The sequence below is a fragment of the Hyperolius riggenbachi genome, chromosome 5, assembly GCF_040937935.1.
Source record: "Hyperolius riggenbachi isolate aHypRig1 chromosome 5, aHypRig1.pri, whole genome shotgun sequence".
Classification (NCBI taxonomy): domain Eukaryota; kingdom Metazoa; phylum Chordata; class Amphibia; order Anura; family Hyperoliidae; genus Hyperolius; species Hyperolius riggenbachi.
The window spans coordinates 99,148,032-99,220,120 of NC_090650.1; positions in this window are offsets into that span (position 1 = coordinate 99,148,032).

Sequence of the window (72,089 nt, forward strand, 5' to 3'; positions counted from 1 at the left end):
GAAACGCTAACTTATTACCAGAGGATTCATAACAAATTGCTGCAAAGGAAGGTTTTAGTTAGAGACTGGTGTTCCTGTAACTGATAACAAAGGAATAAAATTGCTCATAAAACATGAAATCAGAGACCTGGGTCTTTAGGTATTACCAGATAAAGAATTACTGTCAATGGGAAGTGGGTTGGAATGGGTTATACTGTAGATCATTCTACGCCTTTGTGAAGGTATTGAAATACGCAAGGTAAAAGGGGTTTCCCTTCTCACTAGAAAGCAACAGAATACACAAGCAGCTCGGGGTGACCCAAAACTACAAGGAAAGTATAGGGGACTAAAATAGACCGAAAAGGCCTCCTACTAAAAAGCCTTCTCAAAACAGAAGGTATTTGCGATAATTCAGCTTTAAGTGAACGACTGTGGTCTTCCATAATGCATCACTACTGAATATGCAAATTATCTCCTTTTGCCACTGAAGCCAGGCTTACATACAGAACTACTGGTGTATAGCAAGCCTATAGCTTATACAATTTACAGAGCCAATTGAACCCAACATGCAGAAAGCCTGTTTTGGACTATTGGTCCTCCTCACTGCATGACAGGGATTGATATGGCTCTATGGGATAGGGCTTGGACCAGAACAACAGAATACTTAAGCAGCTCAGGATGACCCAAAACTACTAGGAAAGTATAGGGGACTAAAAGAGACTGAAAAGCCCTCCTACTGAAATGCAACCTTCTCAAATAAGAAGGTATTCGCGATAATTCAGCTTTAAAGAGAACCTTAACTGAAAATAAAAAGTCAAAATAACCATACACAGGTCATACTTACCTCCTGTGTAGTCTACTCCTCAACCTCTTTCTCCTCTCCTGCATCCCATTTGTCCACTGTGATTAATGGAATTCTCCGTCCTCCATTTTAAAAATGGCCATTACCCCATAACAGATTCCTGGTCAGCACACTGTTAAACTGTAATATCGCCCACTTGAGCCATAGGGAAACATGGACATTACCTTGCACATTCAGTGGTAACTGACAGCTGCTGATATATAACTGACAGCAACTGGTATATTTCAGTTCTGACAAAATATTGTCAGAACTGGAAGGGATCACTGTAAGAAGAAAATGGTGAGCTTCTGTGAGGAACTGACAGTGAGGTTAGTATGTAATTTTCATTTGCAACTATGTCATGTGTTTATTTTAAATAATTGTACTCGCTTCAGGTTCCCTTTAAGTGAACATCTGAGGTTACCCACAATGCACTGCTACTGAATATGCAAATTATCTCTTCATGCCCCTGAAGCCAGGCTTACATGCGGAACCGCTGGTGTATAGAAGCCTATAGCTTATAAAATTTACAGAGCCACATTAACCCAACATGCAGACAGCCTGTTTCGGACTATCGGCCCTTCTCTAGAAAGCATAAATCTTATCACAAGGAAGGATTGTTGTACTTTTGCTAAACCTCATTATCCAGTGAAAGAGAGGGCTTCCACTGAAGCTTACAGGTCAGGTCTGTTTGTTCTCATCTTGGAACATGCCTCATGGCTGGGTAGTGTAATGGTTAAGGGCACTGCCTTGGACACAGGAGACCTGGGCTCAAATCTTTGCTGTTCCTATTCAGTAAACCGATCCCTATTCAGTAAGGAGTTCTTGGGCAAGACTCTGTAACAGAGCTGCTGCCTCTTAAGTGCTTTGAGTCCGACAGTAGAAAAGCGCTATACGAATGGTGGAATTATTATCTTCTGTCTCCATAAAAAGTGAGGTGACAAGCAATCTGCTGCTGTGGAATTGTTCAGCTGCTTTGTCCCTGTGCATTGTGGGGAACCTCCCATCTATCCACCCCCTCTCTTCTTCATAGGATGGACATGCAGCTCAAGTGACCAATGCACGCATGACTCTCACAGAGGTGGTGGCATTACTGTAATAGAAAGCTTCATTAATGAATAACACAGCTCAGCACCTAAAGTTACTTTATGCTTACTGTGCCAGAACAATTTAATCTTATTCAGTGGTGTAACAAAGGAGCTTGGGGGCCGGGGCCCCAGTGCAAGTTTTGCATGGGGCTCCAACTACTGTATTACTATGGAGCCCCAAAACTTACCAAGGACAGCTGCAGTGTCTGAGAGGTGTAATCAGACTCAAGGTGGCCATACACTCGTTAGATTAGCAGCAGATAGAGCATCTATCTGATGTGTTTAGGAACATTTTTTACTAGGAACAGGTTTCCAATAGATTTCAGTATGAAATCTATTGAAAATCGATCTGATGGCATTTGTTTGCCATCAGATTTCCATTAGGTCCAATGCAAAATGATAAGCCATCTCAACAGATCCACCTAGATTTTCCATCATGTCAGATCAATTGAAATCGATCGAAATCGGTCGCAAATCGATCGGGCAATCGAATCAATTTTGATTGATCGCCTGATAATCGGCTGAGTATATGGGCCCCTTAAGGAAACAATTTGTTAAGGATTAGCACTATTCAATGCAAATATAGAGGTGTTCATTATCAGCATAACACCAATGCAATGCTAATAGGATGAATGAAGGAGGGCCCCTCTGGCCTGGTTACAACCTCTGCAATGCCTATTGCTACGCCACTGATCTTTTTATAATTCTGAAATCGCTGCCTTATTGTTTTCAAGCATTTTTTTTCATTGTATGCTTTGTTAGCATTGATACGCTTTGCAAAACTATTGACAATAAATTTCCAGTCTCTATCTAATTTATACAGATTTAATTGTTGTAAATGAGTGTATAAAAATCACCCTCAAAAGAGGGGGTGATCTCAAGAGGGTTTAAGATGCTGCTTCTAGGTCCCAGCTAAAGGTGGGGCCTTCTGAACCAATGGAGTTGGTGTGTCAGCTTGATTAGTGGCTTTTTTTAATAGTCTGTCCTGTTCAAGGTATTTTGCTTTTTTGTAAGCGGTTTTAATTAGTTTATTGGAGAATTTTTTTCTGTTTGAATTTTTAATTGGGGGAGAATGTAGGCCTAGTTTTGGAATTATGTTTACCTGTAATTCTTCTGAATTGACCAAGTGGAATGCTCTTTTTCCACGATTTGTGGTAACAGCTATTGCAATGTATAAACAGTATGAGTTGGTGTCTACTATTTTGAAAAAGTTTTTAGTTTTAATGCAGTTTCCTTCTTGTATAGAGTAAGATCAAGGAAATCTATTGATATGGGGTCTTGAGTTACTTTTGTCACTGTAATTACCAATTCTGGATTTTTTACCAATTCTGGATTTTGTGCCGATTCTGGATTTTGCATATTGGCGTACACCATTTTCTGTATTGTTCTGAATCCTATGTTTGTTTCTTTCCTTGTACAGTGCCATTGAATATGTTGGCACTTTATAAATCAATAACAATAATAAAAAAAGGAATCAATTGTTTCCATGTTACCATCCCAAATAAAAATAAGGTCTTCTATATAATGTATTTGACTATATGAGCGTGATATGGATTGAAATCAGCTAAAGTTGTTCAATTCCCCCTATGGTGAGACTGGCATATGCCAGGTCAAAGTTGCCTCCCATGGCAATGCCTCTGATCTGCAGGTATAGATTTTCTTGAAATGTGAATACATTGTGTGTCAGGATGAAGTGGGTGGCTTGCATTATGAACTCCCTTTGTTTGGTGGAGACAGATGGATCTTTGTTTCAAAAATATTTGATGGCTCTTAGGCCAATATGTTGAGGAAAAGAGTACAGAGCCGCCACATCAAAGGTGATCCAGTGGTAAAATGGGAATCACGAGACATCCCTAAGGACATATTTCTGAAGGTGTTAGTCTAGGAGTTTGGATAGGGAGCTGTTAATGAAGATATACCTGATATTATGGATCTGCTGGGGGTGCATTATGGTATATTATTAGTAGAAAGTAAAAAAAAAACATAGTTGAGGTTATAAAAGTAAAAGTTTTCTTCTGTAGAGAGTATCCCCTCTTTATGAACACTATCAATGAGACTCTGGTAAAGGGACTGATACATTGAGGTAGGGTTGTCCTTCATCAGGGTGTAGCAGTTTGTAGCAGCCAATTGGTACTACTTTGATTAAAGAGTATTTGAGGCCAACAATGACAGGCCGGCTCTGTCCGGATGAGGATGGATGGAGGGGGACGCGGAGTTAAATACATACCTGATCTGATGTCTTCGGGGAACATGAGACGCTATACCCCCTCATCAGCAGTGAGGCAGCCATGTTTCCAGAGACTGCCAAAGCTCTATGGACACCTCTGCCTGCATGGCTGCGGCCCGCCCACAGCTCGGCAGCCACCAATCAGGCCACAGCTGCAGAGCTTGGGCTGGCTGTGACCATGCAGGTGGGCATGGTTAGAGTCTCGCCAGACAGTTTTTTAAAAAAATTGCCAGGGCCTAAATCCGTGGGGAGGCAAAGCAATCACCTGCCTGGAGGGAAGACGGGCTCTGTCATTTTGGCCTCAAATACTCTTTAACCCTCATATTTCTATTAAGCTACCACACCTGCACGCTTTTGAGCCTAATAATGCAGAGAAAATAGGATCGGATACAGGGAACAAAGAAAACATTTGTGGCAGCAGCACACTCAGGAGGAGGGTATTTAGCCCACCATGCGCTGCAACCAATAGTTTGTTCCCCAAATCAGGGGTACTTTAAGCTTTAATTTTATCTGTTGTTATTTTGCAACAACAGTCTTTTGTATATTTACCTTAGAATACGTATTCAATAGTGAATAGAAGTCTTGCCTTTCTCCGCTGGGTACTCAGTTTGGACCCTATGTGCATGGGAGTTCTCATGTTTTCCCTGTGCTTGCATGACTCTCCTTTGGGCAATGTGGTTTCCACCCACATCCTGAAAACATATAGATGTTAATTGGCTTCCCCTAAAATTAGCCTAAAGCCTTGTGCACGTCAGAAGATACTTTGCTGAGGCAACCTCATCGACGTGACACTTTTTAATGCTAAATTTAAATTATTTTGAACCTGCGATAATATTGTCTTCTCTACTAAGGTTCTAAAGCTGCTGATATGACAGTTTACAGTGGGGCATTGCTCACCTGCAGCTGGTAAGAGTCATGGTGAAAACATGTTTGTGTGTCTCTGAAGACACCATGTCAATGGGAACACACATCTGCCTGCAAGGTCCTAGACACTGCTGGCTCCAGTCTCACCTTAAATTCTTGGAAGATCTGTAGGTCCGCAAAGGATGGAAGTGTTTTGAGTGTGCCCTTTCGATTGTAAGCTGTAAGCAGCGCCCTAGTGTTTCTTAATATGCACATAGTCATGTACAAATCACAGTACCGGTAGAAGAGAGAGTCATATGCAAATTATTCCGATAATTATTGGGTCATGTGATGCCCAGTGTCAGGTGAGGCCATATCCTGGAGCTGTGTGACAAGAATTTGTCTATGCGTCCTTCCAGCTGTGGTACGATATGACTCGTCAGGAAACATCAGAGAACTCACCTGTAGTGGGAGTGTATTGAAAATGTGTAATGTGCAACATCTCCTCTCTCCTCAAAGGGGAATCTTGCATGATTATGCCGCAGCCACAGAGCTGAGGACTGGCCATTGAGCTAGAGGCTGGGATGTCACAGAGATGTCCTAGCTTTCAGAAAGCACCATGGCACTTTTTACCTATGAGGGGGCAGGGATTTCACCTTTACATGCAGAATTAAGGCAAGTGGGTGAGTAAATGTAATTTGCATTATCCAAATTTGTTATATGACATAGTATGGCTCGTTTTGCTGAAATTAACTTGAGCACACGGAAGCCCCATTCACGGTGATTAGTTGCATTTATTTATTTATTTATTGTATTTATTAAGCGCCAACATATTACGCAGCGCTGGACATTAATTTAGGTTACAGACAATATTTAGGGGTCAGTGACATACAGCAATATGACATTACAGGAATACAAGAAAACCAGATCACACAGCACAGTATGAGTACAAGGTAATGCTTAGTCAGTCTTTGGATGGGAGCATGGAGATTAGGCAAGTTAGGTTCACTCAGATGCATAGCATGGGTTCACAGTAATGGAGGTGCATGATCAGGTAGGACACAAAAGGAGGAGGACCCTGCCCAAAGGCTTAGAATCTAGAGGGAGAGGTAGGGACACGAAAGGTAGGGGACCAGCGTTCCGCTGTGGGTATAGAGCAATTGTGAGGGGTAGTAGGCCAGAGTGAAAAGGGGAGTTTTGAGGGCCTTTTTGAAGATGTTGAAGGAGGGGGCTGCCATAATGGATGGAGGTAGGGAGTTCCATAGTGTGGGAGCAGCTCTTGAGAAGTCCTGAAGGCGTGCATGGGACTGGGTGCATTGCTTCCATGTGACAGCCATTACCCACACATTCCATTGGGTACAGTAAAGCATACAGTTATTAATTTATTAAAAGCATGCTTCACATTCACTGTTATTGCGCCTTTACCGGTAATGCACTGCATGCCACAGCTGCTGATATGCAGTGCGTTACCATGCCATCTGCCATTATACTGCAATGCCCCCACTGCGTTGTGAACATCACTATAGGTGGAGCATTGCTGTGTGGCAAGCTGCGTTACAGTGCGCCCGTAATGTGGCACCGCAACACTCCAATGTGAACGGGGTCTAAGGGTGCTCTTTAATTTAATGTCAACAGATTTCTGGGAAAAGCAGTTAGATAATTATAAGAAGGGGACTGAATTCTGGGATACTTAGTCCATGAAAGAAGTATTCAGGAAGAAGAATTAGGATTTTTTTAGCCATAAAATCAGGACTGGCTTTATGAATGAAGATGAAATTACAAAAGTTTCTCTTGAAGCCACTTTAAATGTTGTCTTTTTTAATTAACGCTTTAAAGCTTTGAAAAATAAAAGCACATACCGGTAAATAAATATATAAATCGATATACCGTAAACAGGGAGACATTTGCACAGCAAGCAACACTTCAGTGCAAAATGTTACCATGTTTAGATGGGTTGTCAAGTAGGGCAAGGACACCACACAGAAAAGGAATGTTTCTTAATTAGTCTAATGCATCACACAGGTCAGTGTTAACTATTCCCAGCTGCCTCTTTAAAACAACATTTCTCCAGTGTGGAGTATAACATTTTGGTAAATGTTAAGGTATTTATTCACTGAAGAGGAAAAAGTGGAAAATGTCAAGTAATCATATTTTTTTTCTTTCTTTTTCTTTTTTTTTTCTAAATGTTGTTGCTTTATATTCCAAATCAAGTTGAAGAAAGTATATTGCTGTAATGCTCTGCTAAATATTAAGTTGCCACTGACAGTAGTCTCAGCCTACAGGGCTAAAGTTCAGCAGCCGATTTGAATTGATCACAAAGCTGTACAATACTGAACTCTGTGCTTGTGTGCATCATCTGCAGATTACTTCCTGGAATCTCATACAAATGAACACATTTAAGTCTGGTAAACACATCCAATTTTGCTTGGCCAATGATTGGCCAAGTTTACCACCTCCACATAATACAATGTCCAATAGATTTTCAGAACTAGGAATGGATTGTGAAGGTAAGCTCTCATACTACACGGAGATAGTAAAATAGGCCAATGATTGGCCAATTAAAATTGGATGTGTGAAGACGGCTTCACAGCCCACTCAGATGTCTGTTCTTTATATATGTTTGCAAGGATAAAGCCTGGTACACACTTTCAATTACAGTATGATTGGCCAATCACTAACCAGTTTTACTACCTCTATGTAATGTGAGGGTCAACAGATATTGAATACTTTAAGCAGATTGTGTAGGAAATCCCTTGTACTACATGGAGGTGGTAAAATTGGTCAGTGATTGGCTAATCATAATTGAAAGTGTGTACTAGGCTTAATTCTCTTCTACCCAATGGCCCATTCCAACAGATGATTGAACTGCACAATTTCCAAATGGATACTGTGCGGTTAACTGGCCAACTGTCAGGGACTGACCAGTGCTCAGTTGCTTTACATATGAATGTGGATGTTCCTAACTGCTGTGAGTGTCATTTGTTGACATGTTTTGGGATTACTATGCAGTTAATGGACACTGAATGAAAAATTTGGTAGATGGCTGCTACGTGCTCAGATCTACTGTACATGCATAGTTACAATGCCAATATACACACACATATATATATATTTATATATATAAATATATATATAGGAACTCTGCAATTAAGAAAGTACCAAAAAGTAAGTGGAAAAGTACTGTCAAAATAATTTTGAGTATTTTTTTGCTTGCTGGTGGCTTAAAAGGCCTTTTATTGATAAGGTGTGAAGATATCACCTAAGAGAAAACTAAGATGAAAAAGTAAGTTTAATAAGGGCCTGTGACTTATATGAAGTTTTCTCCCACGTGGTATTTTCACACTTTGGCCCATATGCAATTCACTTTTTCACCCGAGTTTTCTCCTAGGTGATAATTTTAAACGTGTCAATAAAATGCCTTTTAAGCCACTGGAAAGCAAAAAAATACGCAAAATAATTTTGATAATACTTTTTCACTTACTTTTTGGTACTTTTTCAGTTAAAAAGTTATTTTAAATTAAAGATGAAAAATGATCTCCTAGGAGAAAACTCAGGTGAAAAAGTGAATTGCATATGGGCCTTTGCCTTTTAAATTTCCAGCAAACAAGAGAATATTCAAAATCATTTTGATAGTACTTTTTCACCTACTGTTTGATACTTTTTCAATTGTAAAATGCTGAAAAGTTATTTTAAAGAACTGAAAAATGATCTCCTAGGAGAAAGCTCAGGAGAAAAAGTTGGATATGGGCCGGAATGTATAAAGTTGGTAATTAAGGTAAAAGTTGATTCCAAAATTAATAACACGAAGGGCAATCCGTTAGCCAGTGATTGTAGATTTTACTTTTTTTTTCTTTTTTTGAACTGTAGCTATTATTGGGTGAATACAGCTGGAAATTATTGTGTGGAAAATGATTGCCCCACATGCAATTCTTTTTTCTCCTGAGTTTTTCCCTAGGTGATATTTTCACACCAAAGGACCCATATGCAATTCACTTTTTCACCTACGTTTTCTCCTAGGAGATAATTTTTCATCTTCAATGTAAATGAACTTTTTAGCACTTTGCAATGGGAAAAGTACCAAAAAGTAGATACATTAGTACTGTCAAAATTATTTTGAGTATTTGTCTGCTTGCTAAGCGTGTAAAAGGCATTTTATTTAGAAGTTGTGAAAATATCTCCTAGGAGAAAACTCAGGTGAAAAAGTGAATTGCATGTGGGTCCTTGTTATAAAACGTCTTTTAAACCGCCAGCAAGCAAGAAAATACTCCAAATAATTTTGATAGTCCCTTTTTTCACTAACTTTTAGGTACTTTTTGTCGAATGTAAAATGCTTAAAAGTTGATTTAAAAAGAATATGAAAATTATCTCCTGGGAGATAACTCAGGAGAAAAAGTGAATCGCATTAAGGTCTTTATTTACAATTCAAGTCACAAAGCAGCAAAATGTGAATATTAATTAATGGGTCTGATCCTTTTCTACACCCACCACATGAACCATCTTTGCGATAGAACTATGTATGCACTTTCAAAGTATATTGTTCCATTGTTCTGAATGATCTTTAGTAATGACAGACATGTTGTTAAGCCTGTGCTGCTCTATGGAAAGGAGCAGAGATGAGAACCACCCCCTTCTGAGGTATGTAATTTGAAGTTCTTGTAATAACACTAGGTGGATAACTAGACTGTTGTGTTGTTGGACACCAGTACGTATTAATGTTTTGGAAATGCTAAAATGTGTTCATAGCTGTTCACATAAGGGGTGCTGCTGGATAGAATGGCGCACTTCTGCATTGGACACTGCCACAGACCTCTGCTACAGCCTAGTTTTATGTGTATGTGTTTTACTTTTATTAGCTCTTTATGGTAAATGGGTAGGGGAGTCATAAATTAACCTTTATACCTATTTATACAGGAGGGGGTGGATATATGGTTCTCCTTATTAAAATATTAAAAGGAGCTTTCAGCATCTATGATAAGTCTCCCCATACTATCTTTCCTGTTCCTCCTGGGTGCCCATAGCATTGGGCAAGGAGGACATTCTGCAAAGTGGAGTGGTGAGTGTTGGAAGAATTACCTGCCCCGCCTTCCTTATTTTGGAGTAGAATCTAATGTTATGGACCATGGGGGCTCGTGGTTCTCAGGAGGTGGAGCCTTTTGCTTCCACATTCCCCAAGGTTTATCAGCTTTCATGGAGGATAGTTGCAGGGGAGGAGGCAAACCAAGGCCAGTTCTATTAACAATGGGGCTCCAGGGCAAAACAAACCCATGGCCCCCCAACATATACCGTGTTTCCCCACGAAAGTATGACATCCCCTGAAAGTAAGCCCTAGCATATATTTCGAGCATGCTCGAATTATAAGACATTGTAATGCGGGGGGGGGGGGGGGGGGGTTATACCTTCTGACCACCCAGCACAACAAGGCTAAGAGCTGGATAATGGAAGAGGCTCCACAGATGGCCACAGGAGTAATGAACAAGGGAGCAAGATTGCTCAGAGAAAATGCAGCTCTGGGCCGCCTATCAGGCTAGATGCTATGTAATACAATACACAACAGACATAGTCGGTAACAGATTTGGGTCATACACGTTAATTCAGATGTGTCGTATTGGAAGGGTTAGGCAGATTTGTAGTCGAGAGGCAGGCAAAGGTCGGTACACAATGCAATATTACAATAGATGTTACTTCAATAATATTACTATAATATTACAAATAAGTTACAAGATCTATAACTACAAAGTACAAGACTGACTGACTAGAGTACATATATATCGTGCTGATGTGCAATATATGAAATGTAGCTCTCAAATAACTTACTAGCTAAAGCACAAGTAATGATAATTAACAAAACAGACAGACAGACGGAATGCTTAGCCATCTAGTCGCTGTTTCAGCGACAGCGAAATTCACACTGAGATAGACAAGATTAACAGGTAGGAGCGAACTAATGGCAACTGCTGCTATCTTTCGTCCTCAAGAACAAGGCTAGAAGGAATACTACGAGTCACCAACGTGGTGCTGTCAGAATCTAACTATCAGGATCAGAAGAATTTCTCTGAGCCCCCACAGGTCAGCGAACATCCAGCAGACATGACAATACAGAGCAACCCATTATACATTTACAATAACAACTTTCACAGCATAGACCCAACGACAACTCAGAGAGCTGAACACTATGACGGGCGGGGTAGGAAATGGGAGGCAGACTTTTATGCTGGCATCAGCCAATGGATGCAGGTATGCAAATTCCCACACAGCTGAATGGTAATCATTCAATCCTGAGCTGGCTTGATTACCATTTGCTAGCTGGCTGTGAATGCAAAGGACTCCCATAAGAAATACATGCAGAAATACATGCAGTATTATGTAACAAGAATCATGCAGGAAATCCAGGAGGGATCCTTACAGACATCCTCCTAAAATAAGACCTAGTGGCAGTGGCAGCGGCAGTCCCTTCCCCCCCTTCCCCCACCGCCCCCGCATTACCTCCTGCCAGCCCCCTCCTCCAGAAAGACTGATCCCAGTATTCCGCAGCTCCTCTGCACGGCGGCATAATTCAAACCGCAGATTAGCAGTCAACTGTAATAATGGCAGCTAGAGTATCAGTATAATAGCGCCGTATAACTGCAAAAGCGCCTCCTTATACTTCCTATGAATCGCTTCCTATGAATGTCACTTCCTGTACACGGAGGGGCTGATACAGTGATACGGCGCTGTTATACTGATACTCTAGTTGCTTCATTACAGTTCAATTGTTGAATTATGCCTCCGGACAGAGGAGCTGCGGAATACTGGGATCGGTCTGTCTGTAGGAGGGGCCTGGCAGGAGGTAATGCGGGGGGAGGGGGGATTACACTGGCTATGTTCTGGGGAATCTGTCTATGGAAGACTCTGCGAAAGACTCTGCAGAGGCCCAAGGGGAACAACAGTTAAGATGGGGGAGACAGTGGCGTAGCTAAGGAGCTGTGGGCCCCGATGCAAGTTTTACAATGGGGCCCCCAAGCACTCTATACATAGCAATTGATACGGCGCACCAAATCTGCCAATGGCAACTACAGTGTCTGAGGTGCAAGGGGATGGGGAACAGTTTGTTAATAATAACCACTATTCAAAGTACAGTGGGTTGCAAAAGTATTCGGCCCCCTTGACGGTTTCCACATTTTGTCACATTACTGCCACAAACATGCATCAATTTTATTGGAATTCCACGTGAAAGACCAATACAAAGTGGTGTACATGTGAGAAGTGGATCGAAAATCATACATCATTCCAAACATTTTTTTTACAAATATATAACTGCAAAGTGGGGTGTGCGTAATTATTCGGACCCCTGAGTCAATACTTTGTAGAACCACCTTTTGCTGCAATTACAGCTGCAAGTCTTTTAGGGTATGTCTCTACCAGCTTTGCACATCTAGAGACTGAAATCCTTGCCCATTATTCTTTGCAAAACAGCTCCAGCTCAGTCAAATTAGATGGACACCATTTGTGAACAGCAGTTTTCAGATCTTGCCACAGATTCTCGATTGGATTTAGATCTGGACTTTGACTGGGCCATTCTAACACTTGGATATGTTTTGTTTTAAACCATTCCATTGTTGCCCTGGCTTTATGTTTAGGGTCATTGTCCTGCTGGAAGGTGAACCTTTGCCCCAGTCTCAAGTCTTTTGCAGTCTCCAAGAGGTTTTCTTCCAAGTTTGCCCTGTATTTGGCTCCATCCATCTTCCCATCAACTCTGACCAGCTTCCCTGTCCCTGTTGAAGAGATGCACCCCCCGAGCATGATGCTGCCACCACCATATTTGACAGTGGGGATGGTGTGTTCAGAGTGATGTGCAGTGTTAATTTTCCGCCACACATAGCGTTTTGCATTTTGGCCAAAAAGTTCCATTTTGGTCTCATCTGACCAGAGCACCTTCTTCCACATGGTTGCTGTGTCCCCCACATGGCTTGTGGCAAACTGCAAATGGGACTTCTTATGTTTTCTGTTAACAATGCCTTTCTTCTTGCCACTCTTCCATAAAGGCCAACTTTGTACAGTGCAAGACTAATAGTTATCCTATGGACAGTCTCCCACCTGAGCTGTAGATCTCTGCAGCTCGTCCAGAGTCACCATGGGCCTCTTGACTGCATTTCTGATCAGCGCTCTCCTTGTTCGGCCTGTGAGTTTAGGTGGATGGCATTGTCTTGGTAAGTTTACAGTTGTGCCATACTCCTTCCATTTCTGAATGATCGCTTGAACAGTTCTCCGTGGGATGTTCAAGGCTTTGGAAATCTTTTTGTAGCCTAAGCCTGCTTTAAATTTCTCAATAGCTTGATCCCTGATCTGTCTTGTGTGTTCTTTGGACTTCACGGTGTTCTTGCTCCCAATATTCCCTTAGACAACCTCTGAGGCCCTCACAGAGCAGCTGTATTTGTACTGACATTAGATTACACGCAGGTGCACTCTATTTAGTCATTAGCACTCATCAGGCAATGTCTATAGGCAACTGACTGCACTCAGCTCAAAGGGGGCCGAATAATTATGCACACACCACTTTGCAGTTATTTATTTGTAAAAAATATTTGGAATCATGTATGATTTTCGTTCCACTTCTCATGTGTACACCACTTTGTGTTGGTCTTTCATGTGGAATTCAAATTAAATTGATTCATGTTTGTGGCAGTAATATGACAAAATGTGGAAAATTTCAAGGGGGCCGAATACTTTTGCAACCCGCTGTATCTATAGTATACTGCAGTTGAGGGAGGGTCCTTCGGGGCCCCTCTGACTCAAGGGCCCCGATGCGGTCCCCACCTCTGCAACCCCTATCGCTACGCCCCTGGGGGGGAGAGACACCTGGGGGGGCCCTACAAGCTCTGGGGCGTTGCCCAATTTGCCTCTATGGTAGCGCCGGCCCTGGGGCAAACCAATATTTGTATTAGTTGTAATACTTGACAAAAAAAGAATGGACCTTGTAAAAATGTTTTGTTTTCTGACAAACATGTTGGGGAAAATTTCATGAAAAAAAAATAAAATCAGGGCATGCAATAAATATGTCCCAGCAGAAGTATTGCCAGTTTTGTCTTATGTGGGCACTGCCAACATTGCCAAGGACTTAGCAGTAGACAAGAAGCACTACCTAAGTAGTGTTCACTCATTGTGTTTTTCAGTTTTTGTATTACTTTTAAGTCTTCAGTAGAAAATGATCTTGCAAACATATGCTTTGTACTTCCAGTCACTGACCCATGGAAGTAATAAAAAGGCGTGGGTAGCGGGATCTAACTTTTTAAAATATGGAAATATCGTATAATTGTCCACCCTTATGGGATATATTTGATTCTTGGATATTTACATAAGTGGAACTGACTGTAGTATAACAGCCAATTTCTTTTGCTCTATTGGTTGTTAACCTTGAAGTGAACAGGGTAAAGCTGGTGAGGCCTTCGCTGTCAAGCCTGACCTCTCGCTGAGCGAGTACGGAGCTGCCATGACAACGGCGACAGATGTCAGCTAAAGCAATATGCACCATAGAAAGTCTGCTGTGTGGAGAAAATCGATCTCGCAGTGGTACTAGTGAGCACATTCACTGAACTGCCAGCATCCCGAGTTTAATCATTTATTTCATCTAACTCAGGGAAGAAAACATAAAGGAAATGAAATGAATTTGACCTCTGTTTCAGGTTGACTATAATACTACACTGAATTAAAAAAAAATTACATTAAGAAAAACATTTTGAAGTGAAATGACTCTTAGAATGCCAGCCCCACGAAACATGTTATTACAAATGTCAGGTACATAATAGACATTCTCGGTGTCTGGAGGCTATCTCGTAGTCTTGTATCCAAAGCTAGTGGGAAAAAAAAGAAAGAAAAACACATATTATTATTATTAACTGTGTGATTATGCTCCTGAATAAAGAACAAAAAAAACCTGATTATGTTTCTCTGGAAGCCTACTCAAATACATGGATTTGTTTCCATTAGCAATCTCCATTATGTTCCTTATTAAAAAGAATAAGGCCCTGTGTGAGACTCGATAATTGGATTTTTTTTTCCTTCCTCCTTCACAGACAATAGCGGGAATTTGCCGGCTTTAGCAGCTTTCTGACCGGCTGTATATTTTACACCGCCTCCAAAAATACCCTAACACGTCTAAAAGCTCTGATTGTATCTAAAGTGAATAGTGTTTATTAACAAGAGTGCCATGCTGGAAATTATGGCATGCCTAGTTAAGCAATAACAAACACGAATTCCCAGAATTCATTGCTCTTCTGACCCTTTTTTACAGACATCAGGGCATTGGAGGGAAATAAGATTCTTAACGCGGGAGCAAGATAACCTTGTCTTTACAAATAAATAGCACCAGCGGATGATATGGCAAAAAAAAAAAAAAAACACTCTTCAGATTCCTAGCGTGATATGTCTACCTCTGAGCCTGCAGGATATTTTATTGCGCTTTAGCCCTCAAGTGAAGATGATGGGAACCAGGCTTGTAATTTAAATCAATAAGAGCCTTTTTACTGTGGCTATAAACTACTTGGATAAACCATGGATGAGGCCACAGTTGAATGCACTACGACCACAGTGTACAGGCCCATGGAGATATATTGTGGAAAAAAAATAAAAGACATGTTAAAATAGCTCAGAAGAAAGATCCAGTGGTTTTAGCACCTTTAGCGAATAAGGGAGGTTGTCCCGGTTTTGATCGTTTTTGTTCACTGTTCACTGTTGGCATGTAACGCTGTTAAAAACAAGCAGTCATAATTGGCACATTACCCAGCTGCAGCTGTCAGCTTCCCCCCCTGCTGAACATTCTCTCTGTCTCTTTGACAGCTTTCTTGGGATCTGGATCAAGTTCTAAACCAATAATCCACATCTGATATGTTTTTATGTCAATTAGCTTTTTATATTTCAGTGATGGCTTGGGGGAATATAAAAGGAGATCTTGCTCCTAGCTTTTCATCTGTGTGCATTGTGTTACGAGTCTGCTGTGGTTAATGCTTTCTCTCAGTAAATTTCGCTTGGTTTCTACTCTGCTACTCAAACATTGTTGGAAAGGTTTGTTCCTGGACTGCTGCAATGCACAGTTGTGTCTTAAGTTTGTAACTTATTATTACTTTTTTTTTTTCATAGGATTGGAGACTGTAGCTCACAATAAATTTACGCTGTCTCTAGAGGGCTGTAGTCTTTATCCAGCTATTAAAAAGATGTCCTCCCAGTAGTTTTGGCAGGAAGGTTTTGGAACAAAAGAGACTAATATTTGGGCCACCACCAGGGCTCTTTTCCTTTCCACCTCACGCACAATAATACTTGTTTTATTCTACTACTACCAATATGGGGTGCTTCTTCCATGAAGCAAAGTGAATCCCATACTTCAGGGCGGCAACAATTAAAGGATGTAAAGAGGCGACTCCTCTACCCAAATGCCCCCCTCCTCGCACTCCCCATCTCCCCTTCTCTAGATGCCACATCAGTCACCTGCTCTCAGCTTTCCAGCAATGGGATCTCCATCTGCCTATCCAGCGTCCTGTATTCATGGTGCAGCGATACCTCATGTGACCTGTTACATGCTGCCAGGTCACATGAGGTGCCGCTGTAGTCAGAAAGGAAGCAGGACTTTATGTGTGACTGGTGATCCCATCGCCAATCTGCTGAGTGCAATAAAAGTTGTAAAAAAGAAATTAGCCGGGCAAAGATTGGAGCTTAAAGTGAATGTTTACCGTTAAAAAAAAGAAAAAGTCAGATACTCACCTAAGGAGAGGGAAGGCTCGGTCCTAATGAGCCTTCCCTCTCCTCTCCCGGTGCCCGGTCCCGTGCAGGATCCCCCGTGGCAGTATTTGACCAGTTTGGTCAAATACTGCCACTTCCGCATGCCGAAGGGAGCTTTCGGAAGCCTTCGGGAGCACTTGGGCTCCCGATGACGCGGCCGCTCCATACTACGCATGCGCGAGCGCCCTCTATGACGCGCTCGCGCGTACGTAGTAAGGAGCGGCCCGTCTTCGGAAGCCCGAGTGCTCCCGAAGACCTCCGAAGTCCCTGCGGCGGCGGACGCGAATGGGGGAGCCAGCGCAGCACCGAGGGCACCGGGAGAGGAGAGGGAAGGCTCATTAGGACCGAGCCTTCCCTCTCCTTAGGTGAGTATCTGACTTTTTATTTTTTTAAACGGTACCCATTGGCTTTAAAATCAAATCTCTAGGGATATCAAATCTAACCCAAAGAAGTTTTACAAGTACACCTAGTCTAAAAAAAAGAAAGGTAGACTGTACTGTACTCCTAAAGGATGAGGGAGGCAACTCAATGGTGGAAGACCAAGGTATTGAATGCTTACTTTGCTTCTCTATTCACAAGGGAAACGTTGCAAATTACAGATGCGGAAGGGTCCCAATCTTCCAATTTTAATATTAAATACTTAATGTAAGAAGAAGTGAAGGCAAGACTAAATAAAAACGGATAAGGCACCTAGCCGGGATGGCATACATCCTTGGGTACTAAAGGAATTAAGTTCAATTATTAATAAACCCTTATCTTATCTTTTATGACTCTCTTTCAACTGGCAGAGTTCCAATAAATTGGCATACAATCCATGTTTTCCCATTATTTAAGAAGGGCAAAAAAAATCAGATCTGGGAAATTATAGATCTGTAAGCTTATCGTCAGTTGTGTGAAAACTTTTTGAGGGGTTACTAAAAGATACTGTACAAGACTTCATAGCAGAGAATAATGTTATATACTGTTCCCCACAACAGTCCAAGTACCTCTATACTCATTTCTCCTGGGAGGGGGGGTGGGCATCTGGGGGACCCCTTTTTAAAGGGGACTCCCAGATGCCACCATGAACCCCCCCCCCCCAGGAAATCGCGGCCTCCACCTCCACCGCCCATCGGAGGTGGAGAAGAGCCCCTTGTCCTTGGATTGGACAAGGGCTCGGAGGGGGAGGAGAAAGCTTGGCTGCCCCTCCCCTTCCGAGACCCCCCAATCCATGGACCATGCGGGCTGGTATAGTCAGGGTGCGGAGCCCCACGCGGCCGGTGCTCCGCATTCTGGCTATCCCAGTCTGCATGGGGGACAAGGGGTTAAAGAGGTCTGGGAGGGGGGACCCCACGTCGTTTTTTTTTAATATTTCCCACACTCAGAACGAAGTAAGTAAAACTCTTCCCACTTGGGGGAATCTATGAAAATAAAACACTATTGTTACCTGTGCAAAAAAAACGGACATTTTCCGCATTTAAAAGGCATTTTTGCCCTTGAAACTTAAAAATCGATTTTCTCAAAAACTATAAGGTCTTTTTGAAAAAAAATGTTTCCCTCTTATTCCCACTGATCCCCTTAATATACCCTGTGAATTTGGTGTTCCTAAATTTTAAGCAGGCTTTGCTATTAACCGTTAAAGTCGGCGGGTTTTTAAATGTATATATTTTTCCTTTGAAACTTTAACATCGATTTTCTCAAAAACTATAAGGTCTTTTTGAAAAAATTTTTTCCTCTTATTCCTTCTGATCTCCTTAATATATTCTCCAAATTTGAGGCTCTAAGCACTTAAGGGGGCTTTGCTATTAACCCTGGCGGCTTTTTTATCTTATACGGGAGCGTAATATTACGCGATTACGGCAGACTGTGTAATTTCAATGGGAGTTTACTGTCTTACGCGTAATTTGTTACGCGTAATAACGTAACCTACGGTCTACGCGTAATTAATTACGCGTAATACCATAACCTTACACGTAACGCTTACGGTGCATTTGTAGTGAATTACGATGCGTAATTACGCTAATGCGTAATTTCGGCCCAGCACTGGCACAAATTAGTTGTTAGATTATCAATGGTCATTAGTATCCAAAAGACACAAAATAACAGGGAATACTCTTACATTGGGATCAGCATCTGACCCCAAGTGAGCTTGGTATCCATATAAATAATTACACATATCGGTATCAATTGTGAATCAGTAGAGTGGATTTTAATTTCTCAGTGTGTTTCGTGAACATAAGCCAAGTATAGCTCACTTCTCCAGAAATATTGTTTGATTCAAGCTTTATTTTTGCATAATAATAAGCTAATTTCTAAAATGAAAAGAAAACAGCAGGGAATAGACTATTAGACTATTACGGATTTCCCACTAAAGAAGGACCGATGTATGGCTATCACTGGACTCCACATTGTGAGCAACTCTGATCCTAAAGACTACCACTGATTTGGGACAACATATGGTGTTCATAACAGGGGCAAACCCAGGATTTTCAAGGGGGGATTCCTGAAAGGTCTCCTTCAGCCAAGCCCAATACAGTATAATAAAATGGTAGGACATCATGCTGGGTATACATAATGCAATTTCCCGTCCGACTGACAGGATCTGCCAATTATTTCCTAAATGTCCGATCTGCTCCCGATCAACAACGAGATCGATCAGGAGCAGTTTAAATGCAGATAATAATGAGGACAGCCAACATTTGTAATGAAGGGGAAAGTGAGACATTCACACAGCAGGGCACAGGGCTGTGCTCATACCTGACTCTGTGAAGTTCCCCAGAGCTGCTCCATGCTCCGTTACACACACTGTTGCTCCATGCTGAGCTGCAGGATGCCGGCAAATATTCTGGTATCTCAACTTGTGCCTGTCCTCAGACACTGCACCGGCCCTGGTCTGAGGGGGCATTCTTGGCAGCTGTAATCCCCCCCTGCGTTTGCCTATGAATAAGTTAACCATTGAGGAGAAACAGAAGATAGGCACAATCCACCATTAAGTGAAGCCTTTTATTGTGCCACTTGTGTCGGTAAGTTGTAAGACACAGACAGTTAACACTAGTTTATATATTCTAGAATTGTTTTAAGTGAACCAAACATGGGAGACATTGTTGCCAACCGTCCATCCAAGTACGGGCAGTCCGTAGTAAAGGCATTACATTTCCCCTGTCCATACTGCCTGTCTTTTAGGGACAGGAGTCCGTTAAAATTGCTACTAACTGGCACGGCCGCTATTTTCTGCACACGATTATAGGCAGCCAGGTCCCCTGCGGCTGCACTGTATGAAGCAAAAGCTTTCTCCCTTTCCATCCCGCCCTCCAATCAGTAGCTTCATTCTTCCCTTTCCCTCCCGCCCCCAATCAGGAGCTCCATTTTCCCCTTTCTCTCCTGCCCTCCAATCAGGAGCTTCATTTTCCCCTTTCCCTCTTGCCCTCAAATCAGGAGCTTCATTTCCCCCTTTCCCTCCCGCCCTCGAATCAGGAGCTTCATTTTCCCCTTTCCCTCCCGCCCGCCAATCAGGAGCTCCATTTTCCCGCCTTCCCTCCCACCCTCCAATCAGGAGCTTTCCTTTTTTATGCTAGTGCCTTTCTCCAGCCAATGAGAGAGAGGCAGCCAGCCTACAGAGCTCGCCCCCTACAAACTCCGTCTACAGTAGCAGACAATAGCACACCAGGAGAGAGAGCTGGGTTCTGCTCACAGCCATGTTCTTTAGTTCTCAGCCAGCCAGACAGGTATAAATTAGTGTCATTTCTGTGAGATTGTGTTGTCTGCTCCGGGGGTATATGACCTCTGCAGCCGAGAGCAGATGACACAGAATTCCTCTGCTTAGGGTGTGTGTGACATAGTGCAGAGCCCTGACAGGCAAAGCAGAGCTGCATGTCACACACAATGCCAAATAATGGATGGAAATCTGCCCTAAAGCAATGCTGTGCAACTTAGTGTATTGTTGTATTCTAGTATTGCACACAAAACAGAAGATGTCATTGCAGAAGAAGATGTCATTGTTATATGCAGGGCTCTGGAGTTGTTCCAAAAATCATCCAACTCTGATGCCTTAGTTTATGAAAGGACCGACTCCACATTGACTCCACAGCCGTGGCTATATAAATATTACAAAATAAAAATGGCCAGAGCTTAGTGCCACCCACAACCCTACTTAAAAGTGCGCTTTTAACTCCATCCCTAACTCCGCCCTCCTGTCCGTCCAAAATTTTGAGTGTCCTGCTTTTTTTGGGCCTTTTGACCGTCAAAATTAGAAAATAGGTTGGCAACCCTGATGGCAGAGGAGGTGGGTGCAGGGCACTAGACGGACTGAACAAGGACACTTGGTCACAGTGTAGTCTGGGCAAGTTGCAAAAGCAAAAGTTGATTGTGATTTCTGTAAAATCCAGCTGGTTAAAGGAATACTATTGATTCACATATATTTTTCAATTGACACAGGAATTGTTTGGGAAGTGCTGCTAAGTACTGGTGTATACATTTTAGTAGCAACTTCTTTGTTTACTGTTATCAAAATACATTCAAACTTTACTGACCAAAACTGACAGCTGACTGAGCCATGAGGAGAGGGGAAATTCCCCTCACACTTGATCAGTTAACTCTATGGGCTTGATTCACAAAAGAGTGCTAACCTTTAAGCACGGCCATTTCTGCGCGAATTTTCAGCGTTTTCGCGCGAATTTTCGCGTTCGCGCGTAATTAAACGTTTTCGCGCGAAATCGTTATCGTTTTCACGCACAAACGCGAATTTTCACGCAAAACGGTATCGATTTCGCGCGAAAATTCGCATTTGCGCGCGAAAACGTGAAAATTCGCGCGAAAACGGCCGTGCTAAAAGTTAGCACTCTTTTGTGAATCAAGCCCAATGTGTAACTCTGTGTGTGACAGAGAGAGAGAGAGAGAGAGCTCCCAACAGCTGCAGCTCCTGTGTCCTGTGTTTCTGACTGACGTGTCTGAAGAGAGCAGAGGAAATGTAACTAATTGTCACAGCTTTTCATACTGCTTTTGCTTTCAGAGTTTGATATGTTTGATATTTGCTTTCTGTAGTCTGATATGCAACTCTGGCTGTGCATTGAAGCAGACACCCCTTCTGCAATTGATTTGTCCCAATATAGCTAAATCCTACCCTCAATAAATTACAGTTTTTGCCTCTGATATTTAACATGAAAAGTAGGAAAATGTTTACACAGCTACTTAGACATTATTTGCACACTGTCATTTTAGAACACTTGGGTATCGATAGTATTCCTTTAACTAACCAATAGCTAGTGTGTTTTGATTGGCTGAATGTAATTCTATTTCTGAGTCAGCGGAGATTATAGCAGAAGAACGTTTTGTTTATTACAGGTCACTAATAGTGATGGTCATGTCTAGGAGAACTCATAGAGAAGCATGCGATTTGTTTAATCAGCTGATTGATTTGCAAAGCTCTGATTTGCTGTGATCACATCCTGCTTTAGAACATGATCATGACTAGCAAATCAGAGACTTGCACATCTATCACCTGACCAAACTGATCACATGCTTCTCCATGAATTCTCCTAGACTTTGTCCACCATCACTAGTCACTAGTGATCTCTTGCCCCTGACTGAATCACAAGCTTAATAAGACAAAACACTTCTTGTGCCCTCGGTGTGAAGGTGTCTGGTCTGTGTGTCATGTTTGCACAGAAGAATAACAATAAGGAATAATGTAATCCTTATTGTTTGCACAGAATAACAAACAATGCAGCCAACATTGGTGAAAGCTTAAAGGGAACCTGTACTGAGTAAAATTATTTAAAATAAACACATGAGGTAACTTCAAATGAACATTACATAGTTACCTTGCCATCAGTTATTTTCAGAAGCACACCATTTTCTTCTGACAATAATCCCTTCCAGTTCTGACAACATTTTGTCAGAACTGAAATATATCAGTTGCTGTCAGTTATTTATCAGTTGCTGTCAGTTATAGCTGAGAGGACAACTGATATGCCAAGTAATGTCCATGTTGCACCCTGTCGTCCCGGTGTTCCACCACCTCCCGAAGATACACAAACCGGGCGCTCCCCCGCGGGGCTGCCCCATTGTGGCTGGCATTGGCTCCGTGGGCGAGCGCCTTGGCGAGTGGGTCGATTCACATCTGCAGCCCCTTGTTCTGAGACTACCGGGCTACCTGCAGGATACCCGACACGTTTTGTCTAGTTTCACAGATTTTGTGTGGGAGGATCGGTTCCTTTGGGTGACCTTAGACATCACCTCTTTGTACTCTTCAATCCCGCATGATCTTGCTTTGAAGGCCCTAAACTTTCATCTCGAGAAATATTCTACCTTTGATATCTCCTTGCAGTCTTTCCTCGGGGGGGCCGTGGAGTACCTCCTCACACACAATTATTTTATGTTTGATTCGGGGTTCTACCTCCAGAGATGCGGGGCTTCCATGGGGGCAAAGTTTTCCCCCTCCCTTGCCAACCTTTATATGGGCTGGTGGGAGGAGCTCCGCATCTTTGGGGACGAGAACCCCTTTGCCTCCCACATAGTTTGGTATGGCAGATATATAGATGATTTACTTTTGGTGTGGGGGGTCCTCCTGACCTCCTCGAGGATTTTCTGGTCTATGTTAATTGCAACGAATTAAATCTAAACTTTACGATCAATCATCATGACACTTGCATAGACTATTTGGACCTGACCCTGACTGGAGACACCAAGCTCCATCGAGTTTCTACCAAGACCTTTCGCAAACCTACAGCAGGTAACTCTATACTTCTCGCTAGCTCCTGTCACCCTAGACACACCATCAATGCTATCCCCACAGGGGAATTCACTCGAGCAGCTCGTAATTGCTCTAGTCCTGAAGAATTGGAACACGAATGCAATCTAGTTGAGGACCGATTGAGGCAGAGAGGATACACTCAGAACCAGTTAGCTCGGGGACATTTTAGAGGCACCAGGAGACCACGCAGTGAACTTTTAACTACCAGGAATCGGGGTGGGGACCAGGATGAGAGAGTTACTTTTGTCACGGAATACAGCCTCGAATTTAATAAAATCACAGATATTGTGAGGAAATATCTTCCAGTGCTGAATTCTGATCCCAAATTTAAAGCTATCCTACAACAGGGATGTTGTTTCTCTGCAAGAAGGGCACGTACTCTAGGGTCGATTCTTTCCCCAAGTTATTTCCAATCCACTCCCCTGTCCCGTGTCCCCACTTGGCTTGCCACGGTGGGCTCTTATCCGTGTGGTTTTCCAACATGTAACTATTGTCACTGTCATAAGAAAGGTTCCTCCATCCTCTCTTTTGCGACTGGAAATAGTGTTCCCATTAAACAATATGTAAATTGTGACACGAGGTGCGTTATCTATGTTATTTCCTGCACCTCCTGCCGCTTGCAATATGTGGGATGCACCACCCGCAATTTGAGAGCTCGCATTGCCGAACATTATTGTGGTACCAACTGGAAGACTTTCAAAAAGTCGGCAGTGTCTAAACACTTCAAGAATGTTCATGAGGGTGACCTTTCTTCCTTTACCTTTCAAGGGGTTGAACGTATTGTGAGTCCCAAGAGAGGTGGGGACACTTATAGATTACTTCTGAGGCGAGAAGCTTATTGGATCCATAGGATGGACACTCGCACTCCTATGGGTCTCAATACACGCTGGGATTTGAATCTTGTTTATGATTGTTAACCACATGTATTTGTTTAACCACTTGTACTTGCTTCATCCTTGATCCTTTTCTTCATATGGAATATGTGCGTTCTCTTACTTTCCTTTGTCAAACAGGCTTCTATATCTGGCCTTACATTTGTCATGTTCTCTCCAGTATTGGTCTTTTACATCATCTTTTTAACATATGTTGTTAGCTGCTATTAATTATAATCGAGCATATTTATAAATTTTGTACATTTATTATGTCTCTCTTTAGTTATTGTATGTATGTAATGTCTCCTTTAAGGCGAGGGCTGGTTGAGGTATAGGGTGGAGTTTTTTCCCCCCACCTACATAAAGCCCTCCCCTTGCAGGTTCACTTTTAACTATGACTAAGGGCAGATTGTAAGCCCGACACGCGTCAGTTGAACCTTGTGATTTTTATACTTGCCTTGTGGAATTCCTGAATAAAGAATTACCAGCATTTTCTACTACCGTTGGTTTGCGGATCCTTTTGTGCATATTCCTGAACTGGCTTGGCTTCCCAGATCCTGCATCCACTAGTCGAACTGGTAGGGGGTTTTGAGCATTTTGATTCCTTACTACACATCTTTTAGTAAAAATTAGCCTGGTCTTTAGGGGGGTTTTCCACTGTGGTCCTCAAGTGGTTAAGAGGGGTCAAATCCTTCCACACACTGTAGTAGTTCATGTTAATAGAAATAAAATAGCGGGCATTGGGGCCAGGCACTATACAAATTGTGGCTATAAATGGCCACAGTTTGTATAGCGGGCAGCTCCAAAACCCGCTATTTTATCAGGCTCCTCGGCGCCCATATTTCAATTTATAGCCACTATTAACATGTTCTCAGTGGTTGTGTTTCGATCTTTGGTGGCAGGGGCAGTCAAAGTCTAGTTTCGCTCATTTGATAGCCTGATGAAACAGAGATTGCAGTCTCTGACAAAACAAGAAGCATTTTAAATAAACTATTTCCCCCTTTTTTATACTTCAGAGTCTTCTAGCCCTCCTGTTTTTAGTTGTTGCCGCGGCGGTGCTTAACAACTGCGCAACGCTGCTATTGTGCATATGACTACCAGCTACATATTGACGTAAGGACGCCGCTCTCTCTCTTCCTGCACTGACTTCGAGGAGAGCGTGCACCTACGCCGAATGATCTAGCTCGCTAGCAGTTACACTGTGGATCATTCCAACCAGTGGTCCGAGAGCCCAGCCTGCCTGCAGCCCCTACTGAATACTGCACCAGTGTCTTGGTCACAGATCGAGAGCCCGGTCCCTGGCCGCAAAAAGGGACGAATGCTGAGAGAGGCTGCCTTTGACAGACATTTTTAACAAGGTGAGACCTGTCTGGGACAGGGGGAAGTTTTCATATATTTTACTGATGCTTAGAGTGCTCTGTCTGCCAGCCCTGTCTCCTGCCATATTCTCTACTGACTGTGAATATCTGCAATGGCTGTCACCTCCTGCATCCTCTTACATGTGTTCCAGTTTGTATCATCTACAGTAGCTTCAGCCCTCTCATGCAGTTCCTAGCACCTCCTCCATTGCTGTTCATTTCAAGCAGCTATGGTCATCAACTGCAACTCTTGCCATCACCATCTCCAGAAGCGCCTACCATCTCCTCCAGCACCTGATAACCCCTGCAGGTCCTGTCTTCTCTTGGACATCCTCCGAAATGCTGCAGCGACTGTCATCTCCTGCAGTGAACGTTTCCTTCAATTATATATAACTAATGATGTAATTTATACTGCCATTGACAACATACTGACAGTTATTAACTAAAGCTGGCCATACACTGTACAGTTTGTGGTAAATCAGGTAAACAATAAATGTTTTTTGATTGTTTACCTTGTGTACCACTTTGTACCAGCTGATAGAAGTACAAGTAACTAATACTGATACCCAGATAGACACATTGGCCTCAATTCACTAAGCTTATCTCCTGTCTTAAATAACGTTTCTAGAGTTGTTACCATGGTGATAAGGCATGTAGTATTCAGGAAACATTTTACCTCATGCAAACCTAAAGTTAACTCTTCTGTCTTTAAGTTAACTCTCCAATCCTTAAAATAACTCCAGAGTTAAAGACAGGCTGTTAATTAACTGTGTGTGAAAATAACTACAGAGGAGGTAATTTAAGGAATGAAGAGATAAGATAACTCTCTCACTGTGTGGAGGTAAGTTTTCTCTTGCCTTATTATGTCCAACATGATCTTAGTGAATTGAGGCCATTGTGACAGACAAATACTGATTTTATAATTACAATAGTGACCTTAGCCCGTGCGCGTGCACCCGTCCGCCGCGTGCACACACACGTCCGCCCGGCTGGCCGCCCCCTGGCTGTCCTGCTCCCTGTCCAAAGGGTGTTCCTGCGGCACATGCGCAGTAGCGCAAACGCAGGGACACACACACGGACACGGGACGCAGAGACAGGGGTTTTATTATAGAGGACATCCGATCCCCGGAGACCATGTTAGAGTGGCAGAACGAGTGGTTTTCCACATGGATCAGGGGACCAGGGTAATAGATGCCTTGGTCCTCTGGGCACTGTGTTTGCCCAAATTCATGTTTCTGAAGCCATTTTTCACATTGGCAGAATGGAGCGTGGTACTCGGAACAGGGTAATTTCCGATTCTTGTGACTACACTTGAAATTGATGCATTCCGGTGTGAAAATTGGAGCCCAGAACTGTTCTGATTCCAAAAGCTCATCCCTAGCTGCTGTCACTTATAGTAGTTAGTAGAAATCTGACAGAACTCACAGGTTTCTGACTAGTCCATCTCTTCAAGGGGGGTTCTCAGTATTTTTTTTTTCCTTTTACAAAAGCACTCCCTGGAAAAGATGCAGGCCACCACCACTTGTTTGCACACTATTCTGACAGCCAGACTGAGCAACTGCCATTCACTAATTGCTTTTGAAAATAAAGAAATCCCTGAGGATCCCCCATGAGGAGACGAACCGGTGCACGACCTGTCACTTTTGTCAAATTTCTACAACCTTCTGTAAGTGACAGCAACATGGGAGAAAAGTATTTTATAGCACATTTTACTCTGGGAGAAATGTACTTCTTATTTACGTGTTTTCGAGTATTTAACATTTTTAAATTTTTCACAATAGTAGTCCTTTAATGCAGAAATGCAGGTTTGAGTTTCACAACACTTTAACCACTTTATCCACCACTACAGTATATCTACGTCCTCTGTGACTTCATCTAAGCCACGAGTCAGTAGATATAGGCCTTGTAGCAGAAGCAGTGCTGTGCAGGATTGGGCTTGCTCCTGTGCACATTTCTGGCACTATCTGATGCAGCACTAATTGGTGAACAGGAATATATGTTTCCTGAGCTAATGAGATTGATTTTTACCATTAAAAATACTTTTATTTTCTCAGTTAATAGTGAAAAATACACTCTGTAGCATTATTTCAGAATCACATATCTTCACCATTAATAGTGACAGGAACATAATCTAAGTTTTGTGATAAGCAGTAAGAATAGCCAAACAAAATTTGTGTTTTTTTTATCTACAGTAGCACTTTTTATTTATAAACCGCAATTAGTAAAACTGAAAAATAATGTGTTTTTTTTCTATTTTTTTCCTTGTTTTCACATTACATTTCATAGAAAACAAAATAGTTTGAGGGAAAAAATGGCATACAATGAAAGCCTAGTTAGTCTTAAAAAAAACAATATATATTTCATTTCTGTGTAATAGGTAGGGATAAAGTTATTGCTGATTAAATAGGGGCATAGTTAAACTGTCAAAACTGTCAAAACTGCTCTGGTCTATAAGTGGGAAAAAATGTCTGGATGCAAAGTGTTTAAGCAATGTATGCACACTAAATTAAACTTGGATGATAATGACTGCCTCTGCCAAGAATTTAGAGTGTGTACAAAATATATATTCACATGCTTTACCCTCCTATTACATAGATTTGGTAAGATTGTACAAACAAGACTGTAACATTAGTGGGCACCTTAAAGAGAATCTGAGACGAGGGTGGCAAACCACCATTGCCTTCCTCGCCATCCTCCCGGGTGCCTCCGTTCACCTGCTATTAATCTCCCTTCAATCACGTCACTCGGGCTCTTCTGCACAGCCATGGCCCGGCCATGCACCTGCTGCATTCACGTCACCGAGAGTGTTCTGCTGCATCTGCGAGGGAGGCAACCGTGGTCAAGGGGCTGGAGGATGCCACCGGGAAGTGTGAATTCTTTTACTCTCTCATTTGAGGTTAGCGTTAAGTGTGTCTTAGAGATGGATTAAGGTGTAATGGGGCCCTAGCAAAGGTAGTAGATTTGGGGCCCTCTTTTGTCCTTTTGGCAAGCGAAGAGAGGCCAAAGAAGGTGGCAGGCAAGGCCCCTTGGAACCCACTAGGCCCCAAGCACCTGCCTAGGTTGCCTGGTGGATGATCCAGCTCTGGTGTGTATGGGGCTGTACAAATCAATCGCTTGATCCAGGCGAGCACATGTGTCCCTATGGGAAAATTTCTGTAGGCTAAATTCATGATTTCTAATTAACGACAGCTACTTCTACACGATACCTGTTATTCTGGCAGTGGCCATCTTGTTCTTTGTATTAAGGTGAAAAAAAACACAAGATTGTTTTGTCAGGTTCGATATTAAAACTTCCTATCTTTGCATCACAGTGTATGTAATAGATAGAAATGAGAACAAGTTGAGAGAATTATTTTTTTAATAGACTCTAAAGATTCCAATTTCCCTCCTGCCACACAAGAGTGAAAATGCACTTGTGTTCAGCTGGCTGTGTCAGTACCTCATCTTCACACCGCATCAACATTCAGGTTCAGGTGTAGGTTAAAAACATGCATTTACCTCAAGAACTTATTAAGTGTCTCTTCACAATTAGCATCGCCATATCAATAAGGATTACCATTACAGGCTGTCAATCACTGGCTCAGTTTGGCTTCAGGGAAACAAAACAATTTAAATTACAGCGGATGTCCCTCCTCCATACTTCTCTCTCTTTTTACGTGAATCCCTTTAAATGGGATAATTATATAGCTTTTCATTAGCTTGCTATGTGCATAATAGATCACGATGTTCACCCCGTGACCTGAATGATGAATGTTGCCGCGGAGACCATGTGACAAGCCTGCTCTTGTAATGGGACGCGCCACAAAATATCAGGAAAATGTGTATAATGGGAGAAGAGAGTGAGAAATCGAGAGACTGTAATATTAAAATCCTGAAATAGCGTGGCGGGCGCACGGACGGGGAAATAGCGTGCATCTGTTTGCCCAGAAAGTGCTGCTCTTATCTTCAATTATTAATATTGCCACTAATTCTGTTTTTCACTTACAAAACATTTTCATTATCCTGGCGTGCTGCAGGGAATGATAGATACTTTAGGTTTTAATGTCAAACATAATTTAATTTCAGCAGAAAAATAGATTTTTGTCTTCGGGCTCAATAATTCAGAGCCTGTTGTTTTTATTTTTATTTTTTTATTTTTTTTAGTACATTCCAATGTGTTTTCTTAGATGTAGTTTGGAGGCTTTTCTTACTTTGTACTGCAAAGTAATTTCATTTTTCTACACACCTAAAGCAAGGGCAGGCGATCTCAGAAAAGAGGAGATACAGTTTAAAGCAGCAGTGACAGCCATACTATCCCAGGGAAAAAACACACATATCTCTAAGTAGATAAATACTTGTTCTACTTACATAACATATGTACTGTCCACGTTTTGATTTCAGTGAATTTTATATAGTGAATAAAGAGAAACCTTTTCCATCTTTACTGCCTCTGACTAAAGCCAATCCTGATGTAATTTCCTCCCTTACTCTTTTTTTTCTCCTAGAAACTACACCATCGTATCTAGCTTGCTTTGTAAACACATGTGAGCACTGCATAGATCATATTTCAGCAGCTTCTGCAGAGGGGCTAGATGCATATCACTTCTCAGCCTCGTGTCACACTGAACTGCCCTCAGCCAATCAGTGAGGATGAGGAATGTGGAAGGGGAGATAACAAGCTTTCCTCTCCTCGGCAATGTACCAAATAGAGCTAGGCTGACTGAGATAAGATTTATTCCAGCAGAAATATTTATGATTATATTGGAATGCTGGCAATGCAGGGTCTGTTTGTAGACTGCATAATAAACCCAGAGTAGTGGGTAAATAGAATTTGATTTCATGGCTAATAATCCCACTTTAAAAACATGTAAAAACTGAATAAAAAAATATCACTGTAGGCAGGCTGAGGTGATTGATGACAGGTCGATTTACACGTAAACGTGCAAATAGTTTAGGTTCCTCATACCTCAATCTAATGGCTACATTCCACTTTAGACTCCAGGGACTTGATTTGGGCATCAGTACTTGACTACACAATAACTGAGTGCCAGCTCGGCGCCCAAATCAGTCACCTTAACCTGCTGGGCGGTTCAATTCCCGCGGCCGCATGGCTGCGGGAGGGTTTTCTTCGCCCGATTTTTTTTTTCCTTTCATGTAGCTAGCCTAGCGCTAGCTAAATGATTCTCCCCTTCCTTCTTTCTCCCTCCCACCCTTCTGATCTCCGCCGGCGATCACGTCCATAAGGAAATCCCGTTCTAAACGGGATTTCCTTTAGGGCTTCCCCCATCGCCATGGCGACGAATGGAGTGACATCATCGACGTCGTGACGTCACTGGGACTCCCGATCCACCCCAAAGCGCAGCCTGGCGGTGATTGGCCAGGCTGTGCACGGGGTGTGCGGGGGGGGGCCTTCTTTCGCGTCGGGTAGACGTGGATCAGCGGCGAGCGGCGGCGATCGGGGCAAACATGCAGCTAGCAAAGTGCTAGCTGCGTGTCTGAAAAAAAAATTATCAAAATCGGCCCAGCGGGGCCTGAGAGGTGCCCTCTAGCGTCTCTGGACGCTAGGGAGGTTAAAAAGACAACGTAGGTGAGTATTGGTCAATATTATAGGATAAAGTTTGGCACTTTACAAGAGATGGGGAAAGGGTTGTGTGGAGATTATTAGGGTTGGGGGATGGTATAGTTTTAGGAAAGGATTGTATGCTGGGGGAGTTCAGTTAGAGGTCAGGAAGGGATTTTTGTTGTGCTTTGAGTTAATCTTAAATGCATTACAAACCAAGAGACATAAGCTTCCACCCCTTCCTAATAAGCCCTGCCCACTTCTTCGCTGGTAGTGCTATATATACAGTATATAAAACTTGCACCAGGGCCCCAAGCTCCTTAGTTACGCTACTGGTTGTGGAGTTGCAGTGATGTCAGGCAGAACAGTAATCTTCCCAAGGTAGTGGGATGGGTTAGGTGTAAATAGAGACAGTTTTTTCCTGTCACATGTTCAGGTAGGCAGGACTTTCTTTGATCTGAATTGAGTTAGGTCTTGTTCGCATTTATTAACATGTTCATGTTTTCATGCATGTGCATCCTGACTAATAATGTTCGCATTTACATGCATTAAACATGCACATGTGTGGCAGTATTGCAGTACCTTTGAGTCTGAAACTGTGAGTGGTGTGAAGCAAAAGGTAAGTGGAAAATACTCATTAGATGTTAATAAGCCCATTGAGTAACATAGCCTGCCAGTGCTAATGAGTTTCTCCATTGAGTTAAAACACATTAAAACATGGCTAATGTGAACTAAGCTAATACCTTCTTTTCCTCATAATTCGGCTTCACACCTTTACGTCTATCAGGCTGTTTAATCTTTTAACCCTTAACCACTTGCCGACCGCACACTCATAACGTGCGTCGGCAAAGTGGCAGCTGCAGGACCAGCGACGCAGTACTGCGTCGCCAGCTGCAGCCTAATTAATCAGGAAGCAGCCGCTCGTACGAGCGGCTGCTTCCTGTCAAATCACGGCGGGGGGCTCCGTGAATAGCCTGCGGGCCGCCGATGGCGGCTCGCAGGCTAGATGTAAACACAAGCGGAAATAATCCGCTTTGTTTACATTTGTACGGCGCTGCTGCGCAGCAGCGCCGTAAGGCAGATCGGCGATCCCCGGCCAATCAGCGGCCGGGGATCGCCGCCATGTGACAGGAGACAGCCTGTCACTGGCTGCACAGGACGGATAGCGTCCTGTGCAGCCGGATCTCCAGGAGGGGGCCAGGTAGGAGAGGGAGGGGGAGGATTTCGCCGCGGAGGGCGGCTTTGAGGTGCCCCCCCCCGCCACCCACAGCAGGCAGGAGAGATCAGACCCCCCCAGCACATCATCCCCATAGGGGGGAAAAAAGGGGGGCAATCTGATCTCCCTGCCTGGACCCTGATCTGTGCTGGGGGCTGCAGAGCCCACCCAGCACAGATCACTCAAACCAGCGCTGGTCCTTAAGGGGGGGTAAAGGGTGGGTCCTCAAGTGGTTAAAGAGGAACTCCAGTGAAAATAATGTAATAAAAAAGTGCTTCATTTTTACAATAATTATTAAATGATTTAGGCCTCGTTCACATCAGGGCCGTTTCTGTGCGCTTTCCACAGCGCACTGCCCTGTGCGATCAGCAAGGTATTCATTTTTCCATGTAACTAAATGTAGCTGGTTCACATCTATGCGCTGCGCTGAGCAGCGTTACAGAAACGTAGTGTTGCATGCATTTCTGTGCGCTGAGCTGTAAAGCGCACAGCAATGCAAGTGAATGGGTCCGCTTTTTTAGCGCATAGAAGCGCGTACAAGCGCATAGAAGCGCATGCGTTTTTTACCCCTAATTGGAGAAAAAAATACATTTACATACAAAAACAAAGTTTTATTGACAACTGCTGCTGCTACAGTAAGCAAAACGTGCTTTAAAGAAGCGCAGCGCAACGCATAGAAACGCGGACTAAAGCGCGCACAAGCGCATGTGTTTTTTACCATGCGCTTTAACACGTTTTTCAGCGCAGCAGATGTGAACGAGGCCTTAGTCAGTGTTTGCCCATTGCAAAATCTTTTAAATCCATGATTTACATTCTGACATTTATTACATGGTGACATTTTTACTGTTGGCAGGTGATGTAGCTGCTGCTTGCTTTTTTGGCAGCTGGAAACAGCTGTAAACAGCTATTTCCCACAATACAACAAGGTTCACAGACAGGAAACTGCCAGGAGTACCATGGTCCTCAGAGTTTCCTGTGGGAGGGATTTCACCACAATAACAGTCATACTTCGCCCCCTGATGGTCTGTTTGTGAAAAGGAATAGATTTCTCATGTAAAAGGGGGTATCAGCTACTGATTGGGATAAAGTTCAATTCTTGGTCGGAGTTTCTCTTTAATGTAATTCTTCATAAAAGCAAAGGTGCCCATACACTGGCAGAGGGTCCACAGATTCGACAATCAGACATCTCTCTCTGATCAAACCTGATCAGAGAGGGATCAGTTTCTACCAGTGTAGTGCAAACAGATTTCCAATAGATTTCAGCATGAAATGTTTTGTTAATCTGTTCAGCCAAATCCGCCTTCTGGGTCTCCAGGTCTCCTCCATGTTTTGTGTACCCCCAACCCTGGGCCTGTGGGGACTATTGCAGGCTCACTTGTCCACTGGCGCTTCCACCTGTGTCCCGTGACCACCTGGGGTGCCTGAACTCTGTGACCCTGCCACATGTACAGGATGTTAGTACATTCAGCAGGGTCAGGGGGCACAGGCACCCCCGGCGGCCAGGGAGAAAGACGCAGGACATAGGAGATGGTGCCCCAGTGGACAGGTAAGCCCGAGGGGGATACATATTTTACATGGGGAAGATTGGCCAGAGGTCCATTGGGTCTGTCAGTCCTTGGGAAATTGAATGCCACTACTGACGCGCACATGACTAAGCCTTTTTGAGCAACATACATCTTTTTTCCAACATGCCAGATCAATCCTTTTAATCGATTTCCAACAGAAATCAATCAAAATGATGATCTGGCGACCACGTTGCTTTATCGATCTCTGTCATATTCTATCATCACGATTGAATCAGATGGATATTAATGCCGCAAAATTGAGTAATGTATGGCAAAGAAAGGTGAATTTGTTGGGATGTCTTCTCTTGTGAATATTGGCAGATGGTTTGAATGCTTTACGTTTAAATAAATAATGATTAAAAAATATTTTATATTTTTCACTGTAGAATGATCTTGGTCTTTAAATTGTTTGAAAATAGTCCCATAACCCTTTCCAGATTTATGGACAGCAACAAATGCTTCTCTAAGACCACTACTGCTGATATCTCTCCTTTTGACATCGTGTCAAGACACAGCAGAATACTCTAGATCAGCAAACTGGCATAAGTTCTGCTTTATAGAGGTGGTAACACTTGCTGATGACCGGGGGGTCTGGCTTTACCTTTCCCCCAACTATATTACTTGGCCTCACAACTATAGCACGTAGCCCATTGGTTTACTGTTAACTTTGCTCAAGCCACAGAGCTTTGGGTGTTTTCTGCCACTGAAAGAGTCTGCAATCTTCACTTTGTCTTGCTGTCAAACATTTGTCTCTGGACAATACCATTCTGTGAACTATAGAGTTAATACTCCCTTTCCACATTTCACAACTACATGTACATGCAATTACGCCATATCCTAAGGGCTCAGTTCCCAGGTGGCCTTTCACACACCTGCACCTCTCTGATTCTTGAAAGCATTCAACGGACTAACTCAGCATCATAAAGGTGACATATACTCCTTATTTGTGGAACACCAATCCACTAGGGTTGTTGAGAACTTACTCAATCTTACTCAACATCTCCTCAAATTTTGGTATATTGTTGAGAACTTACAAGTCAAGTGGACTAACCTAGGTGAGTACATATAGACAAAGAAGACTGGGGGACTGTCTTTTAACTGTAAAACAGGTATCTCCCTGTTTTAGAGACAGATTGACTCAACTTAACGCTCTCCTCCAAATTACCGAACCCCATCACAGTTAACTAAATTCTCAACTTCTTCATCCCCCTGCTGTCCCATTTGCCAGCTTCTCAACCCATCCTTTTTAGGGCTGGTACATACCAGAGCGTTTCTGAAGCGTTTTTTTAAACGCTTGCAGGGGGAAAACTGCTTGGCAAGTGAATGGGCTGGTGCACACCAGAGCGGTTCGTAATTCCCCCAAACGCAAACTGCTGTCCTGCGTTTCTGCCTCAAGTGTAGGAAAGAGGAAAACCGCTCTGAAAAACGCTAGATCAGAGCGGTTTTCCAGGTGTTTTTGTTACAGAAGCTGTTTAGTAACAGCTTTACTGTAACAATATATGAAATCTGCTACACAAAAACGCTCCAAAAATGTTAAGCATGTTTAGAAAACCTCTCTAAACATGCCTAGGAATCGCTCTAAAAAATATGCTTCAAAAACCTCTAGCGTTAGCAGATCTGCTAGAGGTTTTTGATGTGATGAGAGGATCAAAACGCTCATAACCCCCTACCAAATCAACCAATTGGTGCAGGATCTGGGAAGCCAAGCCAATATAGGAATTTGCACAAAAGGATCCGCAAACCATCAGTGGTAGAAGAAATGCTGGTTGTTCTTTATTCAGATAATCCACATGGCAAAGGTAAAAAGATCACAAGGTTCAACTGACGCGTGTCGGGCTTACAGTCTGCCCTTAGTCATAGTTAAAAATGAACCTGCAAGGGGAGGGCTTTATATAGGTGGGGGGAGAGAAAGAAACTCCACCCTGTACCTCAACCAGCCCTCGCCTTAAAGGAGACATCACATATTTACAATATCTATAAAAAGGTGCATAATGAATATACAAAATTGTACAAATATACTCAATTAATAACAGCTAACAACAAGTGTAAAAAAGTGATTAAAAACACCAATAATGGAAAAAGCTTTGGACATGTATAGGGCCAGATATAGTAGCCTGATTAACAAGCAAAAAAGAGAGCAAGTAAATGCACAGAATCTTTTTTTGAGAAGGAATCAAAAATAGCATTTAACAATCATAAACAAGATTCAAATCCCAGCGTGTATTGAGACCCATAGGAGTGCGAGTGTTCATCCTATGGATCCAATACGCCTCCCGCCTACGAAGTAATTTGATGGTATCCCCACCCCTCTTGGGGCTCACTATACGCTCAACTCCCTGAAAAATAAAGGAGGAAAGGTTGCCCTCATGAACATTTTTGAAGTGTTTAGATACTGCCGACTTTTTGAAAGTTTTCCAATTCGTACCACAAAAATGTTCAGCAATGCGGGCTCTCAAATTGCGAGTGGTGCATCCCACATATTGTAAGCGGCAAGACGTGCAGGAAATAACATAAATAACACATTTTGTGTCACAATTTACGTATTGTTTAATGGGGACACTGTTACCAGTCGCAAAAGAGAGAACAGAGGAACCCCCCCTATGGCAATGGCAATAATTACATGTAGGAAAGCCACACGGATAAGAACCTACCGTGGCAAGCCAGGTGGGTACACGAGATGAGGAAGTGGATTGAAAAAGGCTAGGGGAAAGGATCGACCCCAGGGTGCGGGCTCTTCTGGCAGAAAAACGACATCCTTGTTTAAGGATGGTTTTGAATTTGGGATCTGAATTCAGCACTGGAAGGTATTTCCTCACGATATCTGTGATTTTATTAAATTCCAGGCTGTATTCAGTAACAAAAGTGGTCCTCTCATCCTGGTTCTCACCCTGGTTCCTGATGGTTAAAAGTTCGTTACGTGGTCTCTTTGTGCCTTTGAGGCGTCCTCGAGCTAACTGACTCCTGGTGTATCCCCTCTGCCTCAAGCGATCCTCCACTAAATTGCATTCTAGCTCAAGTTCTGCAGGACTTGAACAATTACGGGCAGCCCGAGTGAATTCCCCAGTGGGAATGGCATTGATAGTGTGTCTGGGGTGGCATGAAGTAGCAAGAAGTATGGAGTTGCCTGCTGTGGGCTTGCGGAAAGTCCTAGTGGAGACACAATGAAGATTAGTGTCTCCAATAAGAGTCAGGTCTAGATAATCAATACGAGTGTCATGATGACTCATCGTAAAATTTAAATTCAGATCATTACAATTGACATATGACAGAAAGTCATCGAGGAGGCCAGGAGGACCCCCCCACACCAAAAGCAAATCATCTATAAATCTGCCATACCAAACTATGTGGGAGGCGAAAGGGTTATCCTCTCCAAAGATGCGGAGCTCCTCCCACCAACCCATGTATAGGTTGGCGAGTGAGGGGGAAAATTTAGCCCCCATAGAAGCTCCGCACCTCTGGAGAAAAAACCCCGAATCAAACATAAAATAATTGTGCGTGAGGAGGTACTCCACGGCCCCCTCGAGGAAAGACTGCAATGAAACGTCAAAAGTGGAGTATTTTTGAAGATGAAAGTTAAGGGCTTTCAAAGCGAGATTGTGTGGGATTGAAGAATATAAAGAGGTGACATCTAAGGTCACCCAGTGGAAGTGGTTCTCCCACACAAAATCAATGAAGCTTGACAGGACATGTCGAGTGTCCTGTAGATAGCCCGGTAGTCTCCGAACAAGGGGCTGCAAGTGTGAATCGACCCACTCACCAAGGCGCTCGCCCACGGAGCCAATGCCAGCCACAATGGGGCGGCCCCGCGGGGGAGCGCCCGGTTTATGTATCTTAGGGAGGTGATGGAACACGGGGACTATAGGATGCAAAGGGTACAGAAATTCAAACATGTTCTTAGTGAGAACACCCATGTTCTGACCCCATTCCAGCAGCCCCCGAAGATCAACAAGAAAATCCTGAGTAGGATCACGGAGTAAGGGTCGATACACACTCACATCCCCAAGCTGTCTGAGTGCCTCCAAACGGTAGTCTACGGCGTCCAAGACAACGACAGCTCCCCCCTTGTCCGCCGAGCGGATGACTATATTAGCATTATCCCGTAAGGAATTTAAGGCCTGCCGCTCGGAGGCAGAGAGGTCCGACGGTGCCCTGGACGACCTCGACAAGCTTGTAAGCTCGCCCTCAATAAGATCCTGAAAGGTGTCTACTTCAGGGGACCTGGCATTGACTGGGTAAAAAGAGGGGTTAGAAATTCTGATGGGTGTCACTTGAGCTATGTCCACCCCCCCTGTATTACTGTCGTCCAGGGCCTGTAGCGCCAGAATATTCCTAATGTCACGGAAAGGGGAAACATCCCCAATTTGATTCCGTGGCAAGGGAACTGGCGCTTGAGATTCGACTGTCTCCAGAGAATCATTCAAAAAATGCCTCTTAACCACCAAATTTCTCACAAATTTGTTAAGATCTAGGATGGTCCGAAACAGATCGAAATGATTGGAGGGAGCGAAGGATAAGCCCCTGGACAGCAACTTAATCTGTTCTTGGGAAAGGGTGTAACTAGAGAGATTGACCACATTACAAGAAGTGGGTTCTGTCTGAGGGGCTACCTGCTTTTCCGATTTTCTGTGTTTGCGCCCTGCTCGTCTAACACGTTTCTTTTTTGTTTTCGTTTTTTGGTTTTGTTGGATTTGCGTGGCGTTCTGTAGTAGGATGGCCGAGGAATGGGGACCCCTGACGTTTGAAGTAAAGGAGGGTCCACTGTCTGTTGGACAGTGCTGGAAAAAATGGTAGATTGTAGGGCCCTACGATTGAGATCCGAAACCTCTGAAACATCCGACAAAGAGCCCGAGGTGTCTAGAGAGCTGAAACTTACATTCTTCTTGGGGGTAGACTTTTTTAAAATAGATCTAGGGGACCTATAAAAAGACTCCCATCTCCCCCATTCGTAAACTACATTCCGACTGTAGTCATTTGTGTCTCTGAGGAATTTGACCCGTTTTGTCTCCATGATGATGGTTTCCAGTTTATTAATATTGTTTTTTAGTTTGGAATGTAAATCATCATAGAGACTCAAAGAATCAAACCCTCTCAGATCCCGATTGATTTTGTCTATCTGCAGCTTGAGATCTATCAACTTTTGTTCCTCATATGAGACTATCAATCTCATAAGCTGCAGAGAGCAGTCAGTCAGGATTTTATTCCACTCTAGAACAAATTTATCAGAGTAAATAGTAGTAGGAACTTTTTTAATTCTTAAACCTCTAGGTATAATACCTTTACTGATGTAGTGTTTCAAGCTAGTAACATCCCACCAGAGACGCACCTCTTTATCCATTAGACACTCTAAGGTGGTGTACAAGGAATGTAAGGTGAGTTCTGGTTGTGAGCTGGCTATGTTGCATTCTCCCGAGAACACAGACATAAATTTGTCTTTGCGTTCCGAGTTCTGCAACAGGTCCCCATATGTACTAAGATTTGTATTTGGATCAAAATTGTAACTAGATACATTAACCTCGTCAATCTGTTTGGAAGAAGCATCAGAAGAAACAACAGCTATATCATTATACACAGTATCAGAGGATAAATCAACATCTACATTCTCAGATTGTTCTAGTGATTGTACAGTCTCAGCATTTTGACTAGACAAAATGGACTCAATAGGGTACACAGGATGACCAACGTTAATGTTGGACTGCATGGGTAAGGTACTATTCACAGTAGATACTGGCAAAAAATTGGAATATAAACCTGGGAAAATAGATTTTTGTAATATACTATTGGGTAGTCCCGACTGAGGAAGAAAAGGTGGTATATAAGTGGGTACATGAGCAAAAGATTGCATATTGGAAGGCAGAATGTTCAGTCTCTGGAAATCCGCATAAGTTGGCTGTGAGCCCACATAAGTAAAGTTCTGAGTGGATAAAGTCTGTGGAAAAATGTGTGGCATGGCAGCATTAGCGGTAGTAACATATGCTGAAGCCAAAGACTGAGAAGCTGAAGTGACATATGTACCAGTGGAGAGACTAGTGCCAGGGGAGTGCTTAGGAATGGCCCCCATGCAAGACTGTCGTTGTCTTGGACGCCGTAGACTACCGTTTGGAGGCACTCAGACAGCTTGGGGATGTGAGTGTGTATCGACCCTTACTCCGGGATCCTACTCAGGATTTTCTTGTTGATCTTCGGGGGCTGCTGGAATGGGGTCAGAACATGGGTGTTCTCACTAAGAACATGTTTGAATTTCTGTACCCTTTGCATCCTATAGTCCCCGTGTTCCATCACCTCCCTAAGATACATAAACCGGGCGCTCCCCCGCGGGGCCGCCCCATTGTGGCTGGCATTGGCTCCGTGGGCGAGCGCCTTGGTGAGTGGGTCGATTCACACTTGCAGCCCCTTGTTCGGAGACTACCGGGCTATCTACAGGACACTCGACATGTCCTGTCAAGCTTCATTGATTTTGTGTGGGAGAACCACTTCCACTGGGTGACCTTAGATGTCACCTCTTTATATTCTTCAATCCCACACAATCTCGCTTTGAAAGCCCTTAACTTTCATCTTCAAAAATACTCCACTTTTGACGTTTCATTGCAGTCTTTCCTCGAGGGGGCCTCACGCACAATTATTTTATGTTTGATTCGGGGTTTTTTCTCCAGAGGTGCGGAGCTTCTATGGGGGCTAAATTTTCCCCCTCACTCGCCAACCTATACATGGGTTGGTGGGAGGAGCTCCGCATCTTTGGAGAGGATAACCCTTTCGCCTCCCACATAGTTTGGTATGGCAGATTTATAGATGATTTGCTTTTGGTGTGGGGGGGTCCTCCTGGCCTCCTCGATGACTTTCTGTCATATGTCAATTGTAATGATCTGAATTTAAATTTTACAATGAGTCATCATGACACTCGTATTGATTATCTAGACCTGACTCTTATTGGAGACACTAATCTTCATTGTGTCTCCACTAGGACTTTCCGCAAGCCCACAGCAGGCAACTCCATACTTCTTGCTACTTCATGCCACCCCAGACACACTATCAATGCCATTCCCACTGGGGAATTCACTCGGGCTGCCCGTAATTGTTCAAGTCCTGCAGAACTTGAGCTAGAATGCAATTTAGTGGAGGATCGCTTGAGGCAGAGGGGATACACCAGGAGTCAGTTAGCTCGAGGACGCCTCAAAGGCAAAAAGAGACCACGTAACGAACTTTTAACCATCAGGAACCAGGGTGAGAACCAGGATGAGAGGACCACTTTTGTTACTGAATACAGCCTGGAATTTAATAAAATCACAGATATCGTGAGGAAATACCTTCCAGTGCTGAATTCAGATCCCAAATTCAAAACCATCCTTAAACAAGGATGTCGTTTTTCTGCCAGAAGAGCCCGCACCCTGGGGTCGATCCTTTCCCCTAGCCTTTTTCAATCCACTTCCTCGTCTCGTGTACCCACCTGGCTTGCCACGGTAGGTTCTTATCCGTGTGGCTTTCCTACATGTAATTATTGCCATTGCCATAGGAGGGGTTCCTCTGTTCTCTCTTTTGCGACTGGTAACAGTGTCCCCATTAAACAATACGTAAATTGTGACACAAAATGTGTTATTTATGTTATTTCCTGCACGTCTTGCCGCTTACAATATGTGGGATGCACCACTCGCAATTTGAGAGCCCGCATTGCTGAACATTTTTGTGGTACGAATTGGAAAACTTTCAAAAAGTCGGCAGTATCTAAACACTTCAAAAATGTTCATGAGGGCAACCTTTCCTCCTTTATTTTTCAGGGAGTTGAGCGTATAGTGAGCCCCAAGAGGGGTGGGGATACCATCAAATTACTTCGTAGGCGGGAGGCGTATTGGATCCATAGGATGAACACTCGCACTCCTATGGGTCTCAATACACGCTGGGATTTGAATCTTGTTTATGATTGTTAAATGCTATTTTTGATTCCTTCTCAAAAAAAGATTCTGTGCATTTACTTGCTCTCTTTTTTGCTTGTTAATCAGGCTACTATATCTGGCCCTATACATGTCCAAAGCTTTTTCCATTATTGGTGTTTTTATCACTTTTTTACACTTGTTGTTAGCTGTTATTAATTGAGTATATTTGTACAATTTTGTATATTCATTATGCACCTTTTTATAGATATTGTAAATATGTGATGTCTCCTTTAAGGCGAGGGCTGGTTGAGGTACAGGGTGGAGTTTCTTTCTCTCCCCCCACCTATATAAAGCCCTCCCCTTGCAGGTTCATTTTTAACTATGACTAAGGGCAGACTGTAAGCCCGACACGCGTCAGTTGAACCTTGTGATCTTTTTACCTTTGCCATGTGGATTATCTGAATAAAGAACAACCAGCATTTCTTCTACCACTGATGGTTTGCGGATCCTTTTGTGCAGGTTTTTGATGTGCACTGGGCCTTTTGTATATAAAAAAGCTTATCGAAGTTGGGTTTTTCTTACTGAATCCCTCATCTCGGCGAAGCAATGTATCGCCTTCAGATGGCTCTCTCCAATATGTTCTTCCCTGGCAGGCTGGAAAAAAACTAAACTGAAGGCCTTCTTGCCATATGAAAAGTTGCTCTTTATACACAGAAGTTGCCCTGCTAAATGTTCTCGTATCTGGGACAGATGGTTATCTAGTCGGCACGTGTAGACTTTTGCTACCTCAGGCTTTGTACTAGTTTATGTTTAGCTAATTGTTCGATTATTCACTCTCCTAATGATATTTTTTTCTTTATTTACTATATTATGGATATCATATTGTATATTGGTATTTACTGTAAATTGTCTACTTCTTCTGGTTTTTTTCTTCCAATAAATACCCTTTGGTTAAGAAAAGCAAAAAACAACAACAGAAAAAACAACACTTGCCAATGATCAATTAATTAGGTTGTCTGCTACTTAAAGGGAACCTAAGCTGAGAGGGATATGGATGTTTCCATTTAAAAAATACCAGTTGCCTGGCATCCTGCTGATCTCTTTAGTTGCAGCAGTGACTGAATCACACACCTGAAACAAGCATGCAGCCAATCCAGTCTGACTTCAGTCAGAGCACCTGATCTGCATGTTTGTTGAGAGGTTGTGGCTAAAAGTATTAGAGAAACAGGATCAGCAGGAGAGCCAGGCAACTGGTATTATTTTAAAAGGAAAAATCCATATCCTTCTCAGTTCAGGTTCCCTTTAACCTCTGGAAGTGGTAAAGGGTGTATTTAAAAGGAACTCTGAAATGAGATAGATATGGAGGCTGCCATATTTATTATTTTTTAAAGAGTGGCAAGTGGCTGGCGTTCTGAATCACACTTCAAGCAAGCATGCACCTAATATGGCCAGACTTGTTGGCACCTGATGTTCACATTGTTCTGAATCAGTGGCTGAACGTATTAGGCCTTTAACATGGGAGTTTGGTGGTGGTAAATTCAAATCAAATCAAATCAAAGATAGCTTTATTGGCATGACCAAGATTCATTACAGGTATTGCCAAAGCAAGGGGGAATAGGGGGCATGGGAGGGGGTGGGGTAGGGGGACAATGGCTAAGCAGTCTGTGGACATTTTTTTAGGTTTACAGTTCCGTTATGCTCCTCTCAGTCTGTGGCATGCTGTGACATAGTGTGCAGCGATTGTCACTGTGGATTCCTCTTCTCCTAGTAGGATATATGTTTTTCTCTCATCTCCTAGTGTGAGAAAGTCTGGGAATAGTTCCAACAATTTCTTAAAGTAAGTGTCCCTGGTTGCATTATATTTGGGACAGTGCAGCAGGAAGTGGCTTTCATCCTCAAGGGTCTTCTGCTCACAGTGTTGGCAAAGTCTCTCCTCCCTGGGTTTGTACGTCTGTCTGTGTCTCCCGGACTCTATTTTGAGGTTGTGAGCACTCAATCTGTAGACACTCAGGATTTTCCTCTCTTGAGAGTTTTGCAGCTTTTCTAGGTATGGGGCCATTTTATATTCTCTTTGTAGAGACTGGTATATGGCTAGCTTTTGTGACTGTTTTATTTCACTCCTCCATTTTTCCACATAGTCTTCTTTGCTCTTAGCTGTGGTGTGTTTTATCTGGGCTTTTGTTATGACCAGTGGGTCGGGGGTTGGAGGGAGTATAGAGCTGACCACGACTTTCAGTGCACACAGCTTTTCTTGGTCTTCATTGTGCAGCATGGCTTTGTAGTGGGGTGAGTCGGGGCTGCTGCTCTGTAGGTGGGCCCAGAAGGACAACACTCTCTTCTGTATCTCAAGCAGTAATGGGAATCTCCCCAGCTCAGCTCGGCAGGCATTATTTGAGGTACTCCGATGGACATGGAGAAGGTGTTTGCAGAACTCAAGGTGGAATATTTCTGTTGGGCTGGATTCCCATTTTGATTGGTCTGGGTAGGTGGTGGGGCCCCATACTTCACTTCCATACAGTAGGATTGGGGTGATGACACTGTGAAAAACCTTCAGCCAGACCTTTACTGGTGGTTTGAGGTGGTACAGTTCTTTCCTGATGGCATAGAACGTTCGGCATGCTTTGGCTTTTAGGGCCTCCATGGCTGACTTAAGGCTTCCTGATTGGTTGATTTCCAGACCAAGGTAGGTATATTTATCGGTTCTGCGGATTTCACAGTCATTGAGTATAAAGGATGGGCTCTGGGCCACCACCTGTAAGCTGCTTGTGTGCACTTACCACCCGGCCCGTTTCCACTAGCCACAGTGCGCGGCTACGAGACGTGCGGTGGCACTTCCTGGTCTGCATGTACGTAGACGAATCCCAGAAGCCATGCCATGCTCGGCTATGGGATTCGCTACCTCCCGCACGAAAACTGATGGCAATGTCGGCTAAATCGCTAGGGCAAGCAATTCTGCCGGCGGCGCCATTATTTCCGATGGCACGATTTGCCTTCGGGGAAACTGCGGATTCGGCTCGGTTTCCGCGCTAGTAGAAACGGGCCCTTAGAGGCACAGGATCAGCATGACTACCAGGCAATCTAAATAGTTTAAAAGGAAATAAATACAACAGCTTTTATATATCCTCCTCATTATTGGGTTACTTGAACATTTTACACTCAACTTTTACACTTTGGATTAATCTTTGCTAAATAAATAAATAATGCACACGGTGTAATATGTCATGCGTAGTTTTTCATCTAAGATTGTATTAACCTACTCTTAAGACATGCGAAGGACTAGATGTTTATTTATTATGTCCTGATATGCAAATCCTTAGACTTTGAAAAGGGTGTAATTTCAGAGCAGAATCATCCACAAGGCAAACTAGGCAATTGCCTGGGCTTGGTGGGCATTTTGGGGGCCCAGAAGCCACTTTCTCTGACCATGACCACTCTGCCACCTCAACTTACCAAAAAGACTATAGAAGGATGCAAATGCTAGTACCTTGCTTTAGGCCCCATTTCCTCTAAAAGGGTACCTAAGGGAGAAGTAAATGGAGGCTGCCATATGTATTTCCTCTTAAAGCGGACCTCAACTCAGAACTTCCTCTCTACTCTAAATGATAAGCAACATCATTATAACTTTTAAAGAAAAATATTTGTTACAGTTGAAATAAATCCTGCAATAAATATGCAGTGTGTCTACTTCCTGCTTCCATGGAAGCAAGCATTTTGTTAACATCCTGTGTTTACAAATTAGCTGCTCTGCCATGGCAGAGGAGATTCCTGTGCTTACACAGTTGAGAGATCAAATGATGGTTGTGATTAGTCATAGATTAGGGGGAATTAGAAAGGCTAAACTCTCTAAATACATACAGGGTGGATTTTCTGTTTTCCTTCTATTGTGTGCACGAGTTCAGGCCCGCTTTAAAGTGAACCTGAACTCTTGCACAGGACAGAAGGAAAACATAACAGAAATGCACCCTGTATGTATTTAAAGAGTTTAGTCTGTATAAGGCCTCTTGCATACTGCAAGTGATTCAGATTCAGATTCCGCTTTTTAATCAGTTTTTAAATCCGATTCAGATTCCGATTTGTAGTGTGTAGGGAGCAAACTGCTAATTGGAATCTGAATCGGATGTAAAAACTGATTAAAAAGCGGAATCGGAATCGGAATCACTTGCAGTATGCAAGAGGCCTAAATCCCCCTCATTTGTGTCTAATCACTAGTTGTAATTTGATCCTTCTCTTGGGTCACATGACTACCTATGTCAGATAAGCTCATTGGAAAGTACAGGCTGTAAACAATATGTCTGCTTCCATGAATCAGGAAGTCAAAACTGTACAGATTTGTTTTAGGATTTGTATCAGCTGTAACAAAGAAGTGTTTTTGTTTAAAGGATATTATGCTGTTGCCACTTTAAAATGATATAAATACTGTATGTCGTCCTCCATGTCCCTCTCACTTCAGGTGTGCTGTAATCCTTTTCTGTATACTTTCTTTTTCTAGTGACTTTATTGCTTCTACATTCAGGAGTGACTGTAAAGTGACCAAAAACTCACCAGTAGTCAGTAACCCATCAAGATGAACTCTCGAGCGCTGTGTCCACTTTACACACATGCTCGTCTCACTGTTAATGACAAGATGTAGTGACTACATTAGTCCTAAACTAAGATGTCCCTTTACGCTCGTTCAGGTGACTTGTGCAGCTGCCCGTTAAGCTATAACTGTATGTGTGATGTTAGCGCTGTCTGTGCTTAATAAAAGAATGTCTGCCTCCAAATGAAATTGGCTGCATATTTAATATACTGCATCTTGCAATATCCTTATTACAAATCCCTGTTTTGCCTTATTTTCACAATTCAATTGTTTAAATTAGTCCAATTTACGCACCCAGTTTGTTAGATAGATTCTCTTAGACTTTCTTTGTCACATCCACTTCCCTTCTTCATATTTCAATAAATAATTACAGGAAAAATATGATTCTGCTGTGAAAGCTTCTTTCTGCACACTGAGAAAATTAAAGAGGGAGTCGACAAAATAAATGAAAGAAGGTCTATTAAAGCTCCATATCAGAGCCGTCAAATCATGGATGTGAAAGTGGAAAATGACTTATCTTTACGAACTTAGAGCAGAACTAAAGAACAAAGAAAAACGCAAGGAATAAAGGAATAAGATCCATATGTAATATACAGTAGTGGCACTGTTAGAGTCATATGTTTATAGGGTTACTCCGCAAAATCTCTATATATTTACGGGTAATTTTATAACTGAATGTCATTAAATATTATCTTTAGATTTTTCATTAAATATTGTCTTTCAGCTTTAGTCTGGAGGTGTTTATTTTTTTTTTTTTTTAAGGAAACTATGGCAAAAGTGTTTAACCACTTGAGGACCACAGTGTTAAACCCCCATAAAGACCAGGCCATGTTTTGATAAATTGGCCACTGCAGCTTTAAGGCCAAGCTGCAGGGCCGCACAACACAGCACACAAGTGATCCCCCTCCCCCTTTTCTCCCCACCAACAGAGCTCTCTGTTGGTGGAGTCTGATCGCCCCCAGGTGTTTTTTTTTAATAAATATTTCTTTATTTTAACAATATTTTTTACTATTTTTTTATTTTATTTTATCATCCTCCGCCAGCCAATCAGCAGGATTGGCTGTCATGGGCTTCAGCCTATGACAACCGATCACCTCCATAGCAACAGAGGGGGCAACCGTGTCACACGCTGCTGCAGATCGCAGCACTGTACCAAGTAAAAAGTTGGCGGTTTTGCAGGGGCGTAGCAATAGGGGGTGCAGAGGTAGCGACCGCATCGGGGCCCTTGGGCCAGAGGGGCCCCGGAGGACCCTCCCTCAACCACAGTATTAGCTGTCTATTGGTCCTGTGCTCATAATAATCACTTCTATAGATACTTTGAACAGTGGTAATCATTAACAAACTACTTCCCATTCCCTTCTTGCACCTCTGACACTGTAGTTGCCATTGGCAGGTTTTTGTGCACCGTATTAATTGTTATGTATAGAGTGCTTGGGGGGCCCCATTGTAAAACTTGCATCGGGGTCCACAGCTCCTTAGCTACGCCACTGCGGTTTTGCCTTCTTACAGTCTCCCGAGCGGCGATCACCGATGGGAGACTGAAGGCGGAGCGGAGCCTGAGCGCAATCTCCGCCAGTAGCCGTCCCCAGGACTTGACGCCAATTGGCGTTAGGCGGTCCTGGGGCTGCCGCCGCGGTCACGCCCGTTGGCGTGACCCGGTCGTTAGGTATTTAGAGGACAACTGAAGCGAGAGGGATATGAAGGCTGCCATATTTATTTCCTTTTAAGCAATACCAGTTGCCCGAGTCTGACTATCTTGCTGTTCCTCTGTCCCTAATACTTTTATCCATTAGGCTGCTTTCACAGTGGGACGTTACAGGCGCACGTTAGAGCAGCCTGTAACGCAGCCCAACTCACAGCAATGAAAAATCATTGAGCTGTTCACAGTGCACACTTTGCGTTCGAGTATAACGCTGCATGTTAAATGAAAGTGCAGCATGCTGTGCGTTATACTCGTATGTTGCCGCGTTAGACTGTTTGCACATGCTCAGTAATGTCTGTTTTGTTTTGTTTTTTGCCACATGGCTAATTAATATTCACTACACTGTGGTGTTTACTTCCTGGAGCGGCCGCTTTGTGCTACGATTGGCTGGCGGGACCACGTGATGCGGAGTGGTCCGATCACGTGGTCTCCACAGTCTTTTGCCGCATGCGCCATTTTCGTCCGATAGTATGCGTCAAAAAGTATGCATCACGGATGCATCAAGAGACGCATTACGCGGCTCTATATAACGTCCAACTTCAAAGCTCACATGCGTTGCGTTAGGGGCACGTTATGCGACCTTAACGTCGCATCTAACGCAACGTCTTAGTGGGAAAGAGCCCTAAACCCTGAACAAGCATGCAGCAGATCAAGTGTTTCTGACATTGTTGTCAGATCTGACAAGATTAGCTACATGCTTGTTTCTGGTGTGAATCAGACACTACTTCAGCCAAATAAATCAGCACGATATCCAGGAAATTGGTATTGTTTAACAGGAAATAAATATGGCAGCCTCCATAATCTTCTCACTTTAGTTGTCCTTTGAGATACCCTCAATTATATTTTCTTTGTTTCATTAGTTTATAAGCATGCAGAAAGTAGACAGTAAAATTTACTGTATCTCTTTACATTTCTCTCATGACACATTAATTTCAGAGGATGAAGGGACCCTGTATAACCATAGGACTGATGGCTCTGCGTATGCACATTTGTGTGTAATCACTTCCCTCTCAGTACCAGCTGAGAGCTGTGCATGGCAGCTTTCACAATGAAATATGCACAGCTGCAGAGCAGAGGCCTGGAAACAGCAGACTTAACACAGGTACAGTATGTCTGTGTAATACAACTTATTAGAATACTTGCCATAAAGAGAGAGGCGATTTGATAAGGATTTTTGTCTTACTAAAAGTGGAGGTATAAAATTTTTTTAAAATGTCCGATGGGGCACAGTTCTATTTTATGCATTTGATAAAACAGAATTTTAAATTATGCATAAAAAAGTTTTATTAGAATGTAGCTTTTGAGAAATAAAAAAGGAAAATACTCCCCCCGCATCATTTCACAGATCCTCATCTTTTCGCTGACCTGCAGCTTCCTGCTAACTCCATACCAGTCTGAAATACTCACCCTTTTGTTACATGGACACGCAGTGTAGAGATTAATTGCTCTGTCAGCTTAAAGGACACCTGAGATGAAAATAAACAAAGGGAATAAACAATTGTATATATCCTCCTTCTTCTAAAAATGACTTTGTAAGATATTCCACAGTTTTATTTTATATTTAAATCTACTTTAAAGTTTTTACTGTTTTATTGTTTTTGCTGAAAGACACATTCATTGAAGTATGCCTCAACTGAAATCTATGAACTATTGACCCTTTTTATCTCTTTCCTTTTTCGTTTTTTTGAGTGACAAGAGACCGTTTACGGGATTTCGCGATGCGGTACAGGCGTGCGATTACATGAATACCTTTTGGCGACATGCAATCTTTAAGATTCACTGACAACTAATGCGCAAAGTGCCACGATCATTTGAACGCTCGCTCGCACCCGCCGTTTGATGTCGCCTGTACCTGCCGGCAGGAAGATGGACCGGGGAACGCTTTTCGCCAGGGGACATCACTGTGATCCATCTTCCTGCGTTGTTAGCTGAGTATTCAGCTTAAAGGATATCCGAGGTGAAAATAAACTGATCAGAAAAACAATTGTATCTGTCCTCCTTCTCCTAAAAATGACTTTTTAGTTATCACACAGTTTTATTTTATATTTAAAGAGACACTGAAGCGAAAAAAAATATATGATATAATGAATTGGTTGTGTACTATGAATAATTACTAGAAGATTAGCAGCAAAGAAAATATTCTCATATTTTTCTTTTCAGGTATATAGTGTTTTTTCTAACATTGCATCACTCTATAATATGTCCAGATTACACAACACTCAGCATTCAAAATGAGTCTTTCAGAGCAGTCTGTGAAGTAATAAACTCTCCTCTGCTAGAGGAAAAGTAAACAGTTTAATTACAGTTGAGATAATAAAAGTCAGATAACAGCCCTCTCCACGACCAAGTTGGTCGGAGAGCTTATGGCCCATACTCACGAGGGACTTTTGTCAGGTCGCCCGTGAGTATGGGCCGTTGCACGCGCGCGCACCCCGAACTGTCGCCCGTCGCTCTTGTCGCCATGCGATTGAAAGTTTCAATCGCATGGCAACAGTCGCCGCCGCACCTCCGCCGCAACTGTCGCTAGTCCGCGTGAGTACGCGGACTAGCGACAGCAACCTCCATAGAGGTAAATGGAGCTTCCGGCGGGGGGAGGAGGAACGTCGGCGACAGCTTCCGTCTCGCCGCTGGTCCCTCTTCCGCGTGTGTACGCGGAGGGACCTGGAGAGAAGCTGTCGCCGGCCTGTCGCTAGCACGCTCACGTATGCTGGCGACAGGCCACTTCTGCAGCCCGTGAGTACGGGCCATTAAAGTGAACCTTAAGCCAGAAAAAAAAAAAGTTTTACTCACCTGGGGCTTCTACCAGCCCCCTGCAGCAATCCTGTGCCCTCGCAGCCACTCACTGCTCCTCTGGTCCCCCGCTGCCAGCTAGTTTCGTTTTTGCCGACAGGCCCGTCAGGACTGGCCACACGTATCTTTTTCCGCATTCCTGACTGCAATTAGCGCTATTGCGGGGCGCAACGCGTACAAAAATACGCGTTGACGCATATCTATGCGTGCGTAATGCGGTAACGCGTATTTTTGTACGCATTTCAGCCCACAATAGCGCTAATTGCAGTCAGGAATGCAGAAAAAGATACGCGTGGCCTGCCCTGACAGGCCTGTCGGCAAAAACGAAGCTATCTGGCAGCAGGGGACCAGAGGAACAGTGAGTGGCTGCAAGGGCACAGGACTGCTGCAGGGGGCTGGTAGAAGCCCCAGGTGAGTAAAACTCATTTTTTTTTTCTGGCTTAAGTGTCCCTTTAATAGCTTTTTTGCATAGAGATAACAACTGGAGTTTCTCAACTCTTCCTGCACTGGAAACAATTAGACTGATGTATCTGATCTTAATGTTTTTTTTCTTAGCTGTAGTACACATACAAATCATAATATCATCATTTTTTTTTTCGCTTCAGTGTCTCTTTAAATCTAGTTTTAAAGTTTTTACTGTTTCATTGTCTCTGCTCAATGACACCTTCATTGAAGTATGCCAGAGCTAAAATCTATCAACGTTTGACCCCTTTTTTTTAATTTCTTTACTGCTCTCAGAAGTCATTTACTGACAAGAAAGTGTTTTTGGGCTCGTTTCCACTGTTGCGGTGCGGAATCGCCTGGATTCCCCTGCAGAAGAAATCGCATGCGGCTGCGTTTCCGCCTGCGGAGTTAGCCGCGATTTCGCATGGCAAGGAGCCAGGCGAATTTAACCATGTCACTGCCTGTGTAAAGCTCCATAGCAAACCATGCGAAATCGCACGCGAAATCGCGGGGAAATCCGCATGACAAAGCCGCATGCGAATTTCCCTATTAAATGCATTAGCAGCGATTCGCCTGCATTCCTCCAGCACGCGAAATCTGACGGCTCTGCCGTGCAGATTTCTGCTGCACCGAAAAACGCTCCCACCGCCGCACAAGTGGAAACAGCCCCATCCACTTACATTGACTATGCGAATCCGCATGCAGTGCCCGCATGCGGATTCGCTATAGTGGAAACGAGCCCTCATAGTTGTAATTTTTTTATCAGTGAGGGTCACACTGTAGTCTGACCCAGTCCTGACTCAGACAGGAACTGCCACTTACATACCTGATGTTTTTTCTTTCAGGCAGAGAAAGAGAAAACGGAACACAGCATAGTTATTTGTGTGCTTGGCACTGTACATACACATGCCTATCTCATCATGTCACATGTCACCTTGGGTATCCTTTAACCATTTCAGCCCGCTGGGATTTTTCACCTTATGCATCAGAGCAATTTTCACCTCCCATTCATTTGTTAATAACTTTATCACTACTTATCACAATTTATTGATCTATATCTTGTTTTTTCAGCCACTAATTAGGCTTTCTTTGGGTGGTACATTTTGCTAAGAATTATTTTTTATAAATGCATTTTAACAGGAATATTAAGAAAAAATGTAAGAAAATCATTTATTTCTCAGTTTTCGGCCATTATAGCTTTAAAATAATACATGCTACCATAAATAAAACCTATATATTTTATTTGCCCGTTTGTCTCGGTTATTACACCCTTTAAATTTTGTTGCTATCACAATGTATTGCGCCAATATTTTATTTGGAAATAAAGGTGCATTTTTTCAGTTTTGCGTCCATCACTATTTACAAGCTTATAATTTAAAAATTGTTCACATGCATATTTAAAAAGTTTAGACCCTTAGGTATCTATTTATGTTTGTTTGTTTTTTTATTGTAATTTTTTTTTTCATTAAAAATTTTATGTGGGTAATTTTTTTGGTGTTGGGAAATAAACAGTTAATTTTTAATGTTTATAATATGTGTACATTGGCATGAAAAATGTATGTAGATGTAGTTTTACTATTTGGCCACAAGATGGCCACCTTGAGTTTTTTTTTCCTCCTTGTGCTTCTCGTTTACCGAAAGCACAAGGAGGACGGGGAATTTTTTTTTTTTTTTAGAAAAACTGCGGTCTCTCATAAGAAACCGTCGGTTTTTCTGCCTGCAACTTAGATCGGTGAATGGGAACCATGTTCTTGTTCACTGATCCCAGGGCTACCGGGGGGGCAGCATGGGGACACTGGGGCGCGACCGCGATCGCACCACGCCTCTGCATCAGAGCAGCCGCATGGACGTGAGGATCACGTCCGGGCGCCTGAAATGGTTAACCACTTAAAGTGAACCTCCAGACTAAAAATCGACTCAGCAGCACTGAAAAGGCCTGGTGTTTCTTTAACAGTTTCACAGCATCAGAACTTTGTTTCTCTTATACAAGCCTCATTTTTAGCTGCACAGAAGAAAACTGCCCGGGCTTTTTTCCCCTGATGCTGTGCAAAGCATGATGGGATTGCTGGTGTTGTTGCTCTCGTTCTGCTGTTTTGGTGCAAAATCTTTTTTGTTTACATTTTGAATTTGACATTTGAAGCCTAGTGTGTGCAGCTGGGAGGGGTTATCAGGACACAGGACAGTTGGAACTGTGTCTCCTGCTCCTTGTCACCTCCTTTCAACCAAAAAGATGGCTGCCCCCATGACAAAGATGGCAGCCCCCATGAATCACAAACATTTGCCTGTTCTTTTAAAACAGGGTGGGTAAAAAATTATATTACCTATCTATTCTAATTAACATAACTAATGTAACTTAATGACAGTATGTTTGTTTAGGCTGAAGTTCCCCTTTAAGGACTGCAGTCTTAAAACCACACTTTTTTTTTCCATTCAGACCACTGCAGCTTTAACGGTTTATTGCTCGGTCATACAACCTACTAGCTAAATGAATTTTACTTCCTTTTCTTGTCACTAATACAGCTTTTTTTTGGTGCTATTTGATTGCTGCTGTGAATTTTAGTTTTATTATATTTATCAAAAAAGACATGTATTTTGTCAAAAAAATGATTTTTTTTTTTAACTTTCTGTGCTGACATTTTTCAAATAAAGTAAAAATTCTATATACATTTTTGTCTAAATGTATTGTGCTACATCTCTTTAATCAATAAATAGACACTTATTTGGATTTTTTTTTGTTTGGGTAAAAGTTATAGCGTTTACGAACTATGGTGCAAAAAGTGAATTTCCCCAGTTTGAAGCATCTGACTTTTCTGAGCACCTGTCATGTTTCATAAGGTGCTAGATTTCCAGGATAGTATAAATACCAACCAAATTTTTGGAAAGAAGACATCCAAAAGTATTCACTAAGAGGCATGGTGAGTTCATAGAAGAATTTATTTTTTGTCACAAGTTAGCGGAAAATGACACTTTGTGACAAAAAAAATAAATAAAAAAAAGTTTCCATTTCTGCTAACTTGTGACAAAAAAATGAAATCTGCCACAGACTCACCATGCCCCTCTCTGAATACTTTGGGGTGTCTACTTTCCAAAATGGGGTCATTTGTGGGGTGTGTTTACTGTCCTGGCATTTTGGGGGGTGCTAAATTGTAAGCACCCCTATAAAGCCTAAAGGTGCTCATAGGACTTTGGACCCCTTAGCGCACCTAGGCTGCAAAAAAGTGTCACACGTGGTATCGCCATACTCAGGAGAAATAGTATAATGTGTTTTGGTGTGTATTTTTACACATACCCATGCTAGGTGGGCGAAATATCTCTGGAAATTAGAATTTTTTGATTTTTTTTTTACACACAATTGTCCATTTACAGAGATATTTCTCCCACCCAGCATGGGTATGTGTAAAAATACACCCCAAAACACTATGCTACTTCTCCTGAGTACGGCGATACCACATATGTGTGACACTTTTTTGCAGCCTAGGTGCGCTAAGGGGCCCAAAGTCCTATGAGTACCTTTAGGATTTCACAGGTCATTTTGAGGCATTTGATTTCCAGACCACTCCTCACGGTTTAGGGTCCCTAAAATGCCAGGGCAGTGTAGGAACCCCACAAGTGACCCCATTTTATAAAGAAGACACCCCAAGGTATTCCGTTAGGAGTATGGTGAGTTCGTAGAAGATTTTATTTTTGTCACAAGTTAGCGGAAATTGATTTTTATTGTTTTTTTCACAAAGTGTAATTTTCCACTAACATGTGACAAAAAACAAAATCTTCTATGAACTCATCATACACCTAACAGAATACCTTGGGGTGTTTCCTTTCTAAAATGGGGTCACTTGTGGGGTTCCTATACTGCCCTGGCATTTTAGGGGCCCAAAACTGTGAGGAGTAGTCTGGAAACCAAATGCCTCAAAATGACTGTTCAGGGGTATAAACATCTGCAAATTTTGATGACAGGTGGTCTATGAGGGGCTGAATTTTGTGGAACCGGTCATAAGCAGGGTGGCCTCTTAGATGACAGGTTGTATTGGCACTGAAATGCAGGAAGCGCAGGGTGTTCTCAAATCGTAACCTGGACATGGCAGCAGAGAAAATGGGCATGTGATGTATTGGGTGCGTAGACCAATCAGACCGCAATACATTCTTTTTGACTAGACCCATGTTAAGGAGAAGGCCCCCAAAAATGTTACGTTCGGAAACTTGGAGTAGTTTCCACCGAAAAGGCTGGGCATGGTAGCTTCTTGGATTGGCGGTTGCGTATTGTGTGGCATAACGGTTGGTCTCAGCCACAATTAAGTCGTAGAGACCAACAGTGATCAGAAAAAAAAATTCTGTCACTGCGGTGGGGTGGGTGAGGGTTTGGCCGGGTGATCAGAAGCCTGCAGGGGGCAGATTAGGGCCTGATCTGATGGATAGGAGTGCTAGGGGGTGACAGGAGGTGATTGATGGGTGTCTCAGGGGGTCATTAGAGGGGAGAATAGATGCAATCAATGCACAGGGGAGGTGATCGGAAGGGGATCTGAGGGGGATCTGAGGGTTTGGCCGAGTGATCAGGAGCCCACACGGGGCAAATTAGGGCATGATCTGATGGGCAGGTGTGCTAGAGGGTGACAGGTGGTGACAGGAGGTGATTGATGGGTGTCTCAGGGGGTCATTAGAGGGGGGAATAGATGCAATCAATGCACAGGGGAGGTGATCGGAAGGGGATCTGAGGGGGATCTGAGGGTTTGGCCGAGTGATCAGGAACCCACACGGGGCAAATTAGGGCATGATCTGATGGGCAGGTGTGCTAGAGGGTGACAGGTGGTGACAGGAGGTGATTGATGGGAGTCTCAGGGGGTCATTAGAGGGGGGAATAGATGCAAGCAATGCACTGGGGAGGTGATCAGGGGGGTCTGAGGATGATCTGAGGGTGTGGGCGGGTAATTGGGTGCCCGCAAGGGGCAGATTAGGGTCTGATCTGATGGGTAGCAGTGACAGGTGGTGATTGATAGGTGATCAGCGGGTGATTAGAGGGGAGAACAGATGTAAATAATGCACTGGGGAGGTGATCAGAGGGGGTCTGAGGGCGATCTGAGGGTGTGGGGGGGGGGGTGATCGGGGGTTAACAACCCGCCGGCGTTGCTAATTGGCCAGTGGGTTGACGCCGTGGGTGGGCGGAGCCTAATGCTGGTCGATGCACGTGCATCCCTGCGTGCGATCCCCGGCTGATCAGTCCCCCAGGTGCCGCTGCTGATCGGCATTACACGGTCCTGGGGGTGCCACTGTGCCGCCGCCAATTGGTAGTGAGCGGTTGGCAAGTGGTTAAACCAGGAAACCAACTTCTGACGATTTTTCTGACGATTTTCCTGACTGGTGATTTTTTGTTTTGAGCGACCAGCGGTCATTTCCGCGATCTCACAACGTGGGTACAGGCGCATGATCACGCAAATATTGCTTAGCATCGCGTGGTGATAACGATCATCACAGTGGTTCTGGTCTCTAAGATCCGCTGACTCACACGCAAAACACCGCGACCGACTGAAGCCAGCCAGGAGATGGAGGCAGATGGAACGGGGGAGCGCCCGTCGTCAGGGAGAAATTGCTGGATCCATCTTTCTGCATCATGAGGTGAGTATGTGGCTTTAGTGCTCTGAGGAGAAGACTGCATGCTATCAGCCTCGCATAAAACATCACTGGAAGGGCGGAGTAGCATACCAATATATAGCAATATATAGATAAAAGAAGCTTTTCTGATGCTGAAATCAGAATACCTCAAGTAAAAATGGCTATCCTAAAAAGTTTTTTATGTTCTACTAAAAGTCATTAGATTTCCCCTTATTTTTAGATATCACTTTGCCTTGCTATTCCTGTATGTACTATGGAGTGCTCAGGTTAAAGGAAAAAACACAAGACCAGCATCCTGTGTTCTTCAAAATGGTACTTTTGTATTATTTCTTTCTTCAGATGTGTACTTGTGAGGGTGGCAGGGGAGCAGACATGCATAAAACCTAAGTAACCATCCATGCATTTAAATACAATTCAACATTGTCAGCTCCAATATTCCTGTTCTCACAGGTTCTCTTTATGCGAATCTGCTTTTTGAAGGCAGTGTTTGAATGCCTGAGGCTACAGTGCAGCTATTTGAATAAAGGAAATAGAGCTGATTTGTTGAAGAAATGAATTCTTTGGACTTCTCATCATCTTCACTCTCGCTACGTACATTCTATGATACGCAATTCTCCAGGTTCAAAGCATTTCAAAGTGGCTGACATCTTTTCAAGTGAGTTGCCATAAAACCAAATACAAACAGCACATGTTTTAGAAAAGCTCTGTCAATCAGCTCTCATTCAGCATGTTCTGCCTGACACTTCTCTCCCTGCTTGATTTATTTCATATTAAAAAGGCTGTCAATCTGCTTCAAAATAACATTATTATGAAAAACTCCAATGGACTTTAAATCGGAATACTCTGTCCGCCCATTGCTGGGAAGATAACTAATAAAGTCCATTTGCCTGAGCCTCTGTTTAACAGGCAGTCATCTACGGCAATACAGAAGAATGGAATATTGAATGCTGGTAATAAAATGCCACTGCTATTGTTTTATTTTTAGATATCACTTTTACACATACTATATGACATATGAATGCTTTTAATCATTTTATTCATTTCATGGAAGTATGTTTTCTTCTCCTGTCACCCATCCGACACAAACAGGATTTCTCACGTGCCTCTTCCTTACTTTGGATCTCCTTCGCTACAGTCATTGAACACTCGCCAAACTTTTAAGTCTGCACATGCATTCTAAATATTTAGCTCTGCTAGCTATACTCTACTGGGGCCACCATAACTTCCAACTTCTCTATACAAAAAAATACAAAGCCCCATCCTAAATCCAGCTTTCTGACTACCTTCTGGCTTAAGTCTCATGGCTCATAATGGCAGGGTTTTGCCTTGCTATTCCTGTATTTATTGTTTAGTCCATTGGCATATAACTAATTCAAGATTTGCTTGCTATATCTTGGGCCTAATTTACTAAGCCAAAGGATTAAACACAATTCAACTGGTTAATGCTTCGCTTCACAACACTTTCAAATAAATAACCCTTACATTAAAAGTTCATAGAAATCATCCAATCCAGACTGGTGGAGCGCAATAAAATTTGACCACCCACGACAAAATTAAAAACATCATCTCGTGTAGTTGCGCTCTATGTTACAGTTCAGAAAGATTCCAGTCGGCTAGCCTCACAGCAAACTTACACCTCAAGGGAAAAGCAAAAACGAAATCATGGTGAAGATCGTATAAACAGCAGCAGATACACCCAGCATGTGTCTCACTTTAACGCCGGTAAATGTGACAGAGGTAAGGGAAAACCACCACCACTGGGCTCAGGCTCTCCCCCAAAGCCCCCCTGCTCACCATTCTGCTTCTTGTGAGACAGCACATCTATACAACCAAATGATCCCTTGATGTTGCGTGACGTTCAACCTCAAACAGAGACTACTATGTGTAAAACCACTTTTTATTATTATTATTATTATTAAGTATTTATATAATGCCGACATATTACGCAGCGCTGTACAGTATATATATATATATATATTGCCTTGTCACTAACTGTCCCTCAAAGGAGCTCACAATCTAATCCCTACCATTGCCATATATCTATATTATGTAGTGTAAGTACTGTAGTCTAGGACCAATTTTTTAGGGGGAGCCAATTAACCTATCTGTATGTTTTTGGAATGTGGGAGGAAACCGGAGTGCCCGGAGGAAACCCACGCAGACACGGAGAGAACATACAAACTCTTTGCAGATAGTGCCCTGGCTGGGATTCGAACCAGGGACCCAGCGCTGCAAGGCGAGAGAGCTAACCACTACACCACCGTGCTGCCACTTTTGTAATATAAAGATCTAAAAAAGTTAAGTGTACACAAAACAAGAATCAAAACAGCATGTCCAGGGCCGATTCTAGACTTCTTGCTGCCTGAGGCAAACTTTAAGCCCCCCACCCGAATTAGAATGATCGCACAGCACCTGACAATTTGCACCGCACGTTGTAGCTGCGGTAAGCCCCCCAAAAAACACCCTCAGTATACAGTGGGATGTGAAAGTTTGGGCAACCTTGTTAATCATCATGATTTTCCTGTATAAATCATCGGTTGTTACGATAAAAAATTGTCAGTTAAATATATCATATAGGAGACACACACAGTGATATTTGAGAAGTGAAAGGAAGTTTATTGTATTTACAGAAAGTGCGCAATAATTGTTTAAACAAAATTAGGCAGGTGCACAAAAAAGAAATGAAATCAATATTTAGTGGATCCTCCTTTTACAGAAATTATAGCCTCTAAACGCTTCCTGTAGGTTCATTGAGAGTCTGGATTCTGGTTGAAGGAATTTTGTACCATTCCTGTAATGAGCGCAGCCGCGGCAGACTGCATCGCCACCGCGGCTGCCTCTGGGTTCCTGCCCGTCCCTCCAGCGTCTAGGACGCCGGGGACAGAACTGACCTTTCCCTGTAGGGTCGCTGTCTCACGCGGGCGCGCGTAGACAGGACCTTTAGGTGGGGAGAGGGATCTTCAGCTGACCTGCTGGTCAGCTGACGGCAGAGGAGACTCACGACGCCCCGGATTGGCTGGCTGCAGGGGGCGTGCCAGTGAGGTCTCCTCTGCTTCTTAAGCCTTCGGGCTTCAGTCTGGCGCTGTCTGTTGTCGTGAATGTTTGTGTGACAGCACTCAGACCTTTAGATCAGTTCCAGGGTGTCGAGACCAGGGACCTCACACCCAAGTTTAGGATTACTGTATCATTACTGTGTTATACTTTAGATCAGTTCCAGGGTGTCGAGACCAGGGACCTCACACCCAAGTTTAGGATTACTGTATCATTACTGTGTTATACTTTAGACCAGTTCCAGGGTGTTGAGACCAGGGACCTCACACCCAAGCTTAGGATTACTGTGTCATTACTGTCTTGTCTGTTAGACTAGATCCCAGGTGTGATGCTAAGGATTTCACACCTATTCTAGGATATTGCCTTATGGCTTCTGTTATCTGTTAGACTAGTTCCCAGGTGTTGATGCCGAGGACTTCACACCTAGACTATGAGATTGTATGGTATGGATTTCTATGGATGACTCTTGGCTAACTACTCTGACTCTGATCCTGTTTTCTGATCTTGTGCTTCCGCCTGTCTGTCTTCTAGTTGCTGAACCTCTGCTTGATTACCGATTACTCTCTTCTCTCACGATTCTGTACTGATGCTTGCCTCTCCGTTGCCGAGCCTTGCCTGTCGGACTACTCTACTCACCAGTGGGCCCTCACCACTGGTGAGGTGCTGGCTTCACCAGCTCTGCTGGTGAAGATGTTCTGTATTGCAGTTCTGTTTGTGTCTCAGGTTATCACTAACCTGCAGTATTGTCTGAATCACCCGCTCCTCGGGAGATTCCATTCCAGTTTCAGTGTCCCCAGCTTGCTGGGGTTTGTACTTTATTATTCGGTACCTCGCCAGCACTTCTGTAAGAGGTCTAGCCTTTATTAGGTTCAGCTAGTGCCAGCCTGCTTCTCTGTAGGGGCTTAGTCTGCATGGTCTAAGGCTCATCAGCTCCACTGATGAGCACCTGTTATGTATTTACTATCCTCACCTGCTCCACTGGTGAGGTATAGCTTAGTAAATGATGGTACCTTCTCAGCTCCTCTGGAAGGTTAACCAAAGCAATTTAAGTCACCTGTGTCACCTTTCCGGCTCCGCTGGAAAGGCCTGGGGTAGCTTCTTGCTGCCAGTTAAGCTAGCTCCTTTGATAGGATTAGTTTGCTATCTGGTGTATGTCTGTTATTATCTGTCTGATTGGTTCTTGTCTCTCGCCGGTACCCCTGGCAGAGACTAGCTAAACTACCACCGTGTTCTCTGTCCGTATCCTTCCCAGCCTGATTGGGGAGCCTATTGTCTATCCGTCTTGTTTATATCCAGGTTGTTCCTTACCAACTCCTTTGGTAAAGTCCAGTAAAGTCATTGAAGTTACGGTTGCACCCAAACACTACACACTCTGATCTTGGTTTTGCTATACTGGTATTGTTGGTGATTCTGCGGATCACACATAATCGAGTATAGCGTCTGTATTATTGTTGATTCCGCAGATCGCCAATAATCAGGCATCTGAATTGTGGCACTCAACCGTCACAGAACAACAGACCAGAAAAGATATGGCGACACTGGGTGAACGGGTCGATGTATTGACCGCTACTCTTAGTAAGTTCATGGAGACGGTTAACACATTGCAGACTCAGATTGACCAACTTACTGAGTCAGTTAAACGTATAATAACCTCTATTGCACCAGTGTCACCCCCTCCTGTAATTGAACCTAGGGTGCCCCCACCAGTAAAGTTTTTTGGGCATCACTCTAGATTGTCTGAACCTGAAAGGATGCGAAGACGCCAAGAAGGTCTTTGATTTTATTGCGGTGAAAGAGATCATTGAGTGCAGAATTGCAGAAAAAAGTTAAGAAGAAATGTTTTGGGGATGGCGAGAAGTTCTAAGGAGTCTGCTGCACCGTCTCTGGGAAATTCTGGATCTCTTACTTGTCCAGATTCTGGATTCCAGAAGGCATCTGTTGGTGTAACTAAAGTTAGGTTGGGATGTGCGTCATTTAAATACGTTCCTGATTTAACCACCCTGGCGTTCTGATTAAATCGCCAGGGTGGCTGCGGGAGGGTTTTTTTTAAATAAAAAAAAAACTATTTCATGCAGCCAACTGAAAGTTGGCTGCATGAAAGCCCACTAGAGGGCGCTCCGGAGGCGATCTTCCGATCGCCTCCGGCGCCCAGAATAAACAAGGAAGGCCGCAATGAGCGGCCTTCCTTGTTTTGCTTATATCGTCGCCATAGCGACGAGCGGAGTGACGTCATCGACGTCAGCCGACGTCCTGACGTCAGCCGCCTCCGATCCAGCCCTTAGCGCTGGCCGGAACTTTTTGTTCCGGCTACGCTGGGCTCAGGCGGCTGGGGGGACCCTCTTTCGCCGCTGCTCGCGGCGAATCGCCGCAGAGCGGCGGCGATCAGGCAGCACACGCGGCTGGCAAAGTGCCGGCTGCGTGTGCTGCTTTTTATTTCATTCAAATCGGCCCAGCAGGGCCTGAGCGGCAGCCGCTGGCGGTGTTGGACGAGCTGAGCTCGTCCAGACCGCTCAGCTGGTTAAACAGATCCTTTCCATGTTCAGAATGTGGAGAGGATTTTGTATATTATGTAGATCTTCTCAATCATAGGAAATCTCACGTACATCCTGCACAACCTATCATTCTTGAGAAATCGCATACTGGTGAGAAGTCGTATAGGGGAAGTATGACCTCACTGGTATCGGAAATTAGTTTAGAGGAACAGATAGATAGTGACAATGCGGACTGCAGCTCAGAATTTTATGAGAGTGATAGCTCTACTTATAGCAGTATATCTCCTGGACAAGAGTCAAGCTTGTCTATTGCAGCGCTACAAGTTCTAGAGTCTGAAACCGTGCAGTCCTCGGCTCCATTGTCTGATCAGATTCTAAGCAATGAGAAACCGCATTTATGTTCTGAGTGTGGGGAATGTTTCAAGCATTTCTTAGATCTTATCAAGCATAGTAGGCCTCACTTCAGAGGACAACTTTATTCATGTTCTGAATGTGGAGACTCTTTTGTACCTGAAGTACCGCCTGTTGCTCATTAGATATCTCACACTGGTGAGAAGTTGTACTTGTGTTCTGTATGTGAGGAAGGGTTTGACTATAACATTGATACCCTGTTCCAAGGTTTTGAATCTGAAACAGGCCAATCCTCGACTATGGTACCTGAGCAGGTGAAGAGTGGTGAAGAGTCTGGATGTGAGAGGAGGACATTGCAAACAGGGTCTCCTGGGGGCCTATCTGAGGCGTGACCGGAGTCCACGCCTAAAGGGGGGGGGTACTGTAATGAGCGCAGCCACAGCAGACTGCATCACCACCGCGGCTGTCTCTGGGTCCCTGCCCGTCCCTCCGGCGTCTAGGACGCCGGGGACGGAACTGACCTTTCCCTGTAGGGTCGCTGTCTCACGCGCGCCGTAGGCAGGACCTTTATGCGGGGAGAGGGATCGTCAGCTGACCTGCTGGTCGACTGACGGCAGAGGAGACTCACGGCGCCCGGATTGGCTGGCTGCAGGGGGCGTGCCAGTGAGGTCTCCTCTGCTTCTTAAGCCTTCGGGCTTCAGTCTGGCGCTGTCTGTTGTCGTGAATGTTTGTGTGACAACGCTCAGACCTTAAAGGGAAGGTTCAGGGAGGGTGGGTAAAAAATCAAAATCAATTTCCACTTACCTGGGGCTTCCTCCAGCCCGTGGCAGGCAGGAGGTGCCCTCGCCGCCGCTCCGCAGGCTCCCGGTGGTCTCCGGTGGCGCGCCCGACCTGGCCAGGCCGGCTGCCAGGTCGGGCTCTTCTGCGCTCCAAGTCCTGGTACTTCTGCGTCCCACGCCGGCGCTCTGACGTCATCGGACGTCCTCCGGGCTCTACTGCACATGCGCAGTAGTTCTGCGCATGCGCAATAGAGCCCGGAGGACGTCCGATGACGTCAGAGCGCCGGCGTGGGACGCAGAAGTACCAGGACTTGGAGCGCAGAAGAGCCCGACCTGGCAGCCGGCCTGGCCAGGTCGGGCGCGCCACCGGAGACCACCGGGAGCCTGCGGAGCGGCGGCGAGGGCACCTCCTGCCTGCCACGGGCTGGAGGAAGCCCCAGGTAAGTGGAAATTGATTTTGATTTTTTACCCACCCTCCCTGGACCTTCCCTTTAAGATCAGTTCCAGGGTGTCGAGGCCAGGGACCTCACACCCAAGTTTAGGATTACTGTATCATTACTGTGTTATACTTTAGATCAGTTCCAGGGTGTCGAGACCAGGGACCTCACACCCAAGTTTAGGATTACTGTATCATTACTGTGTTATACTTTAGATCAGTTCCAGGGTTTTGAGACCAGGGACCTCACACCAAGTTTAGGATTACTTTATAATTACTGTATTATACTTTAGACCAGTTCCAGGGTGTTGAGACCAGGGACCTCACACCCAAGCTTAGGATTACTGTGTCATTACTGTCTTGTCTGTTAGACTAGATCCCAGGTGTGATGCTAAGGATTTCACACCTATTCTAGGATATTGTCTTAAGGCTTCTGTTATCTGTTGGACTAGTTCCCGGGTGTTGATGCCGAGGACTTCACACCTAGGCTAGGAGATTGTATTGTATGGATTTCTATGGATGACTCTTGGCTAACTACTCTGACTCTGATCCTGTTTTCTGATCTTGTGCTTCCGCCTGTCTGTCTTCTAGTTGCTGAACCTCTGCTTGATTACCGATTACTCTCTTGTCTCACGATTCTGTACTGATGCTTGCCTCTCCGTTGCCGAGCCTTGCCTGTTGGACTACTCTACTCACCAGTAGGCCCTCGCCACTGGTGAGGTGCTGGCTTCACCAGCTCCGCTTACAGCACTTCTGTAAGAGGTCTAGCCTTTATTAGGTTTAGCTAGTGCCAGCCTGATTCTCTGTAGGGGCCTAGTCTGCGTGGTCTGAGGCTCATCAGCTCCACTGATGAGCACCTGTTATGTATTTACTATCCTCACCTGCTCCACTGGTGAGGTATAGCTTAGTAAATGATGGTACCTTCTCAGCTCCTCTGGAAGGTTAACCAAAGCGATTTAAGTCACTTGTGTCACCTTTCCGGCTCCACTGGAAAGGCCTGGGGTAGCTTCTTGCTGCCAGTTAAGCTAGCTCCTTTGATAGGATTAGTTTGCTATCTGGTGTATGTCTGTTATTATCTGTCTGATTGGTTCTTGTCTCTCGCTGGTACCCCTGGCAGAGACTAGCTAAACTACCACCGTGTTCTCTGTCCGTATCCTTCCCAGCCTGATTGGTGAGCCTATTGTCTATCCGTCTTGTTTATATCCAGGTTGTTCTTACCAACTCCTTTGGTAAAGTCCAGTAAAGTCATTGAAGTTACTGTTGCACTCAAACACTACACACTCTGATCTTGGTCTTGCTATACTGGTATTGTTGGTGATTCTGCGGATCACACATAATCGAGTATAGCGTCTGTATTATTGGTGATTCCACAGATCACCAATAATCAGGCATCTGAATTGTGGCACTCAACCGTCACAATTCCTCTTTACAAAACATCTCTAGTTCATTTGATGGCTTCCAAACATGGACAACTCTCTTTAGCTCACACCACAGATTTTCAATTGTATTCAGGTCTGGGGACTGAGATGACCATTCCAGAACCTTGTACTTGTTCCTCTGCATGAATGCTTTAGTGGATTTTGAGCAGTGTTTAGGGTCGTTGTCTTGTTGAAAGATCCAGCCTTGGTGCAGCTTCAGCTTTGTCACTGATTCCTGGACATTGGTCACCAGAATCTGCTGATACTGAGTGGAATCCATGCGTCCCTCAACTTTGAGAAGATTCCCAGTCCCTGCACTGGCCACACAGCCCCACAGCATTATGGTACCACCACCACATTTTACTGTAGGTAGCAGGTGTTTTTCTTGGAATGCTGTGTTGTTTTTCCTCCATGCATAATGCCCCGTGTTATGCCCCAATAACTCAAATTTAGTTTCATTAGTCCACATCACCTTATTCCAAAATGAAGCTGGCTTGTCCAAATGTGCTTTAGCATACCTCAAGCAGCTCTGTTTCTGCTGTGGGCAGAGAAAAGGCTTTCTCTGCATACAGCATCTCCTTGTGTAAAGTGTGCCGAATGGTTGAACGATGCAGTGACTCCACCTGCAGCAAAATGATGTTGTAGGTGTTTGGTGCTGGTCTGTGGGTTGACTCTGACTGTTCTAACCATTCGTCGCTTCTGTTTATCCGAGATTTTTCTTGGTCTGCTACTTGAACTGAGCCTGTGGTCTTCCATTTTCTCAATATGTTCCTAACTGTGGAAACAGACAGCTGAAACAGAGACAATTAAAAGAGGAGGGGAATTTAAAATTGACCCCCTTAAATACTCTTTCTCATAATTGGATTCACCTGTGTATGTAGGTCAGGGGTCATTGAGTTTACCAAGACAATTTGAGTTCCAATAATTAGTGGAATCAATAAAATGACATCAGTGCCCAAATTTATGCACCTGCCTAATTTTATTTAAACAATTATTGTGCACTTTCTGTAAATCCAATAAACTTCATTTCACTTCTCAAATATCACTGTGTGTGTCTCCTATATAATATATTTAACTGACATTTTTTTATTGTAACAACTAATGATTTATACAGAAAAATCATGACGATTAACAAGGTTGCCCAAAATTAGCATCCCATTGTAGGTGGGTAGCTAGGTATAGGTGCCCCCACTATTGGTAGTTAGGTACAGATGCCCCCAGTATAGGTTAGTCAGGTACAGTTAGCCCCAGTATAGGTTGGCCAGGCACTCTCTTCACTTCATGTTTCTGCCTGGTGCTGCCCCCAGACTTCTGCCACCTAAGGAAGTCGCCTCACTTGGTCTCATGGTCGGACCAAGCCTGAGCATTTCTGTATATCACCATCTCCCTGATCCGTAGGCCCTGGCGTACAGCAGTTCAAGCTCCAGTCCAAACTAGCACATTACTCTGCTGGCTCCGTCCCACCGGTTTTGTGAATGATTGTGACTCATCAGATGTCCTGTCTCATTTTCCTGTGTTCAAGTGAGACATACAAATATACATGAACACAGTCTGAAGAAGGCTTATTAGCCAAAAGCTTACTTTGTATTTATCTCTAAGTTAGCTAATAAATTGTATCATCCTGATTCAAAACTTCTTGATTTTAGCATAAGGAAAGCATGTTACAGAAGCATGGGTGCAATTTATTGAATAGGACAACACACTAATACTAGGTCATAAGGTATATTTACCTCCTTCCTAGGACACGGGATGATTATAAATGAAATCCTTCCTCATTTCATTTACATCTTGGGAATTTTAGAAGGTTGACTTTTGTAGGTGTTTTTTTTCTCCAAGTCACATTAATATGAGAAATAGCAGTTTTGCAATTAATGGACAGTAAAGATTATTCAGTATCACTTTACAAGTGTTACATTTCCTAGTGCTAAATTGCTATGGATTTCCTGCACACAAATTATAATCACATTAATAGCAAATGAGATTGCAGTGATAAATGTTATTACTACAAATACCAGAGGAACAACTTGAGTAATTATTTATTGTGAATAGTAAAGTGCTGTCACGCTGTGTACGCTATGGTGCTGCCAAGGCTGCCATAAATACAGAGCAGCCAAGCACAAGGAAAGCTTTCAGTCTCTGTTATTGCTGAAACATGCAGTGAAACTGATATTTTCCATCGGGGACGGGACCCCATATTGCTGCCCCATATTTTAGGCTTGGAACTACATGGCTTCCGGACAGTTAAAGGGGAATGCCGCTTAAATCCTTTCCTTTTTGGGTGGCACAGTGGCCCATCTTCAAGCACAATTTTAACTGGACCACCTGATAACAGATTGTCAAAATGTATGAAACAAAGTTTCTGTTGTTACAAATCCTAATCATGTGACCTTAAAGTGATAGTGATGTAAGGCTTCTTCAGATATCAAACCACGCTTAAAGGAAATCTGAAGTGAAAATAAACTTATGATATAATGAATTGTATGTGGAATAAATTTGTATCTAAGAAATAAAACATTAGCAGTAGAGATATGAGTCTAATATTGTCTCCGGTACAGGAAGAGTTATGAAACTCCAGTTGTTATCTATGCAAAAGAGCTTATCGGAGCTCCATGACTTTCAGAGTCACAGAGAGCTCTGTCTTATCAGGTAGGACACAAAAGGAGGAGGACCCTGCCCGAACGCTTACAATCTAGAGGGAGAGGTAGGGACACGAAAGGTAGGGGACCAGAGTTCAGCTGCGGGTTTAGAGCACCAGTGAGGGGTGGTAGGCCAGAGTGAAAAGGTGTGTTTTGAAGATGTTGAAGGAGGGGGCTGCCCTAATGGGTGGAGGTAGGGAGTTCCATAGTGTTGGAGCAGCTCTTGAGTCCTGGAGGCGTGCATGGGGTGGGGAGCAGTCAGGCAAAATTCATTGGAGGAGCGGAGTGAGCGGCTAGATGAGTAAGATCGGAAATGTAGGTTGGGCAGGTTTGGTGGACAGATTTGTAGTTTAGACACAGTATTTTGAATCTGATTCTGGACTGGATAGGAAGTCAGTGGAGGGATTCATGGAGGGGAGCCGCCATGGGAGCTATCAGATAAACACCCACACTTTAGCTAATGTGTACAGGGATCCTTCTGAAACCCCACCATATGTCAGTGTAAAGTGTAATAAAGTATAAAAATGCATGGGTAGGGATGGTCGCAATAACCAGATTCTGAATCTGCTGAAATCCCAAAATTTTACATGGAATTCCAGACAAATTCACCTGTATCCTATTTACTTCCCCAGTGTTAAAGTGTTCCTGAAGTGGAAAAAAAAGGCAGATACTTGCCTCAGTAGAGGGTAGCCTCAGGATAGTCCAGAGGCTTCCCCGATCTTCTTACACCCCTCTGTTCTTGCGCTGGGACCCTTGGAAAACATTCAGCTTTACAGAACAGCAGCACTGTGCAACATGAGTGACTATTGGCGCCTGCGAAGGGTTCAGTGAGGATTAGGGAATCTCTTGGAGCATCCAGAGGTTTGCTTCTACAGTTGTGAATATCTAACTTTTTTTTCTATCTTCAGATTCCCTTTAAAGTATACCCGAGGTACGGGGGAGGGAGGTGTAGTTACTTTTTCTAACCTGGGGCATTTTCCAGCCCTTTGCAGTCTATCAGTCTATTATTCCCCTTGGCTTCCTCCCAGTCCCCTGCACTGTGCCGCTATGCCTCTCAGACAGTTTGCTATCTTTTCTAGTCATGGACTACTGCACATGCTCGGCCCCAGCTGTGTCCTCCTTGATCACGCTCCCATAGTCTTGACCGTTCTCCACATGTGACGTTCATAAAGACGTAGCCTCTACTCAGCAACTTTTCCAAGGGGGACAACAGCACAAAGAAAAGGACTCAGAGGACACTGAGGGACATTAAAGACTACGGGGGGGCTGAAAGAAGCCCCAAGTAAGTAAAAGCAAACTTTTTACCCCGCCACACATTTTTTCCCAGAACCCATATATTCTATTGTTCTTAAAGGTGCTATCTGTCACTCAAGTAAACATTTGCTCTAGTTACCTCTTCAACTAATTTCCTAGCATTAGTCTTCATGACGATAATTTTAGATTTTTAGGTAAAAAATTGAATAGGTAGAAATTAAAAATGTTGCTTGGACTACGACTCGGTATCCAATCTAATGAAATGTCATGAAATTCTACCTCGAAACCGCTAGAGGGCTTGATTAATCGGATTTTTCGGCACTGTTTGCCTTCCCCTGTAGGAGGGTGAAATCAGCATATTGTAATGGATACACATTTATGTCTTCCTCACTCAGCTTATGGGATAATCGCCATATATACCCTGTGGCCTCTACCATTGATTAATGTGAATAATGGAGATTTCAACCAAGAGGGCTGATAAGGAAATCCCTTTAAAATGGACTGAAATTCAGCAGACTGTGAGCTTACATTAAGGAGAGGGAAACCAGCAGTGTCCTATAGAGATCAATGATCCTCATGACTGAGCCATTTCTCTTCTGATTTTAATGTGTCTGGCCCATGGATGACTGCGCCACAGGCAAACATATAGAAATGAATAAACCCTTAGTGTTTGTCTTATTCTGAGGCACTTGAGGAAGGTTTCCACTATAAAATTCACACATTCCTAATATATCAGAATAATTGTGCTTTGCATGCATAATATCTATGACTCTGTTATGCTAGGCATACATGGGTCGATGCGCCCTTATCGATCGAGCCGCTGATGGCTCGATTGATAATTTCTGACAGGTCTGATGACCCGCCGGATCGATTCCCTGCTCGATCCCCGTGGGCGGACAATAGCGGGGAATCGAGTGGAAGATAAGGAAGCGCCCGCGGGGACGAGCGGGAATCAATCCGGACGGCGGCGGGGACGCACGGGGACGCGGTGGGAGTCGATCCGGCAGCTAATCGAGTCGCCGGATCGACTCGTGTATTCCCAGCATTAAACCGTTAACAATTATGGTATATATTTTTATTATTATTGTGCAATGGGATTTTATTTTAAAAATAGTCATTAGTAATGATTTTTAATAGAGTGATATATTCCTTCAGAAACTAAGCTAAAGGGAACCTGAAGGCTGCCATATTTATTTTTTATTAACTTTTAAACAATACCAGTTGCCTGGCAGTCCTGCTGATCTCTTTGGCTGCGGTTCTGACATCATACTGTGGAAGCCTTGTTGCATTGTGGGAAATAACAGCTGTTTCCAGCTGCCAAAAAGCAGCATCTCCTTCCTTTGACATCACCTGCTAGCAGTAAAAATGTCGCCATGTGATACATTTCAGAATGTAAATCAGGGAGAGGAAAGATTTGACTACGGGCGAACACTGACTAAATCATTTACGCATAATTATTGTAAAAATTAAGTACTTCTTTCATTACATTATTTATTACTGGAGTTCCTCTTTAAAGTGAAGGTCCGAGCAGGTGAAAAAAGAGACATTTACTTACCAGGGGCTTCAGCCGCTGGATCCCTGTCCCCTCCGTTGCCGAGGACGACCTCGCCAGGATTGAGTAAAAACAATGTTTATTCAAAATATAATAACATTTTAAGAAATGGTAATAATTCTGTCTACTGTAGTTTTCTGACATCATCAGGTCTTCCTCCAAACCAAACCATATCGAAGCAACCCTCCCCTCCTCATCTTCACAGTGTGGCTCTAGTTTTATCTAAATGAATCCCAAGACAGATTCTTTACAGTGAGTGGTCCAGTTAATTATAAGGTATTCCCATGGCTCATTCCCCATGCTATCATTCATAATAACTTCAGTCAGTAAGAAACTTTGTGATCAAGACTAATGGGTCCCAAGTTTAGGCACAGATGTACTTTTTGTTAAATATGTCTTTAACCACTTAAGGACCGCCGGCTTAAACCACCCCTAGTGACCAGGCCATTTTTTACCAATTAGGCCATCAGCCTATGATAGCCGATCACTCCTGTGTGTCTAGAGGGGACAGCCGTCCCCAGTACAGCGCTGCCATAGATCGCAGCGATGTGCCTAGTAAATAGACGGCGGTTTTGCGGTCTAACAGTCTCTTAGCTGGGAGACTAATGGCGGAGCGGAGCTCCATCATTTATACGGGGGTGCACACAAATCGGCATGCGTGATCTCCTGCAATCTCCGCCCGCAGCCATTCACGCCAATCAGTGTGGAGTGGTCCTGGGACTGCCGCTCTGTTAACGCCAATTGGCGTGGAGTGGTCTGCAAAAGGTTAATAATACATTATTTTACATGAAAGATGCACTGTAGTGAGGATAATTTTCCTGATTTCAGCATCAGAATCACTTCTTATATATATATATTGCTGTATATTGAATGTAGCCCCACCCTCCCAGTGATATTTAGCCAGGCATATCTTGAACTGGCTTTGGAATTACCAGTAATCAAACATTCCATAGAGCTGCACCTGACAAGACTTAAGATGTCGCCACCTCTGATGAATGCTAATCAAGGAGAGGAAAGAGTTTGCAATTGGGAAACACTGACTAACTGCTTCTCACCTTTACAAAGTACTTGTGACAATCCTGTAGGGTGTGAATGAATGGACATAAATGTTATCTGGTGTTTCCTTGGTT